At 45.0% G+C, this 70,698-nt stretch overlaps 7 protein-coding genes and 1 long non-coding RNA gene across 8 annotated transcripts in view; 3 read left to right on the forward strand and 5 right to left on the reverse strand.

Moving 5' to 3' along the window:
- LOC109775001 (disease resistance protein RGA5) overlaps positions 1-4,267 on the reverse strand; it is a 7,160-nt gene extending 2,893 nt beyond the window's left edge. Inside the window, exon 1 of the mRNA XM_045232158.2 lies at positions 3,605-4,267. Coding sequence (XP_045088093.1) covers positions 3,605-4,011 — 407 coding nt within the window. The 5' untranslated portion in view covers positions 4,012-4,267. The remainder of the gene's footprint in view (positions 1-3,604) is intronic.
- Positions 4,268-5,267: 1,000 nt separating this feature from the next.
- On the reverse strand, positions 5,268-8,808 carry LOC109775000 (disease resistance protein RGA5). The gene is made up of 2 exons (XM_040397892.3): positions 7,601-8,808; positions 5,268-7,361 (listed from the first exon to the last, which is right to left on the reverse strand). Exons 1-2 carry the CDS (start codon positions 8,398-8,400, stop codon positions 5,426-5,428), a joined length of 2,736 nt encoding a protein of 911 aa, XP_040253826.2. The 5' UTR covers positions 8,401-8,808; the 3' UTR covers positions 5,268-5,425.
- Positions 8,809-15,564: 6,756 nt separating this feature from the next.
- On the forward strand, positions 15,565-16,539 carry LOC109775009 (uncharacterized). The gene is made up of 2 exons (XR_002235727.3): positions 15,565-16,027; positions 16,138-16,539. It is a non-coding gene; the product is annotated as an uncharacterized lncRNA (long non-coding RNA).
- Positions 16,540-18,099: 1,560 nt separating this feature from the next.
- LOC109775021 (disease resistance protein RGA5-like) lies at positions 18,100-20,935 on the reverse strand. Its single transcript, XM_073501783.1, has 4 exons — positions 20,670-20,935; positions 19,897-20,047; positions 19,039-19,806; positions 18,100-18,975 (listed from the first exon to the last, which is right to left on the reverse strand). The coding sequence occupies exons 1-4, from the start codon at positions 20,933-20,935 to the stop codon at positions 18,100-18,102; spliced, it is 2,061 nt and encodes a 686-aa protein (XP_073357884.1).
- Positions 20,936-22,276: 1,341 nt separating this feature from the next.
- On the reverse strand, positions 22,277-23,134 carry LOC109775022 (uncharacterized). The gene has a single exon (XM_020333776.1). The coding sequence runs from the start codon at positions 23,132-23,134 to the stop codon at positions 22,277-22,279; it is 858 nt and encodes a 285-aa protein (XP_020189365.1).
- A 2,531-nt stretch (positions 23,135-25,665) lies between these two features.
- On the forward strand, positions 25,666-29,487 carry LOC109775002 (uncharacterized). Its single transcript, XM_040397889.3, has 6 exons — positions 25,666-25,980; positions 26,279-26,329; positions 26,435-26,520; positions 28,410-28,523; positions 28,718-28,802; positions 29,215-29,487. Exons 1-6 carry the CDS (start codon positions 25,971-25,973, stop codon positions 29,352-29,354), a joined length of 486 nt encoding a protein of 161 aa, XP_040253823.1. The 5' UTR covers positions 25,666-25,970; the 3' UTR covers positions 29,355-29,487.
- Positions 29,488-39,783: 10,296 nt separating this feature from the next.
- LOC123493687 (uncharacterized) lies at positions 39,784-42,887 on the forward strand. The gene is made up of 12 exons (XM_073501784.1): positions 39,784-40,287; positions 40,380-40,535; positions 40,632-40,835; positions 40,922-41,008; positions 41,103-41,144; positions 41,236-41,521; positions 41,641-41,813; positions 41,929-42,129; positions 42,213-42,341; positions 42,416-42,531; positions 42,609-42,684; positions 42,771-42,887. Exons 1-12 carry the CDS (start codon positions 39,784-39,786, stop codon positions 42,885-42,887), a joined length of 2,091 nt encoding a protein of 696 aa, XP_073357885.1.
- Positions 42,888-44,174: 1,287 nt separating this feature from the next.
- Positions 44,175-48,637, reverse strand: LOC141025856 (protein FAR1-RELATED SEQUENCE 5-like). The gene is made up of 3 exons (XM_073501785.1): positions 48,353-48,637; positions 47,295-48,272; positions 44,175-44,426 (listed from the first exon to the last, which is right to left on the reverse strand). The coding sequence occupies exons 1-3, from the start codon at positions 48,500-48,502 to the stop codon at positions 44,175-44,177; spliced, it is 1,380 nt and encodes a 459-aa protein (XP_073357886.1). The 5' UTR covers positions 48,503-48,637.
- Between the last annotated feature and the right edge of the window lie 22,061 nt (positions 48,638-70,698).

Genomic DNA, 70,698 nt, shown 5'->3' on the forward strand with positions numbered 1-70,698 from the left:
GACCGAAAGACCAAGGGGGTCTTGGTATCGAGAATCTTGAAGTTAAGAACAGATGTCTTCTCAGTAAGTGGCTATGAAAGTTATCAAGTGAGACTAATGCCACTTGGGCGCAAATTCTCCGTAGCAAGTATCTTCAAACCAAAACTTTGTCACAGGTGACAGTAAGGCCGACTGACTCACCTTTTTGGAAAGGGCTTATGAAAGTCAAATTATCCCTGTTTAATAGGACAAAGTTTATTATTGGTAACGGTGCTAGTACGCGATTCTGGGAGGATACTTGGCTCGGAGGGACACCCCTTGCCATTCAATACCCGTCTTTGTATCGTATTGTTCAACGACGTGAGGTGTTCGTTGCAACGGTATTTCAATCTATCCCCCTTAATATTCAGTTCAGAAGGACGCTAGTGGGCAATCGTTGGGAAGAATGGCTCCGTCTAGTAAGTAGACTGATGGAGGTTCAGCCTTCTCAACAACCCGATGAATTACGCTGGAAGCTTACTAGGTCTGGAATATTTTCAGTTAAATCAATGTATGTTGATGTTATCAATTCAAGCTTGATTCCTAGTTCCAAACATGTTTGGGCTGTCAAAGTTCCTTTGAAAATCAAAGTGTTTATGTGGTTTGTCCATAAACAAGTTATTTTAACCAAGGACAACTTGACAAAGCGTAATTGGACAGGACCTACTAGGTGTAGTTTCTGTGATCGGGATGAGACGATCAAACACCTTTTTCTTGATTGCCCGCTAGCCAAAGTTTTATGGCGGACGGTCCATATTGCTTTTAATATTACTCCACCGAATTCTGTCAACACGTTATTTGGAACGTGGCTTAACGGGATAGAGCCCGAGTTAGCAAGACATATTCGCGTAGGAGTCTGTGCCTTGTTGTGGGCTCTCTGGAATTGCAGAAATGATTTGGTTTTTAACAGGACAACACGCATTCATTTTTTGCAGGTTATTTTCCGAGCCACGGCGTTGATCCGTTCATGGTCGCTACTCACTCCGACGGAGGCCAGGGAGCATTTGGTTATTGGATCTATCCGCTGGGAAACGGTAGCTCGGGATATATTCAACCGGTTTGGATGGTGGTCATGTAATAGGATAGGCAATTAGTTTACCTATCTCTCTTTTTGCCAGCCGGTTGTGGCGTCCTTTATTTGGCTAGTCTGTCTTCTAGCCTTTTTGGCTCTGGGTGAGCTCTTTTTTTATTTGGAGACTTCAAGATCTTTTTCGAACCTATTTATTTGTTTAATAAAAGAGTCGTATGCATTATTCTGTGCAGAGGCCGGAGAGTCCCCTTTTCGAAAAAAACCAGTCCGGCCACCCATGCCACGGGTGCCCAGACCATTCCATTCATGATTTTGTGTCTGCCATACTAGTTTCGGCTAGTCTATTCTAGCTACCCCAATTTAGAGGAATGTAGTAAAATGATTAAATTTTCACAAGTATTTAACCACTGAAGTGCACGAGTGACAGCTAGAAGAAAATTAGTACCTTTTATGTGTGTTTTTTAGAAAAGGAGGATTACCCCCGGCCTCTGCATCTGGGAGATGCATACGGCCATTTTATTGATTATTCTCGAGGACCTTACAAAGTATTACAACAATGTGCCTGAATCCACCATCTTGGCAACATATGCCGCTGCTCCTATCCAAAATGATGAAGGGGTGCTAGCTGGGCCACTACCCAAACCACTCACCTAAGCCTAACATCAAAAGCCGGAAGCCGAAACTCATTCGGAAGCCCCAGCCGAGCCACATACCGGGTCCGGGGCACAATCCGGTCAGACACACTCGTGTGTCGTCGCCGCCATCTTCCACAGGTCTTCAGATCATATTGAGGCTTCTACCTTGTCTGGCCACTCGGCCATCGACGTCACCATGACGCCAGACAGCAACCTCCTCCTGCGCGAGCCCATCTCCGCGCATCGGACGCCGAGTCTCCACAGCGCCATGCCATCGATCTCCGCCGCCATCAATGTGTGAGATGAAACACCGCTCCACCATCCCTCCAGCCAGCACTTGCTCCAAGACGATGCCCCCAGAAGGGAAAGCGATAGAACGCCATCATCATCCGATCCGGAAGACCCAGATCTGGGGTTTCCCCCTGAGCATCCCAAACCTGATGGCGCAGACTGCCGACGATGCCTCGACCATCGGCAGTAGCTCCACCAGACGAGCGTCGTCTACGTCGCCGCAACCTCCAAGATGAAGCTGACCAGAATGCATGTGTCGACACCGAACCGCCGCCACTTCCACCGCCGCTTGAGCAGCCCCCGAGCAACGCCTTCAGGAAGGAGCACGCCACCGTGGTGTCGTCGTCGCTTCGAACAAGGGGGTCTGAGGTTTTCACCTGAGCTCCTGGGAGGGGTGGAAGGAAGGAGGTCCTCTCCGAAGCCTCCAACGAGGGAAGCAACACCCAAAGGCATTGCCATCGGAGTGGCCGCCACGCCGGCCAAGAGATTCCCCCGGAACCCTTCCAGCCACCAGATCTGCAAGGCCAGCACCCAAGAATGGTGACCGAAGCCACCAAGGGCCGGATCCGCTGCAGATCGGAGTAGATCGGGGTCGAGGACGAACATCACCATGGCCACCATCATCGAGCGAGGAACCGTCGCCGCAGCCGAAGCCCACCACCTCCCCGCATCCACATGGCCAGGGAAGTGGCCCACCTGTCCACGCCGGCGCCACCCGCCGCCAAGCTGCGCCGCGTGCCACCAGCCATGGCCGCCGCCATGGATCCGAGCCGCAGGCGGGCCGCCAACCGCGGGGCCCCGCGGGAGAGGAGAGCCGCGCCACGGGGGGAAGGCCCCGCCGCCGCCGCCACGACGCGGGCTTCGCCCGGTGGTGGCCTCCGGCGGCGGCGAGGGGATTAGCTGGAGAAGGGGGGCCCGGCGGCGGCGCAGTTGGGGGCTGCCGCCCGTGTCGCCTACCCTAGGCGACGCGGGGGCCTTCCGTATTGCCGGCTGCTGCTCACTTAGATGTGGCGTTCTGGGTCAGCCAGTACCTTTTATGTGTGAGATGCTCTCTAAGACGAGCAATGATATCTTGTGCTCCCTCAGTTCCGAATTACTTGTCGCAAGTATGGATGTATCTAGATGTATTTTAGTTCTAGATACATCCATTTCTGCGACGAGTAATTTGGAACGGAGGGAGTACCTCATTAGTATGAGATGACTCCTCCTTCACCCCGAGCTTCAACTGTAGGCCACCGAGGAGGCTTGTCATATCTGGTCTTTGGGAAACCGATACAAATGCCTTACAACTGAATTCCTCTCCTATCTCATCATACACTTGTTTGGCAAGTGTAGTTTTACCGAGACCCCCAAATCCAACAACAGCCACCACTTTGAGTTTTTCTTGGGTATTTTTTAACCAACTTATAAGTTCTTTCTTTGGGCCATCAATACCCACAAGGCCCGCTACATCCTTGTAGATCGCCGACAAATGAGGATCAACAGGAATGACATGAGTAGTAGAGTTGATGCGATCGTCAATCTTGTACCTTTGCACGGAGACAACAAAAACTAGGTATTTACCGATTTCATGTGAATGGTATTGGAAGCGAGCAGCTCCTATGTTAATGAAGAAATGTCAATGTTGTACCTCATGCGTCGTTCATTTGCCTGTAGAGCAAGAGCCTTGAGCTCCTCCATCCGATCAGCAATACGATGACGCTTCCGCAGCGTCTTGAGACGTTTAGCCGTCTTCTTTATAAAGCCCATCTTGGCATCGGCACCTCCAAGGTCTCGCATGAAGTCATCGATGCAATTCTCCATGTCGTAGGACATCTCCCTCACATGATCCCTCCAGTTCTTGGCCAAGGGATCCAGTTCATTCATGAGCTCAAGCTTCTCAAGGAGAGCTTTCATGGCGCTGAGCTCATCCTTGAGGAACGAGGCCTGCTTCCTGACTGACGTGAGCTTCTTGTACTCGTCACCCATCAGTGCGGCGAGCTTGCCTATGAGGGGGTTCATCGCCCCCATGGTGGCGCTGACCACCGGTGCAGACATCTCAATACCGAGGCTCCTTCCGGTGTTGGCTCAGCAGCCCGCTCGCGTGCTGCAAGTGGGCGTGACGGCGATTCGAAGGGAGGAGCTGCAGTGGTGCCGGAGAAGTGCAACGGGTGAGCCGGAGTGCTCGGAGCTCAAGAGGTGGATGGCCGTGGCGTATCCGCGGCCGAAGGTGGAATAGGTGGTGGAGTGGTGGTGCAGCGGGATATGATGAGGATGCGGTTGTAGGCCAGCGGGATATGAGGAGCCCGGGCAAATAGCAGCGTTTGGAGTCATCGAGTCAACGACGCGTTTTGAAAATTCAGCGTGGAAAAACACGTACACAGAGACTGCAAGGCTGTGAATCCATTATGCTGTTTGTACGTACGAAGCTGATGCCTGGTCACTCTCAGAAAGGAGCCAAGAAGACGATTCCGGAAGCTACTCAAGGAGGAAGTTGATCTTATAGGTTAATATCGCCACTATCGTTTTCCGCCTTCAATTCCCAGACAACGACAGCCGGAGACGAACCGAGCAAGGAGGTCGTCGCCGGCAACTCCAGGAAGCTTCCCGCAAAGACTCGAACAAAGGGGAGTTGATCTTACGGATTAACATCACCATTGTCATCTGGAAGGATAACAACAGCCGGAGAAAAACCGGTTGAGTGAGGTCGCCGTCGCGGACGACCAATTCCTAGCTGCTCTCGTTCTCCAATGCTTCAATCCAATGGTCCATGCTCCCTGCTGTCACAGGATTGCAAGCAATTGAGTGGTCGGAACAAAGCTTTTGTGCTACTGATGCCGCACTTCGCACTTTAGAATGGTGCATATATAGATCATTGTTAAGCTTCTCCGTAGATAAAGTAGAGTCCCCAAACCACCACCAGTTTTTATCTCTCTTCAGAATGCCGACGTTAACATATTTCGAACTGGTTCTGATTTCTGAATTACACTCCCACATAAAGTTAGTCATATTTCAAGGATTATGTTTTTTTTCTAAGGAACGGTTGTAGGCTTGCATATTTTGTAGGACCGAATGGTTACACATTGGAAAGGAAACAGCTAGTGCACTCTGATTATAGTGGCGCAGAAGATTAATCAAATAAGGATGCCGAAGATGAATCCTCAAACATCAATGATCAGGAATGAACATCAATGTTGAGTTCACAGCCAAGCGTTATCTGGATGTACAAGACGCAGCTATTACAGGTTTTAACCAAGTGATCACTTCCATTCAGATCATGCAGGAACTGTACTCAGGCAGTCAAGATTCAGATATTCAGCCAAATATACTAACTCTGACATGATAAATTACATGGTATCATGAGCAGTTAACTTGCAGAGCTCGTACACAGTAAACACAATGAATAATGAATAAAACAAGTAAACCGGAGAACAGCTTATTTAAGTTACAGAGAAGGCCAATCAAGATACTACTAGTAGATTGTAACATGAGGGCATCTTGGGTGCACCTGTGCAGCGTTCCTGAAGGCAGACTCGACATCATGGTCGTCATGGATGGATGACATGTTATCTACATGGATTTGCTCAAGGGATAAGAGTTGCACCATGCCCACTGGCATAGCACTGCCACCACCCCACCTATCATGTACTCCTAGAACGAGCCTTCGAAGCTTGGGCATAGCCCCTGCCTCAAACCCCATGCATGCCGTTGCATCATCATCACGAGACCTGAGAGCAAGACACTCCAGAACTGGGAATGATCCTGTACAGATTATGACAGCATTGTCTTGAGGAATGCACAACACCTTGAGACTGAGATACATGAGGGACGGCAGCTGCCCAAGAACATGAACACCGTCAGTCCGCAACCGCTCAACACACAGAGACAGTCTATGGAGGCAATGAAGATCACCAATCCATATTGGAACCTTGTAGAATGGCCATCCTCCCAGACGTAGATTCTCCATACGGAGGGGAGGATCAGATATTGAGTCCAGCAGGTCGACATAATGTTCAAGATTGCAGGCAAGGTAGAGAAATTTGAGGTCACAGAGCTTTCCAATGGAGGAGACCAAGGCTTCAACCCCTGCCTTCACCATATCAAACTTGTAGGACTTAGTGAGTGTCAGTTCCCTCAGATTAGTGAGCTCGCCGAGGCCCTCAATATCATCCAATGAGCTCTTGCCCATGCAATAACAACGTAGAGTACGTAGCGATTTCATGTTCCCAATCCCATTTGGCAGTCCTGTATCACGCGGAAGAATCAAATGGGACAAGCGGTGCAACATGACTATATCTGACGGGATGTTTTGTGCCGTTCGGCAATCTATATCAATTGTCTCCAAATGAACAAGCCCATGGATTTCAGTAGGAAGCTCAATGCTGCCTGATGCAGCTGAAACCTTCAAATACCTAAGTTGAAACAACTGGCCAGCAGCAGTGAGGTCGACTACCATCTCCCGGTAATCTGGAAATTCAAAGAGAAGCACACGTAGATACTTAAACTCCGAAAGAGGAGGTGTGTACTTGGACTCGCCAAACCATGCAAATGATCGAATTTGTGTTAAGCTAGTAGCAATGGTCCCCGATGTTGCGCTACCAGCACTTAATTTCAGAGATAGTCGACGGACCCTGTAGTTGCAGCCATCCCATTGTGCCATGTCTTTATAGTCATATGCCACACGGATAAAATTATCTTCCCCGCACTTGCTTAAGATCAGATCAAGCATCATATCATGAATACTACATGACAACACCTCCCCACATATGGTATCTTCAGGCTGAATCATGCCCCTATTGATAAGCTCATGGAAGTAACTCTTCGCAGCATCCTCCAAATTTGATCCATGTAAATTACTGACAAACCCTTCAGCCACCCATTGTCGGACCAGATCAACCTTGCTAATCTTACGGTCCTCTGGATACATGCCAAGGTACAGAAAACATGCACGGAGATAAAGAGGAAGATGCATGTAGCTCAGGTTTAATATACTCCTCATCTCTTCCAAGGTGGGCTTTGTGGCAAACTTGGAGCTCAGTGAATCCCTTATGCTCTCCCACTCACTCCTTGATCTTGCTTGACGACTAGCTAATAAGCTAGCAATAGTGATGATTGCAAGCGGCAATCCACCGCACTTCTTCAAAATTTCAGCTGAAACTTCTTTAAATTGTTGTGGACAGCTATCTTCAGACCCAAATACTCTATTATAGAATAAACTTCTTGAGTCTTGCTCTTGGAGGGGATTCATTTGGTAAATGCACTCACGGTCATGGAGACACGCATGGAAAGCCACATCACCTAGTCGTGTGGTTACGATTACTCTACTTCCATTACCATCTTCAGGAAAGGCACAACTAATAATATTCCATGCCGATTGATCCCACAAGTCATCGACTACAATAAGGTACCTGTTGAAATTTTGTAGAATTCTGATTATAAGTTGCCTCTGGAAAAGTTTATGCTTATCAAAAAACTTCGCTAATAACTATTTATGAACTGAACATTTCATGGCCAATAAGTAACACAAGATTTGGCATTGTCCTAACAGAAATCTCCGCGTCATTAAAACAACTATTTAATGGTTTCAACTTCAGAAACTAGCCAGCCCATAAAAGTGCAGCGATGACAACTAGAATTAAATAAGTACCTCTTATGCGTGAGATGTTCTCTAAGACGGTCGATGATGTCTTGCACCTCACGAATGTGAGAAGACTCCTCCATTCCAAGCTTTAGTTGCAGGCCACATAGAAGGCTTGTCATATCAGGCCTTTGGGAAACTGAAACAAATGCCTTACGCTCAAATTGCCCACCAATCTTATTGTACACTTGCTTGGCAAGCGTAGTTTTACCAAGGCCGCCGAACCCTACAACGGATACCACCTTGAGTTGTTTCTCAGTATCAATCAACCAACTGACAAGCTCTTCTCTGGGGCCATCAATACCCACAAGGCCTGCAGCCTCCTTGTAGATTGCGGATATTCGGGGATCGACAGGCACAACACCAGAACTAGAATCAACGCAATTGTCGATCTTGTACCTCATGCGTCGTTCATTTGCCTCCAGAGCAAGAGCCTTGAGCTCCTCCATCTGCTCAGCAATGCGATGACGCTCCCGCAACGTCTTGAGACGTTGAGCTGTTTTCTTGATGAGGCCGGCCTTAGCATCGGCACCCCCAAATTGACGCATGAAGTCGTCGATACAATTCTCCATGTCGTAGGACATCTCTCTGACATGATCTCTCCAGTTCTTGGCCAGCGGATCGAGTACCTCCATGACCTCCAGCTTCTCGAGGGCAGCTTTCATGGCGCCGAGCTCACGCATGAGGAACGACGCCTGCTTCCTCACCCCCTTGAGCTTCCTGTACTCGTCCCCCATCAGCGTGGCGAGCTTGCCGAGGAGCGGATTCATTACCCCCATCGTCGCGCTCACGGTTGGCGATGACGTCATCTCGACCCGAGCCTCCTGTCGGTTTCGGCTGGCCCAGCAGCTACGCGTGCTGCAAGTGAGCGGGGCGGCAATTCGGAAGGAGGCGGTGTAGAGGACGGCGATTTGCCGGAGCAGCCAGCGGCGACGTCGAGCGGCCAGTCGAGGCGGTACTCAGGAGGTGGAGACTGGAGACGGTGGCTGGTCGTGGTGCCGGTAGGCCGGGCGCCGTGGTTGGAACCGGGAGGTGAGTAGCCGCACCGGATCGATATGCGGCCGGAGGTGGACTACGGGGAGGCGCGGCCGGAGGGGAGGCGGCGGCTGCCGTGGGCCATGGCGGGGGGAGAGTAGTCGCGGAGCAGTAGTGGGATGTGATTTGGGGGAGAAGGACCAAGTCAGAGACGCGTCTGGATATGCAGAGTCTCCACTTCCATCTTCATCTTCTTCTCCACTACTATTAAACAATCAAACAAGAACTATTTTACATGCACCCCATAAAAGGTACACGAATTCATTATGACCGCATGATTAAGCCCATTGAACTTAATCTAACGGCTAGCCTTAACCTAATCCATTCTCTGTGTGCACTTAACAATTTATCTCCACTACTATTAAACAATCAAACAAGAACTTTTTTACATGCACCCCGTAAAACGTACACGAATTCATTATGACCGCATGATTAAGCCCACTAAACTTAATCTAACGGCTAACCTTAACCTAATCCATTCTCTGTGTGCACTTAACAATTTACATTGACTGACCCTGCTTCACCATATGAAACTCCATGTCCGATCAATTAGGAAACTATAATCATAATCGCGTCTTCTTAGGAAACTAATCACAATCACGTCTTCTTCGGAAACTAATCACGATCCTGTTTTATTAGGAAACTAATCATGATCGCGTTTTATTAGGAAACTGATCATGATCGCATTTTATTAGGAAACTAATCGGGTATTCGCACACATTGACATGTCCATCACCTTGATCTCCTGGATCACGATCATATCTCTCCCAACAAAAACCACCACAACCGGCCTCCACTCGGCATGGCGACAAGGAGCCAAGGACCAACAACTCCTTCTTAGGGGACGCCGCCGGAGTGCCGGTAATTCGTGAACCGCCGAGGGTGCCGTATCGATCGCCCCTTCTCAATGTACGCCGCTGGAGTGCCGGTAATTTATGTTGCTTGTAAGACAACTGCCCAGCCAGCATTTATGGTTTCTTGTGAACTTACACGGCGTGCCTGTGCTGACTTGTATACTTCAAAATAAGGTTTCTATGCATTACTAACCAGAGTGTGCTATTTTTATATCTTCAGTGTTTCTTAGCAGATGTCGTTTACATGTGTCATCAAGACATTATTTGTTTTTTCTTAATTTGTAACACTTGTACTGCTCGAGTTGGTTTATTTTAAGTTGTTACATTTGGAACTCCTTTCACTTCATAAAGGGGCAGGATGGTCTAAATTGCAAGATGTGATTTTTTTTCTCACATGAACCATCTATAAATAAATATATTTTTTACTATTCTTCTACGTATAAATACTTTAAGGTCCTTTCGCTGTTCATTCGGTTAATGGTTAGGAACTAATGACCATCAAATTATTTTTATTCTTTGATAGTGTTACACATAAGTGGGTGTAAAGAAAAACTATCAAAAATGGTCATGACTTGCATTTTTTTCTTATTTTCTACAACTGGTACTTCTCCATATGTCCCCATTGTGTTCCGGGATGTTATTTTGTACTATTGTTTTCCTGTGTCTACCCTTGTATTTATTCAGCGCATTGTTCTTTTCGCATTTTGGCATGAAAGCTTGTTGACTTGGAGGAGGATGAACACAGATGAAAGAGGGGAAACATTGTAGAATTGTGTATGTTGCTTGCCAAGTTTAGCTTTGGATTTTTAGTGCTTTGACACTTCTTGCAGAATGAACTAAACATTCACATGTCAAGAGCATCTTGATGCATATAAAGAGTAAACGGAGGCATGAAATTACAAGTTGTATGGGTTGATTTATACTCTCCAGTTTTATGTATGTTTGTGACTTTGTGTGTACCAGACATGAACATTCATCGTTTCATGCATTGTCAAGCTTTCCTATACGCCACGAGACACAAAGCAACCTTTTATCTACCACATGTTGGCATCTACTTGAAATGCAACCAATAATTATACGTGCGTTGCACGTGCACACTTACTAGTGGACTCAAAAAAGAAAAAGACTAGGGCCCTGTTTGGATGCTAGTGTTTTTTTTGAAAGTTAGCAAGAGAACTGCTAAGATTCCATTTCAGAAGGAGTTGCCAAAAGGCTAAGAACAAGGAGATCAGCTACCAGGGCCAAAAACAGAGTAAGCAGCCAAGAAACGAGAAAGAAAGAAAGAAAAACGGGCTACTACAGAGAGCAGCAGCGGACCAGCCGGGGCTCTGCTTTGCAAGGAGACAGCTCGCTGAGCCGCCGGTCCTTGCTGCTCCTATTGATAAGGATCCATTATTGTTATATGTGGCTGCTAACACACGTGCTGTCAGTGTGGCCATTGTCGTAGAGCGCAAGGAGGCTGGCAAGGAATATCCGGTTCAACGATCGGTTTACTACGTCAGTGAGGTGCTTATTGAGTCCAAGCAAAGATATCCACACTGGCAGAAGCTCGTTTATGGGGTGTTCATGGCAAGCCGGAAGCTTAAGCAATATTTTCAGGGTCATCCCATCACTGTGGTAAGTTCTGCTCCTTTAGGAGATATCATTCAAAATAGAGAAGCCACAGGACGAGTCGCCAAGTGGGCCATTGAACTTGGGCCTCATGGTTTAAAGTCTGTGCCACGCACTCCTATCAAGTCTCAAGCACTGGTGGACTTCATCAACGATTGGACAAAGCTGCGGATGCCTGAAGAGAAGCCGGACAACACATATTGGACTATTCATTTTGATGGGTCCAGACAATTGGAGGGCTCGGGGGCTGGAGTTGTTTTAGCTTCCCCTCGAGGTGACAAATTTTGTTATGTGCTACGATTGATGTTTCCCTGTACTAACAATGCATCTGAGTATGAGGCCTTACTCCATGGTCTTCGGATGGCTAAAGAGATGAGCTTAAGCGGGGTAAGGTGCTTTGGCGACTCAGATTTGGTGGCTCAATAAGTATCAGGCAAGTGGGATTCCAAGGATCCTCTCATGGCGGCTTATCGCCGTGAAGTTGATACCATTGCTAGACACTTCAAGGGTTACCAAGTGGAGCACATTGATTGCAGAAAGAATGAAGCGGCTGATGCTTTAAGCCGGCTGGGGTCTCAGCGTAAGCCGGTGCCACCTAACACTTTCTTAGATATTCTGCATAACCCTTCTGTCAAGTTGCCTACGGAGGAAGACTTGGCTGTTCCAGACTCGGAAGCACAATTGGTGGAAGCTCTTCACGTCATCCCAGATTGGACAGTGCCATATTTGGCTTATATGACCCGGAGCGAGTTGCCTGAGGATGAAACCTTGGCAAGACAGATAACCCGGCGGTCTAAGTCAATGACAATTGCCAATGGTGAGTTGCATCATCGCAGTGTCACTGGGGCGTTTCAACGATGTGTCTCTCCTGAGGAAGGTCAAGAAATTCTTCGTCAGATTCATGAAGGAGATTGTGGCCATCATGCCGGTTCAAAGTCCCTTGTGGCCAAAGCTTTCCGTCATGGATTTTATTGGCTGATGGCTCACGCTGATGCGGAGGATCTGGTCAGTAAATGTGATGGTTGCCAGAAATTCTCACGACGGGCTCATGTGCCGGCTCAAGAATTGAGGATGATTCCAATTACTTGGTCGTTTGCAGTCTGGGGACTCGACATGGTTGGGCCTTTCAAAAGGTCCAAAGATAAAAAGACTCACCTTCTGGTGGCGGTTGACAAATTCACAAAGTGGGTTGAGGCAGAGCCGGTTAGTAAGTGTGACGCGGCCACGGTGGTTCAATTCATGAAAAAGGTGATCTTTCGTTTTGGCTTTCCACACAGCATTATAACTGACAACGGTACTAATATGTCCAAGGGCACCATGGAGGAGTTCTGTCAACGTGAGCATATCCGGCTTGATGTTTCATCAGTAGCTCACCCCCAATCCAATGGTCAAGCTGAAAGAGCCAATCAGGAAATCTTGAAAGGCATCAAGCCCCGGCTTATGGTTCCTTTACAACGGACGCCGGGTTGTTGGGTGGAGGAGTTACCCTCTATGATATGGAGCATCAATACTACCCCTAACAGGTCTACGGGTTATACACCTTTCTTCATGGTTTACGGAGCAGAGGCGGTTCTACCTAGTGACATCCGTCATGACTCGCCCCGCGTGGCGGCTTACGTTGAAGCTGATAACAAACAAGCCCGTCAGGATGCACTTGACCTGTTAGATGAAAAGCGTGACTTGGCAGCAGCCCGCTCGGCGATTTACCAACAGGATCTGCGCCGTTATCACAGCCGCCGAGTTAAGTCCAGAACCTTTCAAGAAGGTGACTTGGTGCTCCGGCTCATCCAGGATCAAACTGATGCACACAAGTTATCGCCACTTTGGGAAGGGCCTTTTGTGGTCAGCAAGAACTTGAACAATGGGTCATACTACCTTATCGATGTTCGAGAACACAAAGACTCACGTAAGTCGGAGGAAGAGACTCGCCGGCCGTGCAATATTGCTCATCTTCGGCCTTACTATACTTGAGACACCGGCTCTCATAATGTACATATTTTGACGATGTATATATTATGATAAGTATAAAGCAGGACCTCTGTCCTTTTCATCCTCAATGATCATATGTCTTCATCATCATAATTTCAAACGACCAATTGAGGGCTGATCGTGTTCGAATCCAGCTTAACCCTTTGGTCCGGCTCATGATCGTATTCGAATCTAGCCGTTAAACCTCATGATCACTAGGGGGCTTCCTGTTCAATCATAGGTCGTATTCGAACCAAAGAGAACATAGCTGTGGGTACCCTCTTGATCGGCACAATGCCAAACTCACTAGGGGGCTTCTTAATCGTATTCGAATCATAGCTTAACCCCTTTTGGGTCCGACTTTGATCGTATTCGAACCAGAGTCGTTAAAAAACTCTCAATGTCGGGGATATACCCCGCGGTATGACCCGGCCGAAAGTATGACCCGGCCGGACTTGACGTTTCATCGGTAACCCGCCAAAGGATGGGTGATTTACGAGTCTGGCGGCTCACTGATCTGACGACTCATAAGCCTGGCGACTCTAATGGCCCCGATGGCGGGTCAGATAGAAGACTAGGCCCAAGGCCCAGAAGGCCGGCTTATGTTATGATGGGTCGGCTTAAGAGGAAAGCGTAAGGAATATTCCCTTACAAAGGAAGTAAGACCAGGACTCTACTTGTAATAGACTAATCCTAATCCTACTAGGACTAGTCATGTAACCCGTCCCTTCAACTTATATAAGGAGGGGCAGGGCACCCCAAGAGGGACAAGCAAGAAAAGAATCATTAAGGCTAGACACAAAGAGAGGAGAGCCGGATTTACAGCGTCTCCCTCATGAGCATAATGAGACCTAGCCAAAAACAGCATGTAGGGTTATTACGGAATGATGTTTCCCGAGACCCGAAGCTGTCTAAATCCACGTCTTGTGTGTTGCGTCTCTCGTCCCGATCAACCCCTCTCAAGCTACCACATAGATGCGTTGGCCTCACGACTAAGTCCTCACACTAGGACATCTGTCGTGACAATTCCACGACAGGCTACTACAGAGAGCAGCAATGGACCAGCCGGGGCTCTGCTTTGCAAGGAGACCCCAAGTATCGAACGAGGCAGCCTCAGCCTGGGTTGAATTGGATGGGACAACAAGCCAGCTTCCAAACAGAGGCCTCATCCCTGATCAAGACCAGTACATTACTGACGGAGAGCTTTTTCTTATAAAAAATCCATCGATTTCATTCGCGCCAAATCTCCCAACAAACAAGCATGGCCAGCGCCTTTGCTGCAGCCATATCTTTTCTTGAGAGGTCATCGGATAGGCCAGCTAACCAGTCTGCGGTAGTAGTTCCAGCATGCCAAGTCGTCGGATCCAGGGTCTGGAGCCGAGCAAGAGGAGCGAAGGACATCCATAGACTGAGCGACCAGGGGCATTCTCGGACTAGGTGGTCCAGCGTCTCCAGGTTCCGTAAGCAAAGAGGGCAAAAATAGTTATTTTCCCATCCTCGCGACAGTAACACATCCGCCGTCAATACCCGGTGTTGAACAGCCGTCCACATGAAAAATTTGCAGTTCAGTGGCGCTCGCACCCTCCAGATCAGCTTGGAAAACATTGACTCCTCAAATCCAGAGAACAATAACTGATATGCCGAACTGAGTCGAGTAGACTCCGTCCGAGGTCAGTTTCCAAATGATGGAGTCCCTGACACCATGTTGTATCGTGACGCGTTGTAGCCGTGCAGACAGATCAATGAACTCGTCGAGCATGTCATCTTGAAAACCATGAGAGAGATCCCGCAGCCATGTAGAATTGCTCATAGCTGCAGCCACTGTCCTCCTCTTCCTGCAGGAAATGGCAAAAAGGGAGGGAGCCAAATCTCGGGGAGCCATGCCATCCAACCATGCATCGAACCAAAAAAGGGTCGTGCAGCCATCTCCGATGCGGACCGTCGTGGCTGAGGCGAACATAGAGAATTCCTCGTCTGAGCAAGGCACCGGCATGCCAGCCCAAGTGCGAGGCTGGTCGGCCCACCGGAACCAGAGCCACCGAAGACGCAATGCTGATCCAAATTTTTGCATGTTTAGCAAACCAAGGCCTCCAAGGTTGAGAGGTCTGCACACTTTGTCCCAACCGACCCTGCAGTGACCGCCATGGCATGTGTCTCCAAGCCCCTCCAGACCCAGGCTCTGGTGCGCTTATCGATCCAAAGCAACAACCATTTCGGGAAGGGGTGCACTGTGATCATGTATACCGGCAACGCACACAGCACCGAACGAGCAAGGGCCAACCTACCATCCTTGGAGAGAAGATTCCCAATCCAACCAGCAAGTTTACCATCGGGTTAGATTTAGTTAGTTGCGGCTGAACTAACCCTGAAGTATCAAAGCAGGTGGGTTAGAATAGGGTTAGTTGCTCTAACCCAGCCAAAAAATCCAACCCGGTGGGAAGGTGCTTATTAGAGTTAGTCTTGCTGGGACCCATAGAAAAGATTTTTTTTTTGTCAGCCACCAGCCGCACCTGATCCAGTTTCCCCATCCCCGCACCTCATCCATTCGGCCTGCCCCGTCACCCCGCCCCCGCCGCCCTAGTCCGGCCGCTCCCGCCGCCCCCGGCGCCTTCGGCCGGCCCCGTCCCGCCCCGTACTCCCCATCCCGCCGCCGGCCCCCGCCCCCGTCGCCTCCGTTCGGCCCCATAAGCCCCATCCCGACTCCGGCCGCCGCCCCGGTCGCACCGCCCCCGCTGCCCCCGTCTGGCCACTCCTGCCGCCCCCGCCGCATCCGTCCGGCCCCGTCCTGCCCCGTACGCCCCATCCCGCAGCCGGCCGCCGCCCCCGTCGCCTCCGTTCGGCCCCGTCCGCCTCCATCCCACCGCCGGCCGCCGCCCCAGTAGCCTCCATCCGCCCCCGTCCGCCTCCATCCCTACGACGTCGCCACACCTGTCACCCCCTCCCGTTCGTCCTCCGCCGGTGTCGCAAGGTATTGCCCTTTGTCCCATAGGCTGGGTTTGCTGTATGTGTTTGCTGTAGGCTGGGTTTGCTGCCCAAATTCAGTTTGTACTATATTGACAAATTCAGTTTGCTACCCAGGCCGGGCGATGGACGGAGACGGCTTCGATGTGTGGGGTTCGCAGCCGTCGGCAAGCGGCCCCGCTACCCAGGCCGGTCTTGACCTCAACTCGCAAGCAAGCTAGAATTATTGTTGCTTGCATGTTCATAATTTCATTCGAGAGAGCAGAATTGCTGATAGGGAATTTGATGCATGTGATGCGGATGAAAATTATAACCCAATGCCTAGTTCTTATGCATCTGCATGGCCAGAAGACGAACCTCTTGCTGAAGATATCAACATGAATGCCTTCCGTGATGAGTTAGCTAATGCGCTGTTTCATGGAATGTAATTTTATTTTGTCAAGCTTGACTGAGGACTTGTATGTTTAAGTGAGATGTCTCATTTGTATGGACAAAATAAAATTTATCATGTTTTGGATACTTGATTTCTAAAGATGAATTTTTTTATGTCATTTGTGAGCAGGAGAAGGCCACAAAAGAGCCGGCCACACCAAATCCGGCTCTAAAGGAGCCAAATGATTGAGAAAGTTTATTTATTGGCAATCTAACCCTCTCCAAATACCACCTTGGTTAGAGTTGGTTGAGGGTTAGAATCTAACGCTAACCTCTAACCGAGTTAGAGTATCCAAGATTTGTGGACCGAAGGAACGAAATGCTCCACGATTAAAGCCCTGTTCGGCATTCATCCAACTCCGTGAAGCGCACGGAGCGACCCTCCGGCCACTCCGAGAAAGTAGGCTGCGGCCCGCTTCGCTCCGACGCGGAGCTGCCGAAGAGGGCGTTAATTTCAAAACATTAAGATTCACAACCTTTGCTTGTTTCAGTAGTTAGAAGGAGAAGAATCAGAGTACAAATATAATATTTCATTCGTCCCAAAATAAGTGTCTTAACTTGTACATTTAGTACAAAGTTGTATTAAGATTGAGACAATTATTTTGGGACAGAGGGAATAAAGTAGAAGAAGAAAACTCTTATCTAGATAATGTCTGAACAGAGGGGCCAGTGTTGTTACCATATGACCCAAGGAGTATTTTTTTATGTCTTCTTGTTGAATCTTGTACTGTGTAGTGTGTAGCTTCTATCCTGGTTTTTCATGCTTGTAATTTTTAGCAATGAATGCATTTAGCTCTACTATCTGAATGATTTGGACAAAGTTGTTGTGCTCCAGATGTCATGCTTTAGAGTTTAGAATGATGCATCGATCTTATGTAAGCTTTCCTCTTTGTAAAGCAAGAGCGAAAACCAACTCTTCTATCTCTCTTCAGAGTGTTGATATAGCCACATAAGCTTCCCTCTTACAATTTGAGTGATTTGAACGAAGTCGTTGTACTCCCGATGTCAATACTTTGGGTTCAAGCATGGTGAATCTATCATAACCGCTTCTGTAAATAAACCAGTCAAACTCACTTGTTTATCTCTCTTCAGAGTGTTGCTATTAAAACATTTGGAATTGGTTATGATTTCAGAATTACACCTAGATAGCAAGTTAGCCATATTTCACATGTTATCTTTAACCTGATGGTTACATATAGCTTGTGAGCTACAGTGCTTCACATAGATATAGTGCAGAGGATAACCAAATCAAGTAGGATGCAGATGATTCATCAATTTTCTCTACCAGCCGCATTCATCAGCTTTGTTTAGTTGCAAATATGAACACATCTCTTTGTTTAGTTGCAAACATTAACAACTCTACCAATGTCCAGCGTTTGCATACACTCTAGTTCTATTTTTCAAAGGAACACTGAAAGTGGACAACCAAGTGGGCATCTGCATACACAACAAGCTGTAGTACATGTCTATTCAGATCATCCAGGAAGAATATGTAGGTGGTCAAGATTCCGACATGACCAAATATCTCAAAACTCTGTGTGGTAAATTAAGTACAATGTATGCTGCGTAACTAACTGACAAACAGAGTCCCTGCACGGTAAATAGATGGAACAATATTGAATAAAAAGAAAAAAAACAAGGGATTATTTATAGAGAATGCCGATCAAGTGAACATAGTAATGGAAGGGCTTTTTGGTGCACATCCGCAGCAGTCCGGAAGGCAGTCAAGACATCACGTCGCTTGTGGATGGAGGATCTCCCACCTATACGGATGTGCTCGAGTGCGAGCAAGTGTTCCATGCCTAGTGGTGTAGCACCACTCCACCTGTCACATATTTCTAGGCCAAGCAGCCGTAGGTTGGGCATCACCCCTGCCTTGAACTCCATGCATATTGTAGCATCATCACCATCTTCAGAGAAGAGTCTAAGGTCCTCTAGGATTGGGAATAATCCTGTGCAGGCAATGGCAGCACCACTATCTTCAGTGATATGTGTCACCCAGAGACATAGTTCGACGAGGGAGGGCAACTTTCCAACGACATTAACCTCTTCAGTCGACAAATGCTCAACTGACAATGACAGGCTACCAAGGCAATGGAGGTCGCCAATCCAATTGGGAATTCTCTTCAACAACCACCCTCGTAGATAAATTTTCTCGATATGGAGAGGAGGGTTGGACAATGAGTATATCAGGTCGCAATAATGCTTAGAAGGCTCCCCGTGGACAATAAGTAATTTGAGGTCACAAAGCTTTCCAATTGAGGATACCAAAGCATCAACTACCTCCACCATCATTTTGCCGAGGAACACCAAGACCCTCAGATTGGTCAGCTTGCCAAGGCCATCAATATCCTCTAGTGAGCTCTTACCAATATCAAAGCAGTTTAGATCACGCAATGATTTAATGCTTTTGATCCCTTGAGGCAACCCTATACCCTTTGGAAGTGTTAGTTGAGACAATCGTGGCAACAAAACTATATCTGACGGGAAGTTTTGCGCAGATCGGCTAGCTATTTGCAGTGTCTCCAAATGAACAAGCTCTCGAATTTCGGTAGAGAGATGTACGATGCATTGGAATGCAACAACTTTCAAATACCTTAGTTGAAACAATTGACCAATAGGTGTGAGGTCAAGTGTTGTACCCTTTTTGTATGAGAATTCATACACCAGAACCCGAAGGTACTTAAATAGCGACAGTGGAGGTGCAAACTTGGACTCCCCAAACTGTGAAAATGAGCGAACATGTGACATGCTAGTATGAATGACCCTTGGTGATACATCATTAGATCTTGGATTCAAGGACAATCTACGAACCTTGTGCTCGAAGCCATGCATTCTTGCAACATCTTCCCAATTATGTGCCACACTGCTAAAATTTTCTTCTGCACACTTGCTGACGATCAAATCAAGCATCATATCATGCACTTTGCAAGACACCACCGCCTCATCGCCCATGCTCTTTTCAGGTTGAACCATGCTTCTATTGATAAGCTCATTAAAATAAATCTTCGCAACATCCACCATATTTGATCCATGAGTATTACTTACAAAGCCTTCAGCTACCCATTGTAGAACCAGATCACGCATCAGAATCTCATGGTCTTCTAGATACATGCCAAGGTATAGCAGACATGGACGGAGATGTAGAGGAAGATGCATGTAACTAAGGTTTAATATAATCCTCATCTCTTTCAATGTCGGAGTTGTGGCAAACTTGGCACCGAGAGAATTTCTTATGCTCTCCCACTCATCCCTTGATCTTGCTTGGCGACTAGCTAATAGGCTGGCTATAGTGATGATTGCAAGTGGCAATCCTCCACACTTCTTTAAAATTTCAGCTGAAACTGCTTTAAGCTGGGGTGGACAGTCATATTCGGACCCAAATACTCTCTTAAAGAACAACTTTCTTGAGTCTTGTTCTTTGAGGGGTCTCATTCTGTAAACACATTCACGGTCACCGTGGCATGCCCAAATAGCCACATCATCGACTCGTGTAGTTACTATTACTTTGCTTGCATTAGTAACTTCTGGAAAGATACAACTCATAATATTCCATGCTGATTGATCCCACAAGTCATCAATGACAACTAGGTACCTGTTAATTATTTGTTCATATTAGATATGTCAAATTATGATATGATTACATGATTGCAGATGAAAGCACACAAACATGATAACGACACATAACAATAATAAAGTAAAAAAGGTGCAAGCAAAAAGATGATATTCCTTACATTAATTAGCATGTCCACATAACATTCAACCCTAAACCAAATCAATTCGTGTACAATGTGTTATAACTCTGTAAAGAAATTTAACTTATCTTTCAATGCTCAAAATCAAAAATACCACAACCTTCTATTATATAACATAGAAGATAGTGACATGAGCCCGTACGTTTATGTACCTATGTAAGTAATACACTTTTTTGGATCCAACTACTATTTGCCAGCAATCTATCTATAACCTGAATCAATTTTAGTTTGTGCCTATGCTAATTCAGCTTTAGTTACATAATCAATGGAAAATTAAGATAATTAATCTTCCAAAATTTATCTCTTTCGTGCGTCCATCTAGAACGATGCGAGAAGTAGAATGGATGCAATCATCAATCTTGTACCTTTGTATCAGAACAACAAAAATAATTATGTATTGATTTCATATGAATGATCTTGAGGGCTAGGAGTTCCTATATTGAAAGTAAAATAGTCTTGTACCGCATGCGACGTTCATTTGCCTCTAGAGCAAGAACCTTGACCTCTTCCATTCGTTGAGCAATGCGATGACGCTTCCGCAACATCTTGAGACGTTTAGCGGTCTTCTTGATAAATCCCTTTTTGGCATCAGTGCCTTCAAGGTCGCGCATGAAGTCATCTATGCAATTCTCCATGTCATAGGACATCTCCCTGACATGATCTCTCCAGTTCTTAGCCAAGGGGTCAAGCTCGTCCATGAGCTCAAGCTTCTCAAGTAGGGCTTTCATGTGCTTAGCTCATCCTTGAGGAATGAGGCTTGTCTCCTCACCCCTGTGAGCTTAGTGTACTCGTCGCCCATCAGTGTGGCGAGCTTGGTGATGAGGGGGTTCATCACTCCTATGGTGGCACTGACAATTGGTGCAGACATCTCGATCCGAGTTCCTACAATTGAGCGTATGTGACGGAGATCCGAAGCAAGGCGGTGCCTTTTATCAATGAAGCAGGTGACAACTTGTCTATTTCCTCTTGTTAGAGAAGACAGTGGCACGGTGGCAAAGACCAACAGGCGAGGCGGAGCTCGAGAGGTGGACGAGGGCTGCACGTAGTTGTATAACATATTATGAGCATAAATCAAAAGCTCATCCTGGAGATTCTTCTCCCACTAAAGGACACAATGCATGTGTGATATCATCGTTCGCTTCAACTAGTTGATGGACGATCACTGTCATTGTTTTTTAAACAGTTTTAAGTAATTTGGCTGGACTTGTACTTTTATACATTCTATATAAGCTTTTTTAGCGATTTCAATACAGACTATATATGGATGTATATAAACATATTTTAGAGTGTAGATTCACTCATTTTGCTAGCTTCATATGTAGTTCATATTGAAATCTCTAAAAGGTCTTATATTTAGGAATGGAGGGAGTACTTGCTTAGTAATTACAATCTCCCATATTTTAATGTATGTTTGGTGTGATCGTAACGTTTATGGGTCACTTATTTTGAGCTTTTGAACCAGCTCTGAGGCCTGGGCTGCAATGGAGAGCAACATAACTAATGTGCTGTATTAGCTGGGCGGCTGGAGAGATTAGACAAACCACCGTATATAGGAGGTAGTTTTTCTTGCAACTTGCTTGTCTTTGATATTTCTGTTTTGGAACTTGCACTTGAATATTTAAACAATAATGCTACATCTACAAAGACTTACAAATGTTTACTTAACCTTTCAAACTAATTCTTTCTCTCTCCCCCCCCCCCCCCCCCCCCCCTGATTTTAAGTGAGCTTGGCCCCCTTATCCCCCTATTACCAATCACAATCCTTCACATTAGTTTGTACGTAAAATCTTTAAGTAAGTAGATGTAGCGTTACTCATATTTGAATACACCGTATCTATTCCTAGTGTGTCCAAATGCAAAAGCCTTGCATTTCAGTAGGGAGATTCACGTATTGGTCAGCTGAAACCATTAAATATCTCAATTGGAACACTTGGCTAATAGCTGTCAGATCGATTTTTTTTTTGAGGAACCGGCAGGAGCACTGTCTTTTCATATAAGGAGAATAAAGTTTATGTACAAGAGTGTTCCGGTTTTGTGAAAGAAACCGGACAAAAACCCCTAGGAACTAATCAACCAATACCGGCTGCCACATGTGCTCGGCCAAAGGCCAAAGTCCTTTGCTTGATGTCGTCGAAGGCAATAGCTGCTACCTCTAGGTGCGTGAGGCGAGTTCCATTGAAGATGTGTCGGTTTCGTTCCTTCCAGATGTTCCAGATGGTGTAAAGGAAGCGGCCGCTCCGCCTTCTTCCGTCGTCCTTGGGCAAATTGGTGGTGAACGAATCCCACCAGTCCGAAATCCCCATCGAAGGGGGCAACATGGGCGTGGCCCCAGAATCCTCTCCCGTCCACACCTGGACATGAGACCAAACTGCGGCGGCAAACGGGTAGTCCTTGTAGAGATGAGTGGCCGTCTCCGGTGCCCCAAGGCAAAGGGGGCAGCGAGGGTCGTGCGGCCAGCCACGAACGACTAGCATGTCAGCCGTGAGGATTTTTCCGTGGAGCACAAGCCAGGCGAAGAACTTGCATTTTGGCTCAGCGTGTGCCTCCCAAATCTTGGCTGGGGAGAACCTGGGATAGGATGCAGAGAACTGGGCCGCGTAGGCCGAAGCAGCAGAGTATATGCAATTTGGGGTCCACCGCCAAGCGATGGAGTCCTCCTGGTCCGGGTTCAACTCAACCTGAGAGATAGCTGATGCAAGGGCAATGAACTCCTGCAGATGGGTAGGCGATGAAAGACGGGCCACCGATCTGATCCAGTTCTCCTCCTGGAGCTCCTTCATCACAGTTCTCCTCTTCCTGGTGGCAATTTTGTACAGCTCCGGGAAGGCCCGGGACAGGGGGGCCCGCCCTGTCCAGTCGTCGTGCCAGAATAAGGATTTTCTCCCATTGCCCAAGGAGATGGTGGTAGAAGCCCTGAAGAGCGCCATATCCGTCTCATCGCAGGGCACCACAGAGCCCACCCATTGGCGGCCAGGATCAGTCCACATAAGCCAAGGCCAGCGCAGTCGGAGCGCCCGACCAAATCTCTCGAGGTCTGTCAGATCGATTTCATTGTTCATTGTGGCATAATTCCCCCGAAACTTCGAAGTGAATCACTTTGAGATACTTAGATCAACTCCAATGGGCTGACCCAAACGGACGACGCTTTTGTCCGCTTTTTGTCCGTTTGGGTCGGCCCGGCGGACACAAACATCCGGCGCTGTGTTTGGGTCGGCGCGAGCGCCCAACACTGGTCCGACCCATTTTGTCGGCGCGTCAAAAAAAAGTCATGCAAGCATTTTAAAAATAAATACATGCATTTAATTAAACATAAAAGCCGGCCATGAATGCTGGCGAAAGTCCATATTACATTAATTAACATAAAACACTAAAAACTAGACGACGCGCTGCCCTAGGCGTCCCCGTCGGCGGCGGCGTCTGCGTCGGGGCCGGTGAGGTCGATCAGCATTGGCGCAGGGCCCGTCCAGGGGAACGCCGTGTTCCAGAGGGTGGCGATGTCGGGCTGCGCCGCCGCTGCCTGGGCCTGGCGCGCCTCCTCTTCGGCCTCGCACTCGAGCATCTGCAGGCGCTCGCCCTCCCGGCACTCCTCGGCCAGCCGAACGCGGCGCCAGTGGTTGAGGTAGGCCGCCTCCTGCTTCTTCGTCGCCCCGAGCCAGATCGGCGGAGCACTGACCCACTCGCGCACTACTCCGGTCCAGGAGTAGCGCTCGAGGTAGGCCAGCTCCTCTGGCTCGGCTTTGGGCGGGGACGGCGGGGTCACCGGCGGCACGACGCAGTCGCCCGCCGCGGAGAGGGCCATGGCCTCCGCCGTGGCAGCCTTGAAAGCCGCCTCATCTGCCTCCCTCCACCGCTCCTCCTCCTCGCTCTCCTTAATGGCCGCCTGGTAGGCGGCCTCGGCCTCCTGGTCCTCGTCGCGGACGATGAGCGCAGGCGGCGGCAGGCTGCGGTCGACGCCGCGTCGCCTCGCCTCCTCGTGCTCGAAGGCGAACCATCGAGCCCAGTTGGGCGAGTCGCTGGCGTAGTGCGGTTCGGCGCGCTGCTCCGGCGTCAGCAACGCCCGCCGGCGCCGCACCTCCTCCGCATGGGCCCTCGCCGTCCGCGGCGCCGCCGGCACTGGGATCCTCTCCGGATCCAAATGCCAGTCATGCGGCAGTGTCGCGTCGGGGTATGGCAGAGGCACGCGGTGGTGCCAGTGCCACCCGGCCCGGTGCACCGGCACACTGATGCGCTGCCTCTGCCGGGGAGCGCGCGGCGGCGCGGGAAGGGCGGGGAGGGAGGGGGAATGGCGGGTGGGGGCCTTGCCCTTGCGGCTGCTGCCGATGCCGGAGAAGAAGCCCATGCTGGCGGTGGCTAGGGTTGTCGCCGGCGTGGGTGTAGGGGTGGCCAGATGGGGACGGGGGGCGAGTGGCAGTGGATGAGGACGGCCCTGCCGCACGCCCGGCTTAAAAAAGGACGACCGCCGTCGCTGACGCGTGGACCCAAGGTGGGCGGTCGTCATAAATAATGTTGACCGTCGTAGTTGGACGGCCGCCAGGTGGGGACGCGGCGGACGGCGAGGAGACGCGCGGCGCGTCCGCGCCGATGCATTCCAGACGCAATTTTGGGAAGGAAATGGGTCGGCACGGACGCCGGCGGACACGATTTGAGTTTGGGTCGGCACGTTGGGCCGCCACTTTTGTCCGCGCTAACCCAAACGGACGCGGACGGACGAAATGGGTCGCCCCATTAAAGTTGTTCTTACAATGCAAAAGAGGATGTATGTACTTTGGGTTCTTCGAACGGTACAAGCCATCGAACTTGTGATAGGCTAGAAGCAATTGTCCCTGATGTTGTCGCATCTACTGTGCCTCCACCGGTTAAATTCAGGGATATAGAGATAGCTAGCCGGTTCTTTGGTTACTCCAACAAAGGTGATGTGACTGTCACAGCCATACGAGCTGACACCTCACTCGACAGTTCATTTGGTCCAATCTGGACCGTAGAATCTGGGCACCTTTGCACGCGTAGATATTCTTGGCGCAGCTTTTCTCCGTGTTGCATTCTTCAGAGATCTCATCTCAGGCGCCCGAATCCATAAACAGCACGCAGGTTCCAGCGTCACCGGCAAAGAAATCAAAAGGAACGCAGTTGGTCGCGCGCAACCGCATGCATAGCACATCCTGCATCGAGAATTAAAACCATTCAGCTGCGCATCAAGGGCGAGCGCTCACGATGTCCACGTCGGCAATGGTACGAGACAAAAAGGTTTCCTTCGTCGAGAAGAAAGAGAGAAAGAGATTGGCCAGCGGCGCAGCCCCCAGTCCCCATCCCGATTCCTCTCCCTCTCCCTTTCCCTCGTCTGCCGCCGCCAGCACCACCACCGCCCTCCCCGCAGCCGCCGCCACCGCCGGCGCCCGGGTGTGGCGCTGCTCTTCCCCACGGTCCTGATGGCAAGGCGGCGACAAGAGTTAGAAGGCGGACGCGGACGGCCCCGTCAGCTCTCGTCCCGATGAAGTCAAGGACGAGCTCCACCCGGACGAGGTCGATCCGCCCCCCTGCCACACTTCTCCATCGCGTCACCATATTCGGAGGAGCCGCGACTGCTGCTCGCGCATCTGCTCCTCCTGGAGTTGTCGCCATCGGCAGGAGGAGTGCCGGACCGCGCGCCAACTCGAGGACCGCCGCTCCGGCGGCCCGTTGTTTCTGGCCGCCGTCCGCCTCTGGTGCCCCATCCATTCGCCACCAGTCACGCACCAGGTAGGAACTCAAGCTCCCTGCCTCTACATGTTCCCAGGTACGGCAGATCTTCATCCCCTTTCTTTTCTAATCTATATATCAGATATGGTGGTGTGTGGCATTTTTAGCTTGGCAGCTGTAGATAGGATCATTTCAAAAGATTCTTGGACACCCCTTTTAGTTGTCATCCCTGGATTAACCAGTGATTCTGATGCTGCTGTTAGTCTCTAACCTTTTTCTGATGTTGACTTATACAGTTATACCTGCGTTGCATATTTGAAGAGATCTAAGGTTCATGATTGGATGACTTATTACTATATTTGTAACCATTCTGAAGATTTAATTGGCTATTGCAGTATGCAGAACACTTGGTTCATTCCATGGCAAGAAAATGGTGGAATGTTGTTGTAAGTAACCACAGGGATCTCGGTGCTGTGTCCATTATAGTAAGTTCAGTTATATAATTTACATTTGCAGCTATTAATATTTCACTCCACAATCTTCCTGTACAGATAAAAGGTCGCCTCCTGCTTGTGACCGCGCCATGCCGCCTCACCCCGGCGCCTTCCAGCCGAGAATGCCATCTCCACCCGACCAGGTTCACCTCTCTCTCTCGCTCTCTCTCTCTCTCGCTCTCTCGCTCTCTCTCGCTCGCTCTCTCTCTCTCGCTCGCTCTCTCTCTCTCTCTCTCTCTCTCTCTCTCTCGCTCTCTCTCTCTCTCTCTCTCTCTCGCTCTCTCTCTCTCTCTCTCTCATGAACACATCATTTTATTCAAACTGGATGCTAGAGGTATGTGATGATGCAGCAAATTATGTGTGTGTGCTTGCGGGTAACTCAGCCGCTTGGCCTTTTCATGATTTAAAACAAAATGGTGTGCTGAAGAGAGACACCTTACTTTGGATAGAGAGTAAAATGGAATCTGCTTGGACTATGTTTTCCCATACAGGTTTGATTCGTATATACATCTCAAGTTGGCTATATCTGGATGGGTTGCAGTTTGCTTCTTTCAAAAAGACGAGGTGTTCTGGAATGATTTGCTTATCTGCTTTATGCATGATCATCCATTTTATAGATTATATAGGATGTTGGTATCTTTCTGTACACTGGCATGATCTCTAAAACAAGTCCCAGGCCATAGATAGGATTGTCATCATGTATGTTATTTAGTTATATAGAAAAACGAAGCACATAACTGCACAACACAGAACAGTACTGCTTCTGAACTGATGTTGCCATTGATAAGGTTACTAATGTTTGTTGGTGTCGGCTCTAGGGTGTATAGTTTACACTCTATGAATCATGTCAAGGTTCCGTAAAAATCGGTTATGTGTTTCAACATTTTACAATGTTAGTCGTTTATCTATTATGTTCTAATCCCTCTGTTCCTAAATATAAGTCCATTTAGAGATTTCAATATGGACTATATACGGAGCAAAATGGATGAATCTACACTCTAAAATAAGTCTATATACATCCGTATGTAGTGTGTATTGAAATCTCTAAAAAGACCTATATTTAGAAACGGAGGGAGTAATTTGTATCTGTGGGTTTCTCAAAATAATTGTATGTACTGGGAGAGGAGGTTTCCATGACTATTGATCATCGATCAGTTAGAACTTCTGCTGAAGAAAGGTGCCCTTTGGTTAACATTTCTGATATATAACATACGACGTTGGAATTTCCATTGAATTTTTTATGGAAAGTACATCAATAGAATGGCCTTTCTTCCGGTGGCCACTCCCTCCCGCCTTTCTGTTGCGTATATTCATTTTGGATATTGACCACGGTTGCATAAATTTAAGTTGCTTGTGATCTTCTATCTATTTCCTGTTAATTATAAATAATCAGAACCATCTCTGGTCAGTACACCATAGCACAATACCACACGGATGCTTGGTAGTGCTTTTCATAAATTGGTAGTTTTTGCTTCGGTGGAGAGCTTTTGACGAATTACTGGGTATGCAAATCTTGGTTTGATCCTTCTACTAATTTATACTCTAATGACATGGAAGTCGATGGCGTGAAATGCCTAGCTGTTGACATCCCCCCTCAGAGTTTTCTAGAGAGGTGAGCAATTTATAATAACAAAAACATAAACTATTTTTGTTGTGGTTCCAGTTTGTTGTAATGAGATGGCTCTTGTTCCATTGAACTCAAACTCTGTTACAAGAGTCCCCTTGCATAAATTTTTGAAGGAAGAGTGAATTTCGTCCTGAACTTGACTGAACCAAACTTCCGATCATGTCATTCCACTCCTTTCATTGATGCTATTTGAAGGTTTTGTGTCGAGTCATTGACATGTAATGTTTTAGACATAATGGATGAAATCATGTTAATTCTAGCTCTGGTTCTTATGTAGTGCTATGCATGCCGCTGACCTTTACGTTTTCCATTATTTTGCAGAGAATGTGTACATGCAAATTTTATTCATAGTGAACCTACGTGGTAGTTTTTGTTCTGAATATATGTGTTCTACTCTGCTTGCAGAGAGCATTGGCATTTCTATGTCTATTTTCCTGTGCTATGCAGGGGTGCGGTTACAGTTTGGTGCTCTTCCACTTTGAATCACCATTGCTTCTTTTGCTCCTGATTCCATGGCAGGTAATTTTCTTTTACCAGTTCTTATAATATAGTATTACACGTGCATGTTTCTCTTTTAGGATGTGCCTCTTAGGCGTGGATTTGTGGCTTATTATGTCTTTATTACCTCATGATAATTGTGATTTATGTTTATTGATGTGAGCTTATTGATAATACCAAATATGTACATGATTGTTGCACTACTTGATGTCCAGTTTATGGGCCAGGACTTCTGCTCTACCGTGCAGGCGATGGTAAGGAAAACACAACAGCAGAAAACAAAGATGCCATGGCACGCAAGTAGGTTTTCTTTTGCTGAGTTGGCTGCCTGCTGAGGTGGTGGTTGCATGTGCTGGTGTGGCATGTGTGGGACATGTATGATGAGGTGGATAGGCTGCATGTCAAGAGAAATGGGATAGTGGGGATGAACTATTTAGGTATTATAGATGTGAATGCATTTGCTTTCATCTACTCACATATTTCATTGGATTTTTGTCTGGATATATGCTAGCTATTTATTAGGAGTTCATATGTTCGTCATTGTATAAAAACCATTCTTATAGTACTACCATATATTAGTATAGCTCGGGCACCTTCGAAGAAAATGGGGATGCAAGTATCTTTCCTGCTTCTGCTTATGGTCAGAAATCTTTAGAGTGCACTATCTTTTCTCTTTCTAATCACTAATTGTATGATTTTTTTATGCTTACAGTGATGCAGCTTGATGTTTTATTGTTGTCTTTCGAGGAAAAGGGGGATGCCACCATCTTTCTTTCTTCTGATCATCTATCTCTCACTCTCTCTCTCCCTCCCTCCCTGTGTGTGTGTGTGTGTGGAAGTGAAAGTGCATAGCCTACAATTGGCGCTTTCTACAGTAGGCACCCTGTTACCAGTGGAAAATAATATGCATTTAGTGTTTTTCCTTGAGTGATAATGAAGTTGGCTACTCTCTCTTTGGAAACATATTCCCTGTTTTCTGTGTTTCCTTCCATTTGGTTTCATCCTTTTAAATGAAAATTTCTTTTAAAAACAATAGTTACTAGAGATAACAATCACGAGGATAAACAATATGTCACCTGACATTGATGTTCATTGGGGAGAGCCATTGGTTATTGAAAGCTACAATCTTAGTTGAGCTATCTTTTGGCTGAAAAAATATAGGTCTCGCATCATTGGCTCTACTAGAACAAACTTCTTAGTGTTTTGGATTCTGATTATTTATTTATATGGATTGGTTTATGTGTTGTGCTGATGAGGACTCTTTGATCATCTAATTGATTTGTGTTGTTGAGTCATAAAAATTTGAAGCAGTGAAGTGACATGACTAAGTAATTTTATGCGCTATGCTTTCGAGGTCCGGCTCATAGGACAAGCCATAATCTGGAAACAGAATGTTCTGCAAATGCAGAGTATCAGATATTGGTGTTCTATTGTTCTATTCATGACCCTGCACATGATTACAAGTATGTTGATATATCCTTGAGCAAATATTGCAACACCCAAGAAAATCGGATGGCAGGCGTCTCTGGAGAGATGTCTATCTAATAGTCTACTATACGTATAGTTTAGTGCTATGTTGTGTAAAAATAGTAAATAAATTATCCAGAAGCGCCACAGTGTAAATAAACTATCCAGAATATTGCCATGGTATGGATTGACGACCGCAGGGCATGCTTCTTCCATGTGCTGGAGAGCGGGAGGACGCAGAGCAGGGCCAACCCAAGCTGGATGTCGAGGCGGAGGAGAGGTCCGTCGAGAGCAGTGGCATGGTGGGGTTTGGCAAGGTCAATAAGGTGACCCGCAGGGCTTGTCAAGATGGTGAGACATGGCCGCTGGAGCAGAGCACATCTTCGGAAGGATGAACATGCATGGTGACGGCATGCACCTTGTTGCCGCCTCAATGTCCTTACATCAGGCCAGTTCATGCTTCCGAATTTGTGGTTTTGATCAGTGGCAAGCATGTACATAGCTGTAGCAGAATTCATTAGACACGGTTACCAGTTTGTGGATAGGTTGCAATATCTTTTATGGTATCAATATATTTGATGTTCCGTTTCTGCTCCGGTGCTCCCCCCTGGCTGAACGCGAGGTGGAAAAACACATCGACGGTCAGGATGAACCAAAAACGGTTCATAACGAGGGGCACGATCGTCTTTGTTGCCCCCGCGTACAGCCGTCGAGGAGCCCTGGAAGGCCCGTACGGGCCCGGTTAGATCGTATGCCCGGCCGTATGCGTATTTGTATATGGCGGCGTTTCGTGCGTGCGTGGAACCGCCCGCGCGTGGGGCAGCACGTGTCACAGGTAGATTCCAAAACCGTCCCATCATATAAATGTGGACGGCAACCACCTCCGGCCGCATCGCCCACCATTTCCCCCCGCCGCATTGTCTCCCTCTCCCCACTCCCCACTCCCTCTCCTCTCCAACCTCCTCGTCGCCCTCACCGCATCCTCTCCATCGCCATGGCGGACGCAGGAGGCGAGCGCCCAGATTGGGGCGCAGATCTGGTGGAGCAGGCGCGGCAGGTCGCTGCGGGCACCTTTGTGAGGGGACGTGCCGGCGTCCAGCGCGGTGCCCCCCCCCCCCCGCTGCAGATCTGGAGAAGGCGGGGGCGGGTTGCAGTGGCGCAGTCCAGCCAGATGCGCCCGCTCTGGCTATCTCCGGCGAGGCGCAGAAGGTGGAGGCGGGCTGTGGCGAGGCGCAGAAGGTGGAGGCGGGCTCTGGCGAGGCGCACGAGGTGGAGAAGGTGGAGGCCGGCTCTGGCGAGGAGCAGGCGGAGCAGAAGGTATCTGCTTATCACTTTAATGTGGTAGTTTTTAGATTGTAGGGTTTGTGGCCAGAAGGTTTTTTGGTTAGATTTGTTGGATGTAGGGTTTTCTCTGCATTAGGGTTTTCGAGTATTTGATTCGTGCAAGAATGGTGGACCTCATATGATTATTAGATTAGGTTAGAAGTAGCCGGATTGAGGGATGGTTTTTTTTTCAGATGCTTATTAGATTAGTAGTGGAATTTTTGCAGTTCTTAGATGCTTATTAGATTAGTAGTGGAATTTTTGCAGTTCTAGGGATTATGACTGTCATAGTTGCAATTCTTAGATGCTTGATTGATGCATGTTGTCATAGTTGCAGTTCTTTGATGCTTGATTGATGCCTGTCAGGCAGAGGCTATGAGATGGGTTGTGCATGTCCTTGTGTTTTTGGAAAATGTCTACCTGAGGTGATTAGATGGTGCATTAGTTTGGTTGTAAATATAGTGAAGGATGTGCTCATGTAATGGGTGTTGTCATGTTAATCAAAAAGAGCTTCTCAAGGGCTGGATTTGTTTGTGTTGGATTGGGGCTTCTGAAGGAGAGGGGAGGGGCAGTCTAAGCTTATTTAGTTTGGGTTAGTAGTGGAATTTTGCCGTTGCTTCAGAGATATTTACAGCATTGAACATCCTCTCCAATGCCGTTGCTTCAGAGATAAAAGCACCTTGGGATTTTTTCAGTGGTTAGTAGTGGAATTTTTGCTTGTTAGATTTTAATTAGTATGAGGTTTAATACCTTATTTAAGGGGGAATTTAAGGTCAGATAGACGTCATATGATTATTAGATCTGTAGTTCAATGCTGCAGACATATATGATTATTTGATTTGATCTGTGGTTCAATGATACTGGATGGAAACATATTTGATTTGGAATGCATTAATTTTTATGTGCCAATGAATTGATTTAGATGATACAAGATTCATCTATAGTATAATTTGTTGTTGTTTAGGTAAGTATGAAATTTTAGATGTTTGTTGGAGATGTATGCATTTATAGTTGAAGTTGTACCTAATTAACTACTGCATTATGTTAATATGTGTAGGAGCTTTGCTGCATCCCAAAAACAGTAATTTGTGCATATTAAAAATTGTAGTTGGCTTGTGTAATTAGTAGCAATGGATGTAATTTTATATTTAGAGGGCTAAGAGATAACTCACTTTACAATTGCAGAAGGGTGGCCTCAAAAACAGTAAGATGGCCTTGAAATATTGTCCTTGCCCAAAATTTTATAAATCAAATGTTGTAGGCAGGCCTATTGTCGAGCCTCATAAAATTAACCTGGCCAGAGATTTTCCTCTTTTGCAAATACTTATGATGAATTACAAAAATATGCAGCTAGGATGTTAGCATTGTATAACTATGAAGTAAACATTCCAAGGCAGGATCCTAGCAACAAAATATACTATATGTTTCCATTAAGTAGTGTGGGGGGGGGGGGGGATTCCTTCAAAAGAAAAGTGTTGGGTTAATCCAGGGAATGTCAAGAATCCAGCTTGGATTTTCATTAGCATTTATGAAGGAAAGCATTTGTCTGTTGATTGATTGCTTAGATTCTGTATTTATAAGGAAAGCATTTGGTCACTTGCAACATACCAATGTGGTTCACATTCACAATTTTGTGTGTAATGACATTCTTTGAACTGCAATTCAATTCATTGTAATTGATGTGCTTGTTTGACAATATAGCAGGAGGAGGAGGATCTTGTGGTTGTGGGCAACAAGAGGAAGTGGGACAAGACTGGGTTCTACCCATATGACTCTGATGAAGATGAGCCGTATGAGGTAAGGCCTAGTTGAAATGTTATTTGTGCATTGAGTTAGTGTGTTTATAGTATTTGAATGCATAATGTATTAATGTCAGTCATTAATGTGTGCAGTATGAATCTGGAGATGATGTGGACGAGGGGAACTTCGAGTCGTTTGAAGAGAAGGTGGTGTTGAAGATCAGGACCCAAGGACCTGGTATGTACCACAACTGGAGGACGGAAAAGTACCGCTGCCCCTTCTGCAGCAAGCTCAAGCCCAGGCATGGGTTATTGGAGCATCTGATGGAACATTGCCGGGCTACATCGATCTCTAGTGATGAGTACAAGATCAGGGCTGAGCATTCTGCCCTCCTGAAGGTCCTGAGAAACCCTAACGTCTAGTCCTACATCATGCTGATCATCAGAAGCTGGAAGCCGTACTCATCATCAGTATATTTGATGATGTTTTACTTTTGGAAAGCTGCATTTGGGTCTGAACTGGTTAAAAACTACCTCTATTAATGTAATGTAATGTATTGTGTGTCTTAACTGGATCTGTTGTGAACTGCCTGGTACCTAATGCTATCTATATATGTCTGGCCTTAACTTGATTGGTGGTGAATGCTTCCTTCATGTTTACTTGTTGTTTCGATGGTGCAATGATCACAAATGGCGCTTCAGTGTTGCTTCAGACATGCTGCAACACTTGTCTATGCTGTGCGCAAGTGCAACATGCTGCACACATGTGCCAATTATACCAAATATTGAATCTGGCAATGTTCCAAATTGGCTGTCATGAATTATATTACAAGGGGTTTCGTAAAGTTACTGATAATTGTTCATCCTCACACATTCCATCAATGCGTAATTTGAATAAGCAAAAAGATCAAATGTTCCATCATTTGAACCAATGTTGCAATAACAGAGCAAATATTCCATCATCAAAGTGTGAAGGAATTAAATGTAAATTTACAAGAGCAATGTAAAACTAGTTAAAAATAATGTGTGCAAAAAAAAGGAATTTGAAATAAGATCTACTTTATTTTTAATAAAGTTATATAAGAGGGCATTAAAAAAATAAACTGAAGGCATTAAACAAAAGGAAAAGCATGGGCCAGCCTAGCCATCTTGAAAACCTTACTTTATAAATAAAAAAAATACAGAAAAATAAGAGGGCATTAAAAAATAAACAAATATAAGAGGGCATTATAAATTAAAAAAATTGAAAAAATAGAAAGAAAATATAAGAGGGCATTATAACTTTCAAAGAAAATATAAGAGGGCATTATAAACAAATATAAGAGGGCATTAGAAATTTCAAAGAAATTTTGGAAAAAGAATATTTTACAATGCCCCCCCAGAGTTATAGACCGATGTTTTGACCAGCCAGTCTAGAGGGCATTATAAATTAGTAAAAAATTCAAAAAAATATAAAACCTTGGAAACCTAGCTTTGTTTGTGCAAGATATCATGTGTGCCAAAATTGAGGTGATTTGAATTGGTCGAGAAAATGACCGCATTCCGGAGGGGCCATTTGGTCTAACTTAAGCCAGTTTTGAACATACGTGATTTTTCCACCACCTCCAAATCACCCAAATCTTCTTGTACATGGTGACCCACATTTGCCAAACATGGTTATGAAAGAAAATTTGGAAAAATAATACTTTACAATGCCCCCTTGAGGTATAGACCGATGTTTTGACCAGTCAGCCTAGAGGGCATTATAAATTAATAAAAAATTATAAAAAAATTAAAACCTTGGAAAACTAGCTTTGTTTGTGCAAGAGATCATGTGTGCCAAAACTGAGGTGATTTGGAGGTGGTCGAAAAAATCATCGAATTCCGGAGGGGCCATTTGGTAACTTAAGCCAGTTTTTGAACATACATGATTTTTTCCACCACCTCCAAATCACCCAAATTTTCTTGTACATGGTGACCCACATGTGCCAAACATGGCTATGAATTTTTTTTGGAAAAATAATAGTTTACAATGCCCCCTTGAGGTATAGACCGGTGGTTTGACCATCAGTCTAGAGGGCATTATAAATTAATAAAAAATTCAAAAAATTTATAAAACCTTGGAAATCTAGCTTTGTTTGTGCAAGAGATCATGTGTGCCAAAACTGAGGTGATTTGGAGGTGGTCGAAAAAATCATCGCATTCCGGAGGGGCCATTTGGTCTAACTTAAGCTAGTTTTTGAACATACGTGTTTTTTCCACCACCTCCAAATCACCCAAATTTTCTTGTACATGGTGACCTATATGTGCCAAACATGGCTATGAAAGAAAATTTGGAAAAATAATACTTTACAATGCCCCCTTGAGGTATAGATCGATGGTTTGACCAGTCAGTCTAGTGGGCATTATAAATTAATAAAAAATTCAAAAAATGTAAAACCTTGGAAAACTAGCTTTGTTTGTGCAAGAGATCATGTGTGCCAAAACTGACGTGATTTGAAGGTGGTCGAAAAAATCATCGCATTCTGGAGGGGCCATTTGGTCTTAACTTAAGCCAGTTGTTGCTGTTATTTTGCGGTGCTCATGAACTTTGTAAGCCTAGGATGATGGGTTAGGCAGACTGCAGGCCATGCTGGCTTTTGGTTATATAGGTTTATGCTGGCTTGAAGTGGAAATAGAGCATTATTAATGATATATGGATCAGCCAGTTCTTCAACTCTAAGGTTGCGTTAATTTGGTTCTAGATTCAAATACATAGCTTAACCCTGCAAGGTTAGCGATAAAACCCTAGAACAGTGCCCCGACATGACGCAACGTGTGTATTGTGTCCGAATTCGTGCACACCTTGCCTGGGGGACCACATTGGCCATGCCCACATGCTCCGAAAAAGTTGGGGTCATCTCATGCATGCCTCCACATGAACCATGTACAAGCCGGACCATTCGGGTTTGCCGGAGGGCAAGTTTGAAAGAGGTTTTCCTTGCCGGTCCCACCAAATGATCCCAAACTTTATGCACACCCTACCATGACCATGGCATGCATGTGGGAGCAGAATTCATACACCACGGCCTCATTTTTGTTGAAATCCCATTAATAGCCATGTGTATTACATGTAAGTGAGCATGTGTAAAATTTATTAGGTGATTTGAAGGTCAAAACATTAACTTGTCATATATGCAAAAAAATGTGTATTGAATGCAAGTGAGCATGTGTATAATTTAGTGTGTGATTTGAAGATCAAAACACATGGCAATATGCCAAAAAAAAGTGCCCACCTACCAGAGCAGGAGAATTCATACACCACGGCCTGCATACGACTAGGAACCCAGCCGTTCATGGGCCAGGATGCAGGCCCGTGGTGCAGAATATCTCTGCTGCTAGTAGGCCCCACGGGGCAGAGGGGCCGAGAGTTAGGCAATGTACTGCCTGCATATGATAGGAGCTTGGGAGGGGAGTCGCAGCCGGGTATATAAACCGGTGCGGCGCTCTCTCACTTGGCGAGGTGGGACTAAACTCCCACCACCCCACGGCTGTGCGCTGCGCTGTGCCTTGCGCGGCTCTGCCTTGGGCCCAATTCGGGCGGGCTGGCCCAGGGCAGCCTTACCCGCGCACTGATCTGTTTTATATTCTCTTTGTTTTTCACTTCTTAACTCCAAAATTTATTTTCTTGTTTATATTTCTAATATTTAAAATCAAATCTCTTTTTTCTATATTATTTCTAACAGTATTTACTAAAATTAAAAAAATATGCCAAATTTTGTTGTGTTTTATTTCATTTGTTCGTTCTCGTTTTTATATTGATAATATTTACGAAATATAAACTAAAATGGTGTGTTTTATTTCAATTCTTCATTCTAATATTTCTTATCTTTATTATATTTGAAATGTTTTTAGTTTGTAAAATAAAATGTTCTGTTTTATTTCACTTCTTCATTCTAATATTTGCTCTCTTCTTTATATTTGAAATATTTTCAAAATGTAAGATAATATGTTATCTTTTATTTCACTTCTTCATTCTAATAGATCTTATCTTTTTTACATTTGAATTGTTTTTTAAAATCCTAGTAAATGCATCGAGTGTCGGAAATCGATGAAAATTGGAATGCATGATGTCCATGGTCATCCCGTTGTGTGAAAAAAATTTGGGGCCATTTGGTTGAGTCCAGAAAAACAACGTCCTTCGGGCTCCCCCTACGGCAGACCCGAATGATGGTGATTGCACATGTGCTATGTGCTGGCCTGCATGAAATGACACCAAAGTTTGGCATCATGTGAGGATGCCCAATGTAGGCCCCCATGCAACATCTGAGCCATTCCTGACACCGAACGGACATTGTGTCACGTCCGGGCAACGTTTCGGGTTCTTTTCGCCGGCAAAATCCTAGTAAATGCATCGAGTGTCGAAAATCGATGAGAATTGGCATGCATGATGTCCATGGTCATCCCATTGCGTGAAAAAAATTTGGGGCCATTTGGTTGAGTCCAAAAAACAACGTCCTTCGGGCTCCCCCTACGGCAGACCCGAATGATGGTGATTGCACATGTGCTATGTGCTGGCCTGCATGAAATGACACCAAACTTTGGCACCATGTGAGGATGCCCAATGTAGGCCCCCATGCAACATCTGAGCCATTCCTGACACCGAACGAACATTGTGTCACGTCCGGGCAGCGTTTCGGGTTCTTTTCGCCGGCAAAATCCTAGTAAATGCATCGAGTGTCGGAAATCGATGAGAATTGGCATGCATGATGTCCATGGTCATCCCATTGCGTGAAAAAAATTTGGGGCCATTTGGTTGAGTCCAGAAAAACAACGTCCTTCGGGCTCCCCCTACGGCAGACCCGAATGATGGTGATTGCACATGTGCTATGTGCTGGCCTGCATGAAATGACACCAAACTTTGGCACCATGTGAGGATACCCAATGTAGGCCCCCATGCAACATGTGAGCCATTCCTGACACCGAACGAACGTTGCGTCACGTCCGGGCAGCGTTTCGGGTTCTTTTCGCCGGCAAAATCCTAGTAAATGCATCGAGTGTCGGAAATCAATGAGAATTGGCATGCATGATGTCCATGGTCATCCCATTGCGTGAAAAAAATTTGGGGCCATTTGGTTGAGTCCAGAAAAACAACGTCCTTCGGGCTCCCCCTATGGCAGACCCGAATGATGGTGATTGCACATGTGCTATGTGCTGGCCTGCATGAAATGACACCAAACTTTGGCACCATGTGAGGATACCCAATGTAGGCCCCCATGCAACATGTGAGCCATTCCTGACACCGAACGAACGTTGCGTCACGTCCGGGCAACGTTTCGGGTTCTTTTCGCCGACAAAATCCTAGTAAATGCATCGAGTGTCGGAAATCGATGAGAATTGGCATGCATGATGTCCATGGTCATCCCATTGTGTGAAATTTTTTGGGGGCCATTTGGTTGAGTTGAAATAATTATTTGATATCAAAATTTTCTAATATGAAAAAGAAAAGAAAAAAAGTACATGAAACGAGCCCCTCATCGCTCAAAGAGAGGAGCAGCTGCGATTTGTTACACAATTCCCGGATCGGAATCTACAAAAAAACTCGAGCGTGGGAAGCCTATCCCTTTAATTTAGGAGCACGTACTGCCTCTCCTCAACTAAGGAAGGCAAAGATCACGGGCGTTCTATCCCTGGTGGTTACGACGACCTAGGAGATCCTCCTCCTCCTATTTAGTCTCGGCATCGTCTTTCATGTCGTCTACGACGGCTCCTACCGCCGAGTCGATGACAGCTGCGTCCCTAGCATCGGCCCAACCCCAGCAAGATCGTCGAGAACATCCAGGTCGTCAGCGCGTGCTGGCCGTCGTGGACGAACTGCGTCCACGTTACAACGCCGACAACTTCCATCTTCATCGAGCGATCCAGTATGTTGGCAACCGTACCGCATCCATGATGCTTTTCTTTGTGCGTGTGTTAGATTCGATAGGACTAAGATTAATTAGCGCATAATCTTCGCATTACATCTGTTGGAGTAGATGTTTTTTGTTTGTGCGTGTATTAGATTAGATAGGCCTATGACACTAGATTTGTTTGTGCGTGTATTTGATTAGATAGCCCTACGATTGCAAATTAGTTTCTGCATGTTGTTTGTTGTCTTTCACTTGTAGGTTGGATTGATGAATAAACAACAATTTTTTATCAGTGTTAGTTATAGCATAGTCACTTTAAGTTATAGCAATGCCCTAAGACATGCATGTTGCAACTATGAGACGCCGACTAATATTGTATGTGATGCACATTTGTTTGATGCGTGTTCCAGTATGCATAATTTCGTTTTGTTCTTTTCAATTTACTGTTAATTAGGCACTGTCACCGATTCTTATATCTATTTGTATAGTACCATATGAAAATAAATGATTAGATAAATTATATTGCTTTTTATTATGAAACTAATTGGTTAAATAAGTACTTGTTAAACTGTCATTTTATGTGCTGCACGTGTCTCTGCTGAATGTTTCAGTATGAATAAATTATGTTGTATAGTTTTCTTTCTACTGTGGGATAGTGTATTCCATTATTATGTTTTATGCAACAATATGTTAGGAAAAAAGTTGATTACATAATTTATGGTACTATAACCAAGTATATTTTTTAACAGGATGGATGAACTCAACGGAGAAATTGTTTGCGCCGTAGAAAAATGGTGCAAACTTATTGCCGGTCTATCTTCCGGTCAACGGGCCGCACTTGCCGAAACACCACTCCGTAGCATGCTTCAGATACCTTCGCTGAAGATGCGTACACTGTTGATCCAGTACATGGTTGAGATATTTCATCCTAGCAAGGGCAGATTCATTGTACAAGACTTGGTTGGCGAAGTGTCTCTTGGTGCCGTGGATGTTGAGTGCATCTTGGCCTTGGAGAACCATGGACTGTCGGCAGAAGGTATTCTCGGTGAGGAAGGTGAGGATGTTAAAGATCGAGTGCCGCCTCAATTCCTGAGCAAGACCACAGGTAACATAGTCATCGATGATCTGATTGTGGACATCACAAAAAATAAATCTGCCGACGACGATTTCCTTCGGAGAGTTGTCCTCGTGTTGCTTGGAACAGTTCTTGCTCCCATGTCGAGCAAGACTGTACCAAAGCAATATTACGCATTGGTGGACGACGTGAAGCGTATATCCAAGATTAATTGGAATGCATTCACCCTCCGGGTTCTGCTAGACTGCCTTCGCAACGTGAGGAAAGGCAAACACCTCCGCCAATGGCCGAGAGGGAACTTAGCTCTCCTGCAGGTACACCTTTCAGACTTGTACCATTGCAAAAAAATATGATTGCTAATTTACCTGCTGTATAGTACTAATTGTAATTTTTCATATTCATGCAGTACCTGTACTGGGAGAAGGTTCAGCCTCTGGAAGGTGAATGCGCATTCAATCCTAGCTTGTCCATGGAACCTCTAATGAGGAATTGGACTGAAGCTGCAGCCGCAAGGAGAGACAAGTTTGATTATGACCAAGGCCGTGGCCGTGGTAACATCAAGGTAATTCATTACGTTGGGTACTTCTTAACTTTTATATAACATAATTAGTTGTATTAATATTTTTATTGATCACATAAACTTGTATTTCACATGCAGATTGAAGACAACATAACCAAGGAGTATAGGGCGCAGGAGCGCAAAGTACCCGAACCAGAAAAGCCAAAAATGAAGCCCGCCGTTGGTGCGGCAAAGAAGTCCAAGTTAGCCTCAAACGCGGACGAGATGATGAACCTCATCATGAAGCGGTGTATGGATTACATACGCAGCCAAATGAAGGAAATACCAGAACAAGTAGCCGAGGTGACACACCCTTAATTCTATGTTTACAACATTTTTGAAGTTGCAAAACCGTGCCGACATTAATTAATATTTTTTATGTAATGCAGAGATTGTTAGAGAAGTTGAACCAAAATGGTGTGATGTACAAGCCAGCGGCTGCTGCGGCTTCCGGCAACAACGATGCCGACCTAGAAGTGGATTCCTTTGAGAATAGTCCGCCAGAAAAAAAAAGAATTCATGTACAAGGATGACTCTGACGGTCTAGAGCCGGTGATTGATTTGACACAGCCTGACGAGCCTGTTGTAAACCAGAACAACGATGATGAGGAAGTATGTTTTCATTTATTTGTCTTCATTGATCTCAATTATGCATCTTCATTTTTGTTAACTGAACCTATCACATTATTTTTTTGTTAACTAGAAAACACCTGCCAAGTTAAATGTTGACAAGACAGCGAAGCCTACTGATGAGTGCGGCGCAACACCGGAGAACCCTTGGATTGTAGGTAATTCTCCTCGAGCAGAATCGTCCAACATTGACATTTCTGCAAGTTCTATCGACAGGATGGTGGGTAAGAGCAAGGGGAAAAAGTCTGCAGCAACCGCAAAAGAAGACGATGTTATATCCGGGAAGCGCCGACGGACTGTTCCCAAGAAATTTGAATCCCCCTTTAAACTTGACAAGCCCGGCAAGCGAAGCGCTCGCGGTACTAAGCCATCTGGCAACACTACCGCAACTAGAGGTACCGTTAGTAGCTATCTTAGTGCTTAATTTACTACCATTTCATGTACTCACCGTTCGTGACGTTCGTAATTTATCATGCAGCTCTGTTTAGTGACAATGACATGGAAGGCTCTGTTAAGGACGATTTGACACCGGAACTCATCGATGCTGCTGTTGCGTTTGTGGAGGCAGCTGCTCGGTCTGAGAAGAATATGACAAAAAGAGTTTACTACAATGAACGTGGCACCTCTGTGACTGTGGAGAGTATACGACCGGTACTTGAGCATACATGGCTGGCGGATGACGTAAGATTTATTACCATGTCCTGCTATTTAAGTGCATAATCTAGGTGTCACCTATGAAAATAAAATGTTCTATTATTTTACGCAGATTATCGATGCTTATCAGACACATTTGGCTCTGCGCGTTGGTCATGATCGGCACCTCTGTCCAGCCTGGAGGTCCAAATACCTTGTTGATCGTGCTAAGGCACGAGACAACCCTAAACCGTCGAAATACAACATGGATAGTGCGCTGAGCAGAGCTGGAGCAGTACGTAGGGTTCTGGACGAGTATACCGTCCGTGATAAGGTACGATATGTTCTTACTAGTTCATTAACACTCATTTCAACAAGCATAATTGCATCTGATTACAAATGTGTTCCACATTTCAGTCGTTTATCCCGTTAAACGTCGGCAATACACACTGGATCACCATGGTGATGCACAACCGCAAGAAAGAATTCCGAGTTTTTGATTTGCTCTATCCTCTCGAGTTCTCTCTCGACACTGTGAAAGCACTGGTACTCTCCCCGACATTGAGCATTCTTCATATGAAATGTCATATGGTTTCTCACTACTACTTTCTTTCAAATAGCGACTAGCAATAGCAATTGATATGGAAGAGGCAAACCGTATTACACCTGGCAAATATCCAGACGTCACTAAGTGGCCTATCATACCTCAGATCGACATGCCACTACAAAAGGACGGGTGAGTTATGGTTCATCATTTCTACTTACGAAAGACATGTTCGTGTGCACGGTGACTAATGTTTGCATATATATTAGGAACTCTTGTGGCCTTTTTGTGATTGAAGTTATGGAGCATTGGGACGGGGATCGATGGACCGCCGATTTTACCCAGGTAATTTGTCCTCTCTGCTCGTACACTTATACAATTGTCGTATAATACCAACTTCTATTCATTAAATGTTGTTCTAAAAATTGCAGGGCACGGTTAATGCAAGGAGAAGGCGTCTCATCGCCGAGTTGGTTCTCTCACCTACCAACACGCTCGAATGTGTGAAGAACAAAATCCGCGACATCGCAAAGAAAAGCAAGGCGTGAAGACATCATACATGATTCAAGATTCTAGTTTCAGTCGTTTGTTTTAAGTCCGGAAGCACGTTTCCCGGCATGGACAACTTTGATTTTCTATCATTCATGTAATAAGCACGATACCATGGATTTTGTGTGGATTTTTGGTCGCTCACACATACTTGTGTATGTGTAATGCAGTCAGACTATACGTTTCGTACCAATAAATTTTTGCTTCCCTTCATTTGTTCTACCTTAATGTTTTTTGCTGCCGTGTTCATTCTTTTCTTCCATGGAAGAGTAATTCATTTCCTTTTTACTTTTGCATATTTGTTTGATTTGATTTGGCATTATTCAACAATAAGAAAAAAAGTTGATAAATTCCTTTTTGTTTGCCTGAGAATCAACCTCGGCTGTCGTGCCATCCGGTGTGGGATCCCGCGCCCGAGACAACGACAGATCCGGTCCCAGCGCGGGCGACCCAGTCGACGAGCGCCAGTTGGCGCGGGGGGACGCGCCAGGTCCGGTCCCGCCCGACCGCTCGGTGGAGACAGCCCGCGTGTCGGACGCAGACGGGCCACCCGTGGATCCTGCGGTTGGTGGAGTAGGCAGATCCGCCTGGGATCCCGTGCGCATGATTGCCGCTGGATCTCTCGGAATCGGCGTCCACAGGTGGATCTTCCTCGTGTCTTGCGCCAGACTCCCTTGGCGTTATGTGTTGCTTCAAATCTCATTGCACAGTTTTTTTTGCTGCATTTTTGTTAGCCTTTTCCTTTTCTGCATCATGAAGATCAGGATCAGTAGCACCATCAATCACATGATCAACTACTATTTCGCCCCCTTGATCAGTACGATTTAGAGGCTCCGGTGGAAGCAAAATAATTTCAGTGCTTAGCCAAGAACCCGCATTAGGATGCAGGTCAAACAAGGGCAAACTATTTCGAAAGTGATATAATTTATTGGTTAATATAATATACTTAGACCTTACACAAATGAACTGGCCACAATGCAGACAGGACTTGATCATTTTGTTTAACAATAAACCACAAAACATACTTAAAATTCATCACAAATCTCCTTCAGCTTCTTGATCTTATCAACGTACCCATGTTTCTGTTTGAGAAAATCTGCAATAATATACTCAAGTTTTTTCTTCTCTTGCTTCAGCTGGTGCCTCTCTCTCATCACTTGGTCTCTCTCTAGCACCACCCGGTCCCTGTCTTTCTCAGCCTTTACCCTCAGGACCTGATGTAGATTGGCACAACCATGATCTGCCATCTTATTCTTCTCTAGCTCCTCTTTGAGATCGCTAAGTGACTATCTTGCATTGCCCAACTGCGTGAGAGCATCCTCCTTATCAGCCACCAGTTTAGCAAAGTCCATTTTGAAAAATCTCAGCTCTTCCTCCGTCCTCCTCTTTTCTCCAATTAACATGCATTTTTCTTCAGCATTCTTAATATTCTGTCTCAGCTTCTTGTCATACATGCTCCATAGTTCTCTCAGGCAGAACTTCGTAGCCACTGACCACTCCGGGTCTACCCATTCCACATAGTTACATTTCACTTCTTCCTACAGTATGAAAAAATATGGTCTCAATCATATATGCACAAATGCAATACAATTACATGCAATGCACTAAAAATATGGTCTCAATCATATAAACACAAAATGTAGCATGCAATGATATACATATATATATATGGATCAATTAACGACAAGTATATGCTATTATGTGCTAAAACAAATATTAGACCGTAAAAAAAACAACATAGATACGGACTTTGTAAATGCACAAATTAATTGAAATGTATGCAATTTTGGGCAGAACAATGGATTACCGCGAAGTAAATCGAGCACGAGGTAATTTAAACATATATTTACAGTACGGAACAACATACCTTCTGACCACAGGCAAGGAAACGTCTGCCAGTGTCCAAGGAATCAAAAGCAACTAGCCTGACGCAAGGTTCTCGATGCAGACAACGAGAAGACAGATCGTGAGCAATGCCACTCCATTCATAGCAAGGGATAGTCGTAGGAAGCTAAACGAAACAACAGAGATAATGCACAAATCAACGCCCTGCGTTAAATACCGGAAATGAAGAACTCTAACCCTAAGCCTAGCACTATTTGGAGATTATATAGTAGGAGCGTACCTGCAGGCTAGTCACGGATTCGCCATCCGAAGAAGAGCTCGACTCGTCGCTCCACGAAACCATGGCGTAACGTGACCGGCGACAAGACGTGGATCGGTGGCGGCAGCGGCGGCGGCAGTTGCAGTGGATAGATAGAACGCGCGTGGAGATCGCGAGGGAAGAACCGCCCCGACCAGGTGGCCAGCGCGGCCCATTTAAACGGGCTGTAATCAAAATAAAAATTGTTAAATGGGCTCGGCAATGGGAGCGGCCATGTGTCGCGCCGTCTTACGGCATCCGTCACCCCCCCTCCACGTCATCGCGACAAGCGGCCCGAGTTACACTACAAGCCATAAAATGGTGGGTTTTTCTTTTCTTTATAAGGGGAAAATGGTGGGTTTTTGGTACGAAGTCTATACTATAGACCAAAGTGAGCTGGTATCTTCTATATCTAAATGGTGGTGAACCAAAGGAGTGAATTTTTTTTAATTATTACCACACATAATTACATCTTCTATATCTAGACAACTAGCCACCACTAACCTATTTCTCTTAACATGCAAGTTTGCCACCTTGTCATTCAACATGTATGGAGAAAGGTCCACCACAACATGCAAACAAAATATTCCCGCAACAACATATACATGTTACACGTAACCATTTCTCTATGAATATATTGCAAAACATTCCCGCAACAACATGCCAGGTATCGTCTAGTTTTCTAATATAAATTAACTACAGTGGACAACACAAAAGATGCCATCATTACAATGGCTAAAATGCTATCCATTTTCCATGATTAAAGTCCCTAGTGACCGCCTCCTGTTTAGTCCATATATGCTACAAGCACTATCTCAAGGTACCGGCCTCTTGCAATAGTATATATCATGTATCATGTATGCAGTAACACATTGTAAACACCTCACTATTAGATCACTGGATTCATCCTAACATAACTTTAGCTACTGTTCTACTCTTCTTCGCCCACCACGCTTCTGCACACGATAACAGGAAAAGTTAATGAATGACAAGTTAAAAACAATTATAACCTACAATGCATACAAAAACTTACTTCTTATTTAGTTTGCATTTCTTGCTGCATTTAGTGTGCCCTAGCAATTTGCATGCGCCGCACGTGATTCTGATCTCGTCGTACGAAAGTGGCCTACCATTTTTCGACATAGGGCGGTTCTCATCTACCTTAGTTGCACCTTTCGTTGATACTTTAATAGGATCATGAACTTCAACTATGTTGCCTTCACCATCATCTACATATTCAATTGCACAAGTACTAAGATCAGCCGTTTTCTTACTCAAATTTTCCTTTAGCTGATCATACTCATGGCTCTTAGCTATCACGGCCTTCAAACTCTCCTGTAACTGATCCCGCAAAGTTGGGTGTTTGCATGCTGCATGCATAGCTTCTGAAGCCAACACACTGACCTGGCTATATTTCATTCTTTCAGCTGCTCCAGTCCATCCAAATCCCAACAGATCGCTTGTGCACCTGGCGGGCAGTCCCAACCTTGCGTTTCGTGAACCGCACAAGAACTAAACACTTTGGTATTTCAGATATATTCAAGCACTTCAGTACATGGACTATGTGCTTGCAAGGTAGACCCTTTCGAATCATTCTTCTGCAGCTGCACCTTATAGTTTCTGCGGAATTTACTGGAGTGTACTCCACCCAAAAACGGCTCTTCCGGTTATTCTTCCAGGCCACGATGTACTGCTGTGATCCGTCTCCGAGCTTTATTTCTACAATCTCCATGCCACCAATTTCCTAAGATCAGCTTGCAACATATAGAAGTTTGCTGGAGTGAAGACGTGAGAAGCAGCTATCTCAAGTTCCCTCGAGCTAGTAACTGGCACCGGTAAACTCTGTGAGGCCGTGCAATCATCTCGTGCCTCATTCTCACGGATACGTACAACGGCGTTCTCATAGTGCAAAATCATATCCACCAGGGTCATTTCACCGTCTAGGTGGAGGTGAAGGCATGAGTTTAGACTTTCACTCCTCTGGTTGCTTTTCATGCCAAGCCAAAAACCCTCTGTCAGATAAGCCGCGGCCCACAGTCTCCTCTTCTTATACATCCGTCTCAACCATGTTACTGTTTTTTCCGACTGCCATCTTTTGGAAAACGCGTGCCATCTCTCCTCAAACGTGGCCGCGGACGTGCTGTAGTACAGAAGAGTTCGGAACTCCTTCAAGGACTTGTGACAGAGGTGAATCTTCATATTTTTTTTCTATATGCCACGTACATATACGGTGCCACACGTCTGGCAAGACTTGGCGAATTGCCTTGATCATCGCAGCGTCGGCATCCGTGATAACACTCATAGGCATCTTTTGACACATGGACCTCAAAAAAGTCTCCAGCAGCCACACATATGTCTCTTCGGTCTCGTCCGAAACTATGGCACAAGCAAAAACAGTGGTCTTCCAGTGATTGTTAAGACCAACAAAGGGTATGAATGGCATACCATACCGGTTCATCTTGTACGTGCTGTCAAATACAAGCACGTCGCCGAAGTCCTCATAGTCATGACGAGACTGGGAGTCACACCAGAACATCCTATTCATATGTCCTTCCTTGTCTAGCTTGTACTCGAAAAAGAAGCTAGGATCCCTCTGTTTCCTACTGACCATGATGCCTATGACTGTGGCAGCATCACCTTTTGAAAGCAGCTTCCTCTTCTCCCTGGCGCAAAGGTTGTATATTTCACGCCTGGTAAAACCAACACCGCCATACCATACATGTTTGCTGATGAAGGTATCCATCATGTCGTGAATTCTAATCCCTGCAGCTTCCATGAACAGTATCTCAGCTCTCTGGTACTCTTTGATTTTTCTGTGGGACCAAAGAAAAGGTACCTCGTCCGGTCCTGCCAAGATATGGCTATGCTTGTCCTCAAAACTATCAACATACCAAACCCCACGCTTTTGGTCAAGCTTCACGGTCAGGTGCGCTTCGCAGTGGCAGCGTGTCTCGGGTCTGAGCCTACGGCTGTGTCCTTCCTCGGTTAGCAACCTGCTATCACGTTTTCCTTGTCTGGAACAAACAAACCGCCTATAACGCATATGATGTGACTCGGTTTTGCTATACCTGACCCTATTCTTTCTAATGCTGAAACCATTATCTCTAGCATAGCTGTTGTAGAAATCATACGCAGCCTCGTGAGACGTAAAAGTCATTTGTATTATCTGCATGAACATATCCCTCTTATCATCTGCACTAGCAGTATCTTGGACATTCTTTTTCCCCTCAACTTCTGTCACCTACACAATCATAACATAGCCATGAAAACAGTTTTCTATGGTATAACATTACTTCTATACAACACTGATTACATACATACCTCACTCATGATGACCGACGATTGCGACTCCCCAGAATCAGATGCAGCTAATGATTCGACATCAAGGCCTGTCTCCGCGTCGGATTCACCGTAATAGTCGTACGCATTATGACATTCGGAAATGAGCTGAAAAATATAACACAAATACATAAGTACTTATCATATAATATTCCAGGATTAATTCAATTTGCATGCATGCCAACAAAAAATTCCACTTCCATACCTGACTAATGTAATCTTCATTCGAGATCTCCGAGTTGTTTTCCTCATCATCATCATGCTCATTGTTTTCGTGACCATCATCATGTTCATCCATCTATAAATTTTCAAAATATAATATTGTCGAATGCCACCAAAAAATTACAACATGATAATGCCACTCACATTAAGATCTTCCAATACGTTCCCATTCTCTGACCTATCTCCACGATCTGAATTTTCATCATCTGACCAATCATCTATCCAGTCTTTCATCAGTTCTCCAAACTCCATGTCATACATCATATCAGTTAACTCATCGTCCGCCATTTCCTACAACAATTAATATGTATCATCACATGTGCAAACATTATCAATGCTGACATATACAACACCTAGCGCACGATCACGGATGTTAAATAAACTACACCAATCGGAGAGCGCCCCAACCGAGGGCATTCAGATCGTGCACACAACCGACGCCAACGACCTCTGATCGGCCATGGATCCTCCCCCCTCTCCACACCAAGCGGCGTTAAGGTACGTCCCACGAATCCAGTACGTGATCACTTTGGATCACGAGAAGCAGCACTACCCGTGATAACATGCACCGCCGGATTCCTAGCCCACGGCACCAGTCGTGATTATTTTGGATCGCCGGATACCTAGGTAAGCCGCCGCATCAAATAACGGAGCCGTCGTGCACACAACCGACGGCAACCGACGCTAGGTTAACCCTAGAAAGAAGAAACCCACTTTAGCCCGCGTGATCACTGTGTATATCACGACGAGCAGCACTACCAGAACAAGATCTGCGATGGCCTGGACCGCCAGAAAGCTAGGTTGCCCGCCCCGCTAGGTTAACCACTACGACGAAAACAGCGGCAGTTCGTTTGATGCTGCCACGAGCGAGACAAACGTGGGGAAACGGGATGCGGTACCTGCGAGCGCTGGAGGTTGACGACGGTGCCGCGCGCGCTCTCGGACGAGATCGCCGGCGATAAGATCGCTGCCGCCGATATTCCTACAAAAACTCACCAGAATGATGGAGGAGCTGCGTGATTGATGGATCGGCCGTCGTGGGGTCGTGTCATCCTTTTTTTTGGGATGTCACCGTATACATACGTATGGGTCATACGGGTTATACGGGGCTTGGATATGGGCTACGGGGCTTGCATATGGGCAGCGGCGGGCTGGAGAAAAAATAGATGGCGGGGGTCAAGAATACCCCTAGGAAATTGAGTTAGGGGGGTGCACCGGAGCAAGCCTCTTGATGTTCATTCGTGTAGCCTTTGGTTTCTATATACTGATTCAATGTTGTACCCATGCTGACAATTCACGTAGCATTTCTGGCTAAAAAGGAAGGGAAACAAGCTTGCCCTTAATTAATGTAGTAATTTGACTAGGCAATGGTTTGTGAAAGGGATTAAGATGTGCAGACAACGTGGCTGCTCAGAGTAACTGTCCCAGGGCGGTTGACAACCAGGCAGCGCAGAGACATTGTCTCAGGATAGCATGTTTGAGTAAGTTTTTTCATAGTTTTCTCAAACACTTGTCTGCCATTATTTTAGAAGTAAGAGTGTTGATTTTGTTACCTCCTGTTCTTATGAAAAAATAGTAAAATCCTGAGAATTATTCCTGGTCTTAATACATCAGCTCGTTTATTGGTTATGGGTGTTGGAGGAGATAGATCAGGCAGAACTACAACCCGAGGTTGTGCAGGTTTGGGGATACCTCTTGCCAAGGTTATATCATTTAAAGTTTGGCGAAAGACAAAAATATATAATAGGCAAATAAAGCTTAGTTCATCACTAAAATAATTATGAATGTCAATGCAGTAAAGCTATGATGTATGCTGTCAATAACATTTTATAACTCTTTGGTAACATCACTGAAACTATTGATTTGTCTTCTCTAATTTATTACAGTTAGCTTTGTTTCAGGTTGGGTGTTAATAGAAAACATTCATTATTTGCATCAGCTATAAGTTTACATTATGCAAATGACAGTAACAAAAATAGTATGACACAAATTCAGGTGATCACCAACTAAGGAGAGGTTGTTGATGAGATCAATGACACCAGAGGGATGGACAGGCAGCTGCAAAGCATCCGAGGAGCAGCCGGTGAACAAGAGGAGCAAAGACAACATCTCTTGGGTCACTATAAACATCTGCTGCTAGCAGAGGTTCAGCCGGTGAACAGGAGGAGCTTCAGCTCCGTCATCGTAAACTTCAAATGTTGGCCGAGCTTCAACCTCTAGCCCGTCAAGTGTACAATTGGTTCAATGCTAGATTGGTTTTACAATTTTCTGTTGTTATTCGTACAATAGTGTTTAATCTGGTTCGGAATAATCCGCCACCCAAGGGGATCAAGGTCTCTAAAATATTGTTGTTTGTTCAAATATTGTTTGTTTTGTTATTGCAAATTCCTAACTTATATGTGCATGTTCATCAGCAATTAGAGAAAAAAGGGGTGGAAGGATCGCTTGTCAAGTTGGCACCACACAAACTTCCTCTTAGAAGGCACCACCGGGTGGCGCCCCAACCCCTAGTTCGAGATCAATCTTTGCAGGCATCGCTTTTCCCAATCAAGTAGGGCTTTGCTGCCGGCGCGTTCATTTGCTGGCGAACCCTGGCTGGCCAGTTGCAGATTTTTCAGAAACTACGGCGGCGCGGCCAGGAATTTTCCGTGGCCGGTTACGTGGCGCCAAATGCTCAACAAAAGCTGGAGATCGCAAACAACGTCCCTGAAAGTCACCCAGCTCCTATTCTTCCAGAAAACCTTATATTCTTGCACTTCTCATGCCATGGTCATCGTGGCTGGTTACTCCAGCTAATTTCCTGAACCCACGGGTGACCGACAAGGCAAGGAAAATTCCTATAATTGACAACAACGTCTAATCACGGCTGCACAAGTAACTACAGCACGACTACTTATTAATTTATCTTCGACAATCTATGCTGCAAGCATAGCTTTGGAGGCCAAAGGCGACACCGAGATTTATTTACGCCTTGTCGTCGATATGGATGCAGGAGAAAGAAGACTTTGGCATCCTATCAATTTGAATGTGATTTTATTTTTCTATAAGGGTGTGTCGGTAAGAACCTACGACACTTAATATATGCTCATAGGTTTTTTTGCCCAGAAAAACAAGCTTAGCTTCGGATGTTGCAAATTCACTATCATTGAAATTTGTTGGTATGAGGCGGTTGCTTCCAAGATCCGACATTGACCGTAATGCAACGTACGTGCCTGCACTAGAGCAATTTTGTTTTAGAGTCCCCGATTTGCATGATTATCCAATTATGTTGACTTTGTGTATTGGATGAAACCTTTTTTAGGTCAAAAGCGTCACCGGAAAAATATATGTTGCTAACTACTTACTTGACTTGATGTCTCTGGATAACATATATGCCTCTAGCAAACATCTAACTAGCCCCTCCACTTATCTTTTCACAGGACCTTGTCAAGAGGACAGGGTGCTCCTGTGATGTCATAAAGAAAAATATAGTTCTCCGATTTATAAAAAAAAGAGCCGAAAACCACAAACCAACTTGATTGATTAAGGGACAATCAAGCAAGAGCCAAAACTTCGAAAAAGAAGAAGAAGAAATAAACAAAGCCGATCGTGACCAATCTTGGCCTCCGCCTCCTACATGCCCGCTACACAAAAAGGAGTGAGCGAGAACTTCGGAGATGCCTCCAAGAAGGAAACATGACGCCTGTGGGTGCCGTCGTCGCCATCATCAACCCCCGCCAGTCGCTAAGCTTTCACCCAAAAACTACCCATGACCCCACATCGATAGGTAAAGTTTTCGCCCAGAAACAACCCACGACCCCCTCCCCCGTACCTTAATTGGGGTAGGGTGCGGCCACACAAATAGCCACCACAACAACCAAAGAACCAACCAACCATGGTTTGGCAGAGAGGAGGAACCCTACGATGACAACTCCACAAGGAAGGCGCTACTGCGTCGTTGTCACCGGAATCCATCGATCCCCGTAAAAAACATGGGTTTCTCCCAAAGCCCTGCTCCCCTCCAGTTAACCAAGCCTCAGAGAGGGGCCCCAACCATTAGCAGCTGAGAGCAAGCTGCAGCCTCCACCGCACCAACAATGGTAAACCATGGCCGTCGAATCTGAGAACCCCCCAACCAACCCGCACCAGCACTAGGAAAGACAAGACCATGCCGACGCACAACAATACCACCACATGGGGTCGAATCCGGACAACCACATATCGTTAAGAAGCCAGCCAATGACAAATGGATTGGCCAGGTACCGAACCGCACAGCCCCGACAAAGCCTCCGTGCCGCATGCAAGTATGGCTTCCTCTAGTCGCTCGGATCTCGCTCATCGATGGTTCACCGGCAAAGACACGCACGACCGTCGGCCGGGCTCGACATTGGCGCAATAGCTCGTCGGCTTCCAGTTGCCGATCATAAAGTGTGACGACTGCCCGCGGCAGGTGATGCGCAGAGTTTCACCGGCAAAGACACGCACGACCGTCGGCCGGGCTCGACAATGGGGCAACAGCTCGTCGGCTTCCAGTTGACGGTCATAAAGTGTGACGACTGCCCGCGGCAGGTGATGCGCTGAGTTTCGACCATGCCGGAACAGCCCGGATGAGTGTTCTTCAAGTGCAAAAAAGATGGAGCGAGTGTGAGTTTTGATTCTATTGTTCATCGGATTCGGCGCAATTTGTAGCTCATTGTTTGCTCAAATTTGTGTGTAGGATGAATGCAAGTTTTGGTACTGGGAGGAAGATTACATCGATCTATTGATAGCGAGAAATTTGATAGATGTTCGTGTACTCTTTGCTAGAGTAGAGACTAGAGATGAGACTAGATGTGACACAATATCGAATTCGTCGGAACCGAAGAAGAAAGAAGTGTGCAAGCACGAGACGCAAATAGAGAGAATTAACAATGGAGACATAGCGAAAATATTAATCTAACTACTAGGAGCAGTTATGGAAGTTGGATATCTATTAAAGTGTCTAATTGTGGTTCTTGATTTCTTTGGTTTCGTTTTCGTGGTGAAGAATTGATGAATTATGTACTCCAATGTATCAGAATATCATCCAATGAAATAAAAAAAGCAATGAAAAAAATGTTCCGTGGATGAAAATGAAATACTAATGTTTTTTTACTCCGTTATATTTAGTGGATCGGGTAGGTTTGGCAAAAACTTAATGAAGTAAATTTACTCCATTAAATGTTACTCGGTCGAATTCTCCTCTATTTTTAGGCATCACCTATAGTTGACATAACTAGTTTAATAGCCCCAATAAATGATGGGGGCGGCTTCTTGCAGAAGCAGAAGCAGAAGCTGAGAGGGGGTGGCTTAATTTCTAAGCCGCCAAAAGTACAAAGACTTTTTACAGTACATCAGACTACTCAATTAAATGGGTAGTATTAATCCACGCAAAAAAGTAGTATAAAATTGATCTGACGGTTAGAATGGTTTGTCCAAGAGTTTAGCTTGAGAATACATTGGTAATTTCGCAGCTTCATGCCTGGTCCTCCGTCATCCCGACGTCGTGCACTGCAGCACGCCAGCACCTCGTCATCCATCCCGACGCCGCCGGACTGCCGCAGTCATTCCGACTCTACCTGCCGCACGCCCTCGTCTCCTAGTCTAGCGCCCAAATGGCGAGCAACCAGTACTACGCCCCTGGCTCAACCCCCACAACCGCCGGCGGCCGTCATTGCCTTCTCCGTTATTAATCGTATTACTGAACCGAACCCTCAAGAGCTTTTTTAATCTGAATTTCCATGATGAATGGACGCACGCAGCAATGAGCAGTCCTATTCATGAGCGATTGCTACCAACTCCGAAGCAATCCGTCTCCTAATAGCACTGGGTAATTAATTATCCAGTAAATTCAGCTAATTCTGTGAAGGGATATGTACGGAATGTTTAAACTAATCCATGAGTAAACAGTAACCATGACAAATACGTTATGCATCTCATATCGATACCTAAGCATACTAGCATGTACAGAACATAAAAACGAACCATCTATGAGCAGCACATATACGGCTAGCACAAGTACGAGTAAACGAGGGATGAACGGATCATACCCTCCGGTTGGCCAGGCCAACGCGGCGGCGGCAGCAGCAGCCTCGGCGTCTTCCGTGGCCTTCTTCTTGGCGGCGGCGGCCATGGTGTCGATGCAGGGGAAGGAGTGGAAGCAGAGGCGGACGGAGCTGGGGACGGATCGGGAGCAGTCGCGTCGAGACGCTCCCCAAAAAACTTTATTGTCGTTCTCCCGGGCAAGATCTCGAACGACAGGGTTCCGGAGGCACCTGCTCTCCCGACCAACCGTGCACGCGGTCGTCGGGATGGGGTCGCTGGAGACAGCGCAGAGTGAGGAACAGTAGATGACGGCTAGGTTACGCGAGAGGGAGTGAGTGAACCGAACTAGGTCACCCCACTGGGCAGAGCCTTCTTATATAGGCCGTTGGGTAGGAAGTAGTGGGCCTGGGCGGAGGCCCACGACCGAGTCGACGCACTCCCGAGAAGGGAGTCGTCGTTCCCGGAGAAGGTCGCACACCCGTGAACGCAAGTCAACCCACAGTCCAACATCTCGGACAATGGCCCACCTGTTAGCGACTCATTAATTAATCCCTTAGCAATTCACACTTGGTGGTGATGCTGATGAGATGAAAGCCACGAGTGATTCAAATTGGATATCTCATCAGCATCAGATATCCAATTTGAATCACTATACCCCTCAAGTACCGTCGGGTACCCAGAATAGTGAATTTCATAGTTCGCAGTACCTTGCAAGTAACGCATCACTCGCTCAACAGCATGCCAATGCACATCTCCCGGATTAGAAACAAACCGACTCAATTTGCACACAGCAAAATGAGATGTCAGGGCGAGTAGCACATGCTAGGTACATCAGTGAACCAACTGTCGTAGGAGTAAACCTGACAATAGAATAGGGGGTATGTATGGAGAGGCAAGATCCTAGCTACGGTGAGGTTGTGCACGCAACATTTACGAGTTCAGGCCCTTCGCGGAGGAAGTAACAGCCCTACGTCTCAGTGCCCGGAGGCTTGGTCGATTGGATTATGCGTGAAGTTACAGGGGGTGCGAACCCCTGTCACAGAGGAGGGGGTGGCTTATATAGAGTACGCCAGGACCCCAGCCCTCCCCCGTTACATAGGGTTCAATATACATAAAGAGAGGACGTTACTGGTAACGTCAGCATTAAAGTCATATAAATGACCATTAAGACTACTAAGTGAACGCCTGAGCGTTGTCATTCAGAGTGACCTTAGATCTTCTGTACTCCGAGTGCTTTCTAGTATGGTCGAGTGATTATATCTCTGTCGAGTGGAACCGTTGGTCGAGTGGGTTGCACCTTGAGGTGATTCCAGTCGGTAGAAGTTACTGTCCTTTGAATGTCCTTGACTGTAGGGCAGTATCCTTGGGAAGGGTGCTTAGATCAGGTCTATTGCTCTACCCCAGGTACATGTCATCGTCATTAGCCCCCGAATGGTTCTGGGTTCGAGTGGAGATGAAGTTGAAGATGGTTCCGACCCAAATTTTATGCTTCAGAAGCATTTTACTTGGACTTGGTGAACCATGCAAAAAACTTCGACCTCATTTTCAGTCGCCTTGAGCCATTCAGAGGTTGTCGAGTGAACTTTGCTGATAAGCTTCGAATGCTGATATGGTATAAAATCTTCGGCGCGATCGACTGCGCTGCCGTTCTCGGATCTCACGGGATTCGAAATTTGGGGAAGCGCGCGAGACGGAGAGGGCCGCTGTAAGTGGAGCGGATTAGGCAGGGGCGGCTCGATCTTTGCGCCACCTTTTTCTCCACGTATCGAGCGCGCGACTGTTGCGGGATTTGACGAGATTGCCCTGGCCCACAAGTCAGTCACTCGGGGAACAGGCCCATATAAGGTGTCCGGGCCGGTGTTTTTTGCACAGTGCGTCCTATTTTCTTTCTTCCTCCTTTGCTTCTCCACTGCGTCCATCTCCACTCCCGGCGCCGCCGCTCAACCCAAGCGCAACCCGCTGCGATGGGGAAAGAGAAGACAGTGGCTCTGGAGCGCGCGAAGAAGGCGACGACGAAGGCGAAGGGCAAGAAGACGAGTCGGGGATGGTCGTCGTCGAGATCTGGCCTGCCGCGAGGGTGGATCGAGGGCGACTGGATCCGCTCCATGATCCAGCAGGAGGATTTGGAGGATCTGGTCGAGGGGGGACTGATTCCCCACGGTTCCTGACGACTTCCAGAGGACGAGGCCGAGCCGCGGCTGCAGGAGGGTGAGTGTGTCCTTCTTGCGACCGACGTCGACCAGGGTTTCTGTTTGCCTCCCCATCCCTTTTTCCGGGGTTTTCTCAACTTCTTTGGAGCTCAACTTCATCACTTTTCTCCCAACACCATCACATACCTTGCTGCATTCGTGTCCATGTGTGAGAACTTTCTGGGCTGTCGACCGCAGTGGGGTCTCTTCAAACACATTTTCACTTGTCGTTCTCAGTCTGTAAAAAAGGCTAATCTGAGTGATGAGAGGACACACGCGATCCATATGTGTGGAGGTCAAGGAATCCAGATGAGGGGTAAAATCACTTTCCCAGCTATGATTCTTGCCTCTGTTTTAAAGCTTCGAGCTCTGGCACCTCTACAAATCCCTGCTTCCCTCTGTGAAGGGCCTATCTTTTACCTTTATGCAAGAGTCAGTAGTAATCCTTCTCATTCCAACCTACTTTTTAGTCGGCAAGCATCATGTGATAGGGAAAGATCTAAGCATATATGGCCATTCAAATATATTTGATCATGAATTATTATAGTTGACAATTATCTATATGATAAGTAAGTTGGGAGGCGAAACATTAAGCCCCTATCTTTCTCTGTGTTCGATGGATGCTATTTGTTCTAAAAATATGCTTTGAGTGGTAGCAATCTTGGAAGACTATATTATAGTTGAGTATGTGAGATTTGCTAAATCAAAGCTCTTACATAGACCCTTTCTGAAAATAAGATGAATTGCAATTGTTTGATGACTAAGAACGTAGTTTGTTAGTTTTCAAGAAAGTTTATGGTATATTCTTTAACATGTGAATAGCTTGTTACTTGATCATGAAAAGTTTTATGAGATGAGCTACTGTTATGACATATAATGATGCTAGAAAAGGTGATTGAAATTATCATTGATTAAACTTGTGCACCTGCTAGCATTCACACTTCATAAATTATTTCTTTTATCATTTACCTACTCGAGGACGAGCAGGAATTAAGCTTGGGGATGCTGATACGTCTCCAACGTATCTATAATTTATGAAGTATTCATGCTATTATATTATCCATCTTGGATGTTTTATATGCATTTATATGCTATTTTATATGATTTTTGAGACTAACCTATTAACCTAGAGCCCAGTGCCAGTTTCTATTTTTTCTTGTTTTTGGGGTTTACAGAAAAGGAATACCAAATGGAGTCCAATTGACGTTCCAATTTTTGATGATTTTTGATGGACCAAAAGAAGCCCCCGGAGTAAAAGAGTTGGGCAGAAGAGTCCCGGGCCGTCCACGAGGGTGGAGGGCGCGCCCCCTATCTCGTGGATGACTCGGAGACCCCCCTGACGTGAAACCAACGCCAAAAATTCCTATAAATACAGAAACCCCAGAAAGAAACCTAGATCGGGAGTTCCCCGCCGCAAGCTTTTGTAGCCACCAAAAACCAATTGGTACCCTGTTCCGGCACCCTGCCGGAGGGGGGATCCATCACCGGTGGCCATCTTCATCATCCCAGCGCTCTCCATGACGAGGAGGGAGTAGTTCACCCTCGGGGCTGAGGGTATGTACCAGTAGCTATGTGTTTGATCTCTCTCTCTCTCATGTTCTTGATTTGGCATGATCTTGATGTATCGCGAGCTTTGCTATGATAGTTGGATCTTATGATGTTTCTCCCCCTCTACTCTCTTGTAATGGATTTAGTTTTCCCTTCGAAGTTATCTTATTTGATTGAGTCTTTAAGGATTTGAGAACACTTGATGTATGTCTTGCATGTGCTTATCTGTGGTGACAATGGGATATTCACGTGATCTACTTGATGTATGTTTTGGTGATCAACTTGCGGGTTCAGTGACCTTGTGAACTTATGCATAGGGGTTGGCACACGTTTTCGTCTTGACTCTTCGGTAGAAACTTTGGGGCAATCTTAGAAGTTCTTTGTGTTGGTTGAATAGATGAATCTGAGATTGTGTGATGCATATCGTATAATCATACCCACGGATACTTGAGGTGACATTGGAGTATCTAGGTGACATTAGGGTTTTGGTTGATATGTGTCTTAAGGTGTTATTCTAGTACGAACTCTATGATAGATCGAACGGAAAGAATAGCTTCGTGTTATTTTACTACGGACTCTTGATCATTAGATCGATCATAAAGGATAACTTTGAGGTGGTTTTGTACCCTACAATAATCTATTCGTTTGTTCTCCGCTAGTAGTGACTTTGGAGGGACTCTTTGTTGCATGTTGAGGGATAGTTATATGATCCAATTATGTTATTATTGTTGAGAGAACTTGCACTAGTGAAAGTATGAACCCTAGGCCTTGTTTCCTAGCATTGCAATACCGTTTACGGTCACTTTGATCATTAGTTACCTTGCTGTTTTTATATTTTTAGACTACAAAAACCTATATCTACCATTCATATTGCACTTGCATCACCATCTCTTCGCCGAACTAGTGCACCTATACAATTTACCATTGTATTGGGTGTGTTGGGGACACAAGAGACTCTTTGTTATTTGGTTGCAGGGTTGTTTGAGAGAGACCATCTTCATCCTACGCCTCCCATGGGTTGATAAACCTTAGGTCATCCTCTTGAGGGAAATTTGCTACTGTCCTACAAACCTCTGCACTTGGAGGCCCAACAACGTGTACAAGAAGAAGGTTGCGTAGTAGACATCAAGCAGTTTCTAGCGCCGTTCCCGGGGAGGCTAGTGCTTGAAGGTATATCTTTAGATCTTGCAATCGAATCTTTTAGTTTCTTATTTTATCACTAGTTTAGTTTATAAAAGAAAACTACAAAAAATGGAATTAAGGTTGCCTCATATGCTTCATCTTTTTAATGTCTTTCGTGAAAATGATGGGAACAAAAATTGTGCTCAAGTACTAGAAGAAGAATTACATAGAATGCTTGGCATAAAATATGTGAATGATGAGCATGATTGCAATGTTTTTAGTATGAATTCTTTGAATACCCATGATGCTAATGATATGCAAAGCCACAAGCTTGGGGATGCTATGTTTGATGAAGATGATATTTTTATAATGATTATTGTGATGACACTTATGCTATAAAAGGTAGTGATGATTATATTTATAAAACTTGTCATGATTATGATTACCCTTTTTCTGAACATTACTCTTTTAATGTGGAAACAATTTATAGTATTCGAGTTTCTTATGATACTCCTACTATTCATGAGAAGAATTTTGCTTATGTGGAGAGTAGAAAATTTTCTATGCTTGTAGATCATGAAAATAATGCTTTATGTGATGGTTATATTGTTGAATTCATTCATGATGCTACTGAAAATTATTATGAGGAAGGAATATATGCTTGTAGGAATTGCAATAATATCAAGTTTCCTCTCTATGTGCTTAAAGTTTTAAAGTTGTGCTTGTTTTGCCTTCCTATGCTAGTTGATTATTGTTCCCATAAGTTGTTTGCTCATAAAATCCCTATGCATAGGAAGTGGGTTAGACTTAAATGTGTTAGTAATATTCTTCATGATGCTCTCTTTATGTTTCAATTCTTATCTTTTATGTGAGCAACATTGAAATCATCATGCCTAGCTAGGGGCGTTGAACGTTAGCGCTTGTTGGGAGGCAACCCAATTTTATTTTTGTTCTTTGCCTTTGCTCCTATTTAGTAATAAATAATTCATCTAGACTCTGTTTATATGTGGTTTTATTGTTTTAATTAGTGTTTGTGCCAAGTAGAACCTTTGAGAAGACTTGGGTGAAGTCTTTGCGATTTTGTTGTAAAAAACAGAAACTTTTGCGCTCACGAGATTAGCTGCCATTTTTTTACTGGAGAGAGATTTTAGGTTGATTCTTTTTGCAGATGATTAATAGACAAATTACTCAGGTGCACAAATTTATTTATGAATTTTTGGAGTTACATAAGTATTCTAATGGTACATATTACTATAGACTATTCTGTTTTTGACAGATTCGGTTTTCTATGTGTTGTTTGCTTATGTTGATGAATCTATGAGTAGTATCGGAGGGTATGAACCATAGAGAAGTTGGAATACATTAGATATTACACCAATATGAATTTAGAATGAGTTCACAACAGTACCTAAGTGGTGATTTATTTTCTTATACTAATGGAGCTTACGAGTTTTCTGTTAAGTTTTGTGTTGTGAAGTTTTCAAGTTTTGGGTAAAGATTCAATGGACTATGGAATAAGGAGTGGCAAGAGCCTAATATTGGGGATGCCCAAGGCACCCCAAGGTAAAATTCAAGGACAACCAAAAGCCTAAGCTTGGGGATGCCCCGGATGGCATCCCCTCTTTCGTCTTCATTCATCGGTAACTTTAGTTGGAGCTATATTTTTATTCACCACATGATATGTGTTTTGCTTGGAGTGTCATTTTATTTTTGTTAGTATTTGCTTGCTGTTATTTAGAATAATGTTTTGCATCTCTAGTTTCAATAAAAATGTCAAGGATAGCTTTTACCAAGCTTATTTTGCACGTATACATGTTGCTGTTTCAAAACAGAAAGTTTACCGATGTTGCAAAAATTCCCTAGGAAAGTCAGAATGTGATAAAATGTTGAAACTTTTTGCATAATAAGCTCTGATAAATTTTCTACGGTGTGGTAGAATTTCATAATGTTTGGAGTTAGGGAAGTATTGATACTCTTGCATTCTTTACAGACTGCACTGTTTTGGCAGATTGTTGTTATGTTTGCATTGTTTGCATATGTTTGCTTGTTTAATTATTCTATTTGAGGATAGGAGTATTAAATATGCAGAGACATTTAGTATGCAATGTTGAATGATAATTTTTGTCATTTGCTACAGTAGATAATGATAAGGTTTTTGCATTGTTTTATACTAACTTATCTCACGAGTTCTTGTTGAGTTTGGTGTGGATGAAGCTTTCGAGATTTAGGAAACCGTGATATGAGAGGAATTAAGGAGACACAAAAGGTCAAGCTTGGTGATGCCCAAGGCACCCGAAGATAATATTATAAGTCTCAAGCATCTAAGCTTGGGGATGCCCCGGTAGGCATCCCACCTTTCTTCTTCAACAATTATCGGTTTGTATCGGTTGAGCCTAAGTTTTTGCTTCTTCACATGATGAGTGCTATCGTTGGAATGTAGTTTTATTTATTTTTGCTTGCTGTTTGAATAATATCCCAAGATATGAAATTATTAAATGGGAGAGAGTCTTCACATAGCTACATAATTATTTAACTACTCATCGATCTTCACTTATATCTTTTTGGAGTAGTTTGTCATTTACTCGTGTGCTTCACTTATATCCTATGAGTAAATGGTTGAATGATTTGAATATCATAAATCTGAAATTATATATGTTTCATATGTTTATCCCATGGGGAGTGACGACTTCACATATAAGAAGTAGAGGTGGTAAATTTATTGAAGGTTAGCAAACATTGTATTGGTCACTTGAACAATTCATGAAAGAATATTGAAGGAAGAGAGATTTCACATATAAATATACTATCTTGGACATCTTCTATGATTGTGAGCCCCATTAATCATTTTCAAACCTGAGCAAATTAGTTGAAGTTGGACAAGGAAGACAACATAATGAGTTATGCTTGGGTATATTTGTATAGAAGTTATATTGTTATGGATCCTCTAACATGTGGTGCTTGCTATTTAGAATCCTTTGCTAGCCAAAATATCTGTACTAAGCGGGAATACTGCTTGTGCATCCAAATTCCTTGAACCAGGTTTCTTCCATGAGTGTCCACAATATCTACCTATATGCGGTATTTACCTGCCATTCCAAGTAAATTTGCATGTGCCAAATTCTAAACCTTCAAATAATAATCTGTTTTGAATGTCCGATCGCTCATGTAGCGACTAGGGGCTGTCAGTATCTTCCATGCTAGGTGAGTTATTCTCACGATGAGTGGACTCCGCTCATCATTCACGAGAAAATGGCTGGTAACTGGGATGCCCAGTCCTATGATCAAAAGATCAAAAACAAAATCACAAATAATTTAAACAAAACTCCCCCAGGATTGTTGATAGTTGGACGGCCCCCGTTGTTTCGGACAAGCCGTGGAGTGTGATTGTTGGTGGAGGGGGAGTAAAATTTTTACCTTTCTGTTTGGGAACCGCCTATAATGTATCTAGTATGGAAGATATTGGGAACTCTTGGTCGTTATGTTGACAATGAAATCATACCTCTCAAAATCATTTTCATCTCTGTTTTAAAGCTTCGAGCTCTGGCACCTCTACAAATCCCTGCTTCCCTCTGTGAAGGGCCTATCTTTTACCTTTATGCAAGAGTCAGTAGTAATCCTTCTCATTCCAACCTACTTTTTAGTTGGCAAGAATCATGTGATAGGGAAAGATCTAAGCATATATGGCCATTCAAATATATTTGATCATGAATTATTATTGTTGACAATTATCTATATGATAAGTAAGTTGGGAGGCGAAACATTAAGCCCTTATCTTTCTCTGTGTTCGATGGATGCTATTTGTTCTAAAAATATGCTTTCAGTGGTAGCAATCATGGAAGACTATATTATAGTTGAGTATGTGGGATTTGCTAAATCAAAGCTCTTACAGAGACCCTTCCTAAAAATAAGATGAATTGCAATTGTTTGATGACTGAGAACGTAGTTTGTTAGTTTTCAAGAAAGTTTATGGTATATGCTTTAACATGTGAATAGCTTGTTACTTGATCATGAAAAGTTTTATGAGATGAGCTACTGTTATGCCATATAATGATGCTAGAAAAGGTGATTGAAATTATCATTGATTAAACTTGTGCACCTGCTAGCATTCACACTTCATAAATTATTTCTTTTATCATTTACCTACTCGAGGACGAGCAGGAATTAAGCTTGGGGATGCTGATACGTCTCCAACGTATCTATAATTTATGAAGTATTCATGCTATTATATTATCCATCTTGGATGTTTTATATGCTATTTTATATGATTTTTGGGACTAACCTATTAACCTAGAGCCCAGTGTCAATTTTTGTTTTTTCTTGTTTTTGAGTTTTACAGAAAAGGAATACCAAACGGAGTCCAATTGACGTGGCAATTTTTGATGATTTTTGATGGACCAAAAGAAGCCCCCGGAGTAAAAGAGTTGGGCCAGAAGAGTCACGGGCCGTCCACGAGGGTGGAGGGCGCACCCCCTATCTCGTGGACGACTCGGATACCCCCCTGACGTGAAACCGACGCCAAAAATTTCTGTAAATACAAAAACCCCTAGAAAGAAACCTAGATCGGGAGTTCCGCCGCCGCAAGCCTCTGTAGCCACCAAAATCCAATCAGGACCCTGTTCCGGCACCCTACCGGAGGGGGGATCCATCACCGGGGGCCATCTTCATCATCCTAGCGCTCTCCATGATGAGGAGGGAGTAGTTCACCCTCGGGGCTGAGGGTATGCACCAGTAGCTATGTGTTTGATCTCTCTCTCATGTTCTTGATTTGGCACGATCTTGATGTATCGCGAGCTTTGCTATTATAGTTGGATCTTATGATGTTTCTCCCCCTCTACTCTCTTGTAATGGATTGAGTTTTCCCTTCGAAGTTATCTTATCGGATTGAGTCTTTAAGGATTTGAGAACACTTGATGTATGTCTTGCATGTGCTTATCTGTGGTGACAATGGGATATTCACGTGATCTACTTGATGTATGTTTGGGTGATCAACTTGCGGGTTCAGTGACCTTGTGAACTTATGCACAGGGGTTGGCACACGTTTTCGTCTTGACTCTCCGGTAGAAACTTTGGGGCATTCTTAGAAGTTCTTTGTGTTGGTTGAATAGATGAATGTGAGATTGTGTGATGCATATCGTATAATCATACCCACGGATACTTGAGGTGACATTGGAGTATCTAGGTGACATTAGGGTTTTGGTTGATATGTGTCTTAAGGTGTTATTCTAGTACGAACTCTATGATAGATCGAACGGAAAGAATAGCTTCATGCTATTTTACTACGGACTCTTGAATAGATCGATCAGAAAGGATAACTTTGAGGTGGTTTTGTACCCTACAATAATCTCTCCATTTGTTCTCCGCTATTAGTGACTTTGGAGTGACTCATTGTTGCATGTTGAGGGATAGTTATATGATCCAATTATGTTATTATTGTTGAGAGAACTTGCACTAGTGAAAGTATGAACGCTAGGCCTTGTTTCCTAGCATTGCAATACCGTTTACGCTCACTTTTATCATTAGTTACCTTGCTGTTTTTATATTTTCATATTACAAAAACCTATATCTACCATCCATATTGTACTTGTATCACCATCTCTTCGCCAAACTAGTCACTACAAAAGAAATACACTTCGGTGATGATATGTGTTTGTCACAGTAGGTCACGTTTTCTGTCATGCATGTACATCCATGACAATTTTATGACAGAATCAAGATAGTCATACATGTGTTGTCGTAGAAGTGTTCCATGACATTACCAAAATTATCATCACGGAAGTGTCCACTTCCATGACGATAAATCGCGCGTCAGAGAAGTGCTTTCGTCAAGGGTGACCGACACGTGGCATCCACCGTAACGGAACACCGTTAAGCTATCGGGTCCGGTTTTGGATCCGATATCCCGTTAACAGCCCCGACCAATGGGGATTTTCCACGTGTAAAATCATCATTGGCTGGAGGGAACACGTGTCGGCTCGCCGTTGGGACAGATGTCATCCACTCATTGGACCCAAAGCGCCTATGATACGTCGACATGTGGCACGGCCCAACAGAGGCCCATTCCTGTGAAAAGGCCGGCCCGTTTGACTTGGTCAAAAGGTGGCGGGCCGGCCCACGGCAAGCCTGTTAACGGCCTGTTCGCATATAGCCCATTTACAGCCCGCTAACCCAGGGCTCGTTTACGGCCTATCCGAATTAGGCCCAGTAGCGTCATCTAGGCCGTCCAATATAATTCCAGCCCATTTTAACTTCCGGCCCATGTATGGCCCATGACGTCTTTCGGCCCATATGAGGCCCTTAGTAACCCTCGGCCCATTAACGGCCCGTGGTAAAACTGGCCCGTAATGAACAGTGTATCACTTTATACCCATTAATGGCCCATTATTCCATTGGGCCGTTTCCAGCCCATGTTATCTTTCGGCCTTCTCAAGGCCCATTTATTCTTGGGCTCATTTCCAGCATTCGTTTACTTTCGGCCCATTACTGTCATTTTCTGCTTGTGGGCCAAATTCAGCCCGTGGTTACAGTCGGCCCGTTTGTGGCCCGTTACTACGCTGGGCCATTTTCATAGCGTCATCAAATACGGCCGATTAACGACGGCCCGTTATGGTCGGCCCATGAACGGACGATTCCAACTCTAGCCCATTTACGGCCATAATGTGGTATGTTATTGGCCCATGTTTGGCCAACCGATCATACGGCCCGTAGAAGGCCCATTGATGATACGGCCTATAGAAGGCCCATTGTGTCTACGGCCCGTATAAGGCCCATTGTTTCTATGCCCCGTAGAAGGCCCATTGTTTCTATGGCCCTTAGAAGGCCCATTGTTTCTATGGCCCGTAGGAGGCCCATGTTAACTACAGTAAATATGTAGCCCATGGTTAATGTGGCCTAGTTTTAAAAAATAGGTTATTGCGGCCACTAGCAAACCGCGGAAAAAGAACTACACTGACTACAAGAAAACAAATAAACAAGACAATAAGGAAATAAATAGGCAAGCAACTTACACTAGGCTATCACGGCTATTACACATATTACATCCACTGGGCATCAAAGTTCGCCACCAGTGCAAATATAGGGAACAAAGCAGCATATAAACGCCGCAGCAAAACAAGTCCAGAACTGAAACCACTTCAGAAGAGCTCAAGAAACAATATCCTGGGTACCCATAATGCTGGCAAGATGCTTAGCAAGCTTATTAACTTTCTCTTGTTTGGCGCTTAAATCCTCCAGCACTTGTTGTTGCACCAGAAAGTATGCATCTGAATTCTGCAGGGACTTCCTCAGTCCTTCAGCTTCCTGTCGCATAACATCTGATCGATGTCTTTCAACTTGAAGTTGAGACTCAAGAAGCCGAACTAATTCAGGCAGCGAGTTCGAAGAGCTGGTGCCAGCAGTAGTAGCCAGTAACTCGAACACTACATCAAGACAGGACTTTGGGGTTGTCTCAGTGTCTTCAATATAGTTTTTATCAGCTTTCTTGGAGACCAACAGGGATGTCTCACTATCTTGAATCTTATCATCATTACTTCTTGTACCATTTCATAATGGGGTACTCTTCACCAATATTTTATCCACATTCTAAAAGAGAAACAAACAAACATATCACAGGTTTACAATGTAGTATATGAAACTCATTTTGGTAAACCAGTTCAGTAGTAAGGTGGACAGGATAACAGCATGAAACAAACATATATCTATGTAGTATGGTCACTGTATGTGCTATATCATTGTAGTTTACGTTGCCAAATCAAGATAGATACAGTTCGAAACATATCTATTTAAGACAAAATAGCTTAGACAGAATATGAGTGTGGGAAACTACACAACAATAACAACACTTGTAAGGTGCATGGCATGAAAATATAACTGTTTATTCAATTGAAACTGAAATCAACATAGAGCAAGTTACAATAGCAAACACGTTAAAGAAACATGTTTAAAACACACCTGTTGCGCCATTGGGGTTTCAATTGCATCCTTCAAATTTGAAATTAGTTGGTATGAGTAAATACAGTGATGCAAGAGCAAAGTAGTATGAACCATAGCTACGGAACCTGACCTGAGAACAATTCTTCTTCTGCTTTAAGCGTTGACTTGGGGTTCGGAGTGGTGGTCCTCGTGCTTTGGGAACTGTAGTTGCCTTACTAACTGCTCGTGTTTGGGTGCTCTGTGGTGGAGACGGTGCCGTGTCAATGGGAACTGGGTTACTATCTGCTGGGGTTGGGGTTAGAAGCGGTGTAGCTGGTTCTCTGTCCAACTGGGTAGGGGTACAATCTGCGTGAGTCTGGGTTATGTGTGGTTGGGCTGGTTCTTGGGCAAGTACAACCGTGGTTCTATCTCCATCGACAGGTAGCATGATCTTTTCTAAAGACCGTGTTTTTACTCCCACAGATACTGCCATCACCCCCTCCAATTGAAATGGCTGATAAACAAGAAAAGTAATTGAATGTACAGACATTGTAAGATAGACAGGTGCAATGGATAGTAGGGAAGAAAACAGGGCATGAAATAATTCACATTTATGTTGTCTAACCAAACAAAATAGCAGGACATAATTTCACAAATATGATGGCTAATTAAACAGGATAGCATGACACAATTTCACATGTATGATGGCTAACTAAACATGATAGAATGACATACTTCAAAATATGATGACTATGTAAATAGGATGACATGATATAACTATACGATGTGTCTATTAAAGTGGTTGGCATGCCATAAATCACAAACATGCCGTCGATGGAAACATGATGGCATGATATAATTCATGGATAGAATGACATAATTCAAAATATGATGACTATGTGAACAGGATGAGGTGATATAACTATACTATGTCTTTAGAAAATGGGTTGGCATGCCATAATTCAGATACATGCTGTCTATGTAAACATCATGGCATGATATAATTCAAATATATGATTTATATACTAAGGAAGTGAGCAGAGGGCAATCGCATATATGATGTGTCAACTAAGGAGATGGCATTCAATATCATGTATATGATGTAAAAACTAAGCATTGCAATACAACATATGCATGATATGAGTAATATAACCCTGCCAAGTTTGAGCATACACCTCAGGGGGATAATAGGACTGGTCATCTGCCTCTGAATCCTCCTCTGAAGAGCTATCTGTAACCAGCAAGATATCTGCTTCATCAGGTAGCATTGTCTGCTCTGGAGACCTTGTTTTCACTCCAGATTTCTCCATCACCAATTCAAATGGCTAATGCACAGGAAGAGCAGTTGAATATACAAACATTGTCGACAAAAGCAATGAGAAATACAAAAAAAGGACGGCATGATATAATTCACATATATGACGCTTGGCTAAACAGCATGGCGTTGCATAATTCACATATATAATGCCTTGCAACAAGATAGCATTGCATAATTCACATATATAATGTATTGCAACAAGATGGCATTGCATAATTCACATATATGGTAATTAGACACTAAACAGGTGACATTCACACAAAGCATGTCTAAACTAAGCAAATGACATAGCAACGCAAGATACCATACGCACGATATGAGCAACATAACCCTGCAAAGTTAGAGCATGCACCTCGGGGGGAAATAAGACTGGTCATCTGTCTCTGAATCCTCCTCTAAGGAGCTATCTGTAACCAGCAAGACATGCGCTTCGTCAGATAGCATTGTCTGCTCTGAAGACCTTGTTTCCACTCCAGATTTCTCCATGACCGTGCTGAATGGCTGATGCACAGGAAGAGTAATTGAATGTACTAAAATTGTTGACAAATTTAACACGTAATAAAAAGATGACGTCATGATATAATTCACATATAAGATGACTGGCTAACCAGGGTGGCATTGCAAAATTCACATATATGATGCCCGACTAAACAAGATGGCATTGCATGATTCACATATACGATAAAGAAACTAAACAGATGGCATTGACACAAAGCATGTCTAAACTAAGAAGATGACATCTTTGATGTATACAGTAAGCAATGCAAGGCACCATATGCATGATATTACCAACATCAGCATGCCAAGTTAGAGCGAAGACCTCATGGGGTAAATAGGAGTGGTCTTCTGCTTCTGAATCCCCCTCAGAACAGTTATCTTCCTCTTGATTACGATCCGAAATGGGTGGAGGGGGGGCTACCTTTGCACCCACCATGGAGCGACGTCTGCATGAAATTTTATTGCCATGCAAGGCTCGTCTCTTTTGCTCTACATGTTCAATTCCATTGTGTACAATAACTAACATGCATAGGAATAAAACGTAGTGAGATTATGTAAGGAGTGCATGCACAAATACAGAGTGATGGTAGCAAACTGTGGATAGACCCAAACAAATGATAGCAGGCAGATAATAGCTTTAGTTAAAAAATACAGATAATGGCTCCTATAATGTTTGTTTGCACCCAACATGAAACTCATAGTAGACACCCGAGATTAAACAGATAGTACTGATTGCTGCCCCAATATGTACCCCACAACCATTTAAAAACTCAAGTTTCATCATAAGTTTGGACCTGACTCGGAGTCTAATAGGTGAACACGACGATAAAGTAGCATGTCATCATATTAAGCGATGCATAACGTAAGCAGACACGAAAGAGTGCGACCTGTCTTGCGGACCCGTGTAGTCCTCAAGGTCATCTGCTCAGTTGATGATGGTAATGCAGTTGTCGTGGCTGCCGGCGGCGGGGAAGAAGATCTGAGGCAGTGAAAGACAGTCTGGAGAGCGGATCCCTGCTGTGGTGAACCCTTCCGTCGTTGGAGTAGCTGAGCTGGGGTGGAACACAGCACCGCAGGAGCAGGACAAACCACACAAGGTTTTCTTTGACACATATCTGTAACAGAAGTAATTGTGTAAGGGCTTGTTTGAATTTGAGGATTCTAACAATGCAGGGATAGGAAATAGACAGGAATAGGATATGAATGCACGTGCAAAACAGAGAATTTAAAAACACAGGATTTCTGCCAATCTGGGTGTTTGGTTCACAAGAATTGGAAGATCATAGGATGCAAAGAAGCATGGTGAGATTAAGTCAAACCACAAGAAGTGTACAACCTCTTTGGCGAAGCCATGTCGATCTCAGCGTGATTGGGTTGGCCGGTGAGGATGCTCCGGCTGACTTGGCTGTCGGAGGAGGGGAAGAAGATCTTAGGCGTCTGGAGATGGAGCCCAAGGTACTGCTCCGCTGTGATGGAGGGTT

The sequence above is a fragment of the Aegilops tauschii genome, chromosome 6, assembly GCF_002575655.3.
Source record: "Aegilops tauschii subsp. strangulata cultivar AL8/78 chromosome 6, Aet v6.0, whole genome shotgun sequence".
NCBI lineage: Eukaryota > Viridiplantae > Streptophyta > Magnoliopsida > Poales > Poaceae > Aegilops > Aegilops tauschii.

Coding starts and splice junctions, on each gene's coding strand:
- LOC123493687 (XM_073501784.1), top strand. CDS start 39,784: ATGCGTACACTGTTGATCCAGTACATGGTTGAGATATTTCATCCTAGC. Junction 41,522..41,640: donor CGGCAAGCGAAGCGCTCGCG/GTACTAAGCCAT, acceptor TTTATCATGCAG/CTCTGTTTAGTGACAATGAC. Junction 42,130..42,212: donor AGTATACCGTCCGTGATAAG/GTACGATATGTT, acceptor TCCACATTTCAG/TCGTTTATCCCGTTAAACGT.
- LOC109775021 (XM_073501783.1), bottom strand. CDS start 20,935: ATGAAAGCCCTACTTGAGAAGCTTGAGCTCATGGACGAGCTTGACCCC. Junction 20,048..20,669: donor GCAAATGAACGTCGCATGCG/GTACAAGACTAT, acceptor AATAATTAACAG/GTACCTAGTTGTCATTGATG. Junction 18,976..19,038: donor TTCAACTAAGGTATTTGAAA/GTTGTTGCATTC, acceptor GTTCATTTGGAG/ACACTGCAAATAGCTAGCCG.
- LOC109775022 (XM_020333776.1), bottom strand. CDS start 23,134: ATGGCGCTCTTCAGGGCTTCTACCACCATCTCCTTGGGCAATGGGAGA.
- LOC109775002 (XM_040397889.3), top strand. Junction 26,330..26,434: donor GAAAATGGTGGAATGTTGTT/GTAAGTAACCAC, acceptor CTTCCTGTACAG/ATAAAAGGTCGCCTCCTGCT. Junction 28,803..29,214: donor AAAGATGCCATGGCACGCAA/GTAGGTTTTCTT, acceptor TTATGCTTACAG/TGATGCAGCTTGATGTTTTA.
- LOC141025856 (XM_073501785.1), bottom strand. CDS start 48,502: ATGTATTTGTGTTATATTTTTCAGCTCATTTCCGAATGTCATAATGCG. Junction 48,273..48,352: donor CGTCGGTCATCATGAGTGAG/GTATGTATGTAA, acceptor ATGATTGTGTAG/GTGACAGAAGTTGAGGGGAA. Junction 44,427..47,294: donor CCGACGCTGCGATGATCAAG/GCAATTCGCCAA, acceptor TTCATACTGTAG/GAAGAAGTGAAATGTAACTA.
- LOC109775000 (XM_040397892.3), bottom strand. CDS start 8,400: ATGACGTCATCGCCAACCGTGAGCGCGACGATGGGGGTAATGAATCCG. Junction 7,362..7,600: donor GAACATCTCACGCATAAGAG/GTACTTATTTAA, acceptor AAATTTCAACAG/GTACCTTATTGTAGTCGATG.